Source organism: Peromyscus leucopus, chromosome 3 (assembly GCF_004664715.2).
Source record: "Peromyscus leucopus breed LL Stock chromosome 3, UCI_PerLeu_2.1, whole genome shotgun sequence".
Taxonomy (NCBI): Eukaryota; Metazoa; Chordata; class Mammalia; order Rodentia; family Cricetidae; genus Peromyscus; species Peromyscus leucopus.
The window spans coordinates 136,724,303-136,787,908 of NC_051065.1; the positions used below are offsets into that span (position 1 = coordinate 136,724,303).

Sequence of the window (63,606 nt, forward strand, 5' to 3'; positions counted from 1 at the left end):
GGGATAACTTGCGTTTCCTCTCTTATAGCTTCTCTATATACTCTGAGCTTCTGCTGAGGGAGAACTGCCAAGATCTTCAGAGACTTTGGATAGACCAGTCTTTAAAATTGTAAAAAGGGGCTGGGCGGTGGTGGCGCACACCTTTAATCCCAGCACTCGGGAGGCAGAGCCAGGCGGATCTTTTGAGTTCGAGGCCAGCCTGGGCTACCAAGTGAGCTCCAGGAAAGGCACAAAGCTACACAGAGAAACCCTGTCTCGAGAAAACCAAAAAATAAAATAAAATAAAATTGTAAAAAGGAAGCGAGATCAGGATTTCCAAGAACAGGATTTGGTTTCTCTCCAGAGTCAGATAAGAGTCAGAAAACATAAATAGACAATGTCTGTGAGATAGCAGAGTCTGAAAGGCCAGGAGTAGTGGGATGGAATTCAGAGTTGAGCAGGAAGTGCTGACTTAAATCCTGTGTTGGGGATTCATCACGGAATTACACGGATCGGGGACCTGAAGTTCTCAGAAGAAATAAATGTTCAAAGCTACAAACCAAAGAGCCACCATCCCCAGATGCGGATGTTTCAAACGCACTGGAAAAACAGCAAAACATACAACTTTTAAAGCGTGTGCGGCTTGTGGAGGATCATCCAGGGCAGGGCTATCTGCACCACCAGATGAGCCTGACACAGGCCACCTTCAGATTGCATCTCCCCAGCTGCACCGCACATGCCTCTGGTATTGCTCACAATGAAAGCCTGGGGCTCCAGATAATGGGACTTGGCCCCAAGCACCACCGAACATGCTTTTTCCTGCCATTCTGGGAAAGGCAAGGCTGAACTGCAAAACCTGACCCTGAACCGAACCTTGGCATTCCCCCTGGACGCCGACTAGATAAGGAGCGAGTTTTTTGCCTTTTTAAAATTTGAAACTGACTCAAGTTGGAAATCTTTGTGTGCCGCGCACATCTAGCTCATTCGGGGACTTCGACTTTTCAAAGGAGCTGAAGGAAGCTGTCGGTCGTTGATGTTCAGCAGAAGTCAGTCACAGCGGCTGCAGCAGGAGCAGAACCTCAGACGCAGCCCGAAGAGAAAATGCCAAAGAGAGACTCTAGAGAGTACTTCGGAAGGAGGCTTTCGGGGCAGCGAAGTTCTCCTGATGCGAACTGTGGCCCACTGACCGGTAGATCCAAGAGGCCGCTTCTATCAAGTGCTGCAGACCGGGGGGTAAAGCTCTGGCTTCCAGGAGGACAGCTCAAGCTGCTGCTGCCGCCGCTGCTGGTGCTCTGCGCTCTGCAGACACCCGCCGTGAGCACTGAGGTAGGGGCGATCGAAAAGTGGGTCTCTCGGTGACCTTCGTGATCTATGCACCAATAGGACCTTCACGTGGTGGCCACCTAAGTGATCAAAACTTAGGCACTGGCAATCTAGGAGCAAACGATGTTAGTGAAGTAATGGAAACAATTGGTATAAAAAAAATAGTTTAAACTTTTTATAATTCATAAATTTGGCACAATGGAAGTGAGTGCCATAGCGTTATTTTCCTGATTCTTTGTGAGTATTAAAATACTGTTTTCACAGGACAAATACTATGAAATAAGCCTATTTGACTGGAGACAGCTTTATGGAGACAGCACAAGTTTTGAGTATTCTAACTTTAAGGTTTATACTGAAAATGGGCTAATGATAACAAGTGATACAGGGAAATATTTGAGATCTGGTGACATGTTAAAAATGTGATGGAGTTGAGCCGGGCGGTGGTGGCGCACACCTTTAATCCCAGCACTCGGGAGGCAGAGGCAGGCGGATCTTTGTGAGTTCGAGGCCAGCCTGGGCTACCAAGTGAGTTCCAGGAAAGGTGCAAAGCTACACAGAGAAACCCTGTCTCGAAAACCCCCCCCCAAAAAAAAAAAATGTGATGGAGTTCATTGTAGTATTTGACAGAATGTGATGCTTGGCTTGACCTGGCTTGGATTACTGGAAGCTTATTTTAAAATCTGATGTACTGGTTAGCATCATTCAATCAGTCTTAAAAATTGGATCTAGATTATATGCAACTAAACAGCATGTCATCATAAACCACACAGTTAAAATACCAAATTGTGTGCTTTCTAGTCCCACTCCCAACCACACTGACCTTGCACAAAATCTTGCCTTTTGATGAGTACTGTTCATGAGAAAAGCATCATTGCTTTGCCTAGAAATAAGCATCTGTTTGAGTGTAGGTAATTCAAATAAGGTTCTCAATAATGAGCTGGTGGAACCCAGGGAGCCTCTTTCCAAGCCTCTGGCTTCACTCCAACCCTCTCCAGACAATACTCAAGTGTTCCCCCCACCACAACGGAGCGTACTTTCCAGCACCTCACTACCAAGAGGAGGGACTTTCCTAGGCACCGTCTCACTCTCCACTCACTCGGCTCCCCTGGAAACATTGCTTTCTGGGTAAGATTTAGAGGAATAACTGCCTGCATGGAGTTCAGCTCTGTTCTCCACTCTGGGACTTGGTTAACCTAATCTCTATGGCATGAGGGCTTTTCCCCCATGACAAGATGTTATCTGAGAGGCCTCAGTCCTGCCAGCAACTGCTGAGACAAGTCTGACTGGGTCTGGAATTTACTTTTAAGCCAGATTGCCACCAGACCCAAAGCTGCGTGCACCTACATGGTCTTACTGAGGAAGAGGGGTGATATTTCAGCTTCCATATTTGCTTTTTTTTTCTTCCTTTTTGTCCCCAGACTCTAAGTAAGCAAGAAGATTGTTTTTTAACAAGTCTCTCTTGGAGAATCTAACACTACGTATTACTCATAAAGTTAAAAGATTTAATATAGGGGGGCTGGAAGAAGGCTGGAGGTTACAGTGCTTGATGTACACGCCTGAGGACTTGAGTGTGGGTCCCAAGAATGCACGTAAAATCCAGGTGTGACGGAATGCATGTCTATAACCCCAGTGCTGGCAGTGGGAAAGAGGTGTGGAGACAGGCAGGTCCCCAGAGCTCCAGAGATCCCTGGCCAAGCACTCAGCTCAACTACTGAGCTTCTGGCTCACTGGGAGACCTTGTCTCAAAAAATAAAGTGGAGAGTAGTAGAGGAAGACCCATGACATTGACCCTGGTCTCCATGTACATGCACATGCACAGTAAGATGTAAATTTTATACACACACAAACACACACACACACACACACACATACACACACACACACACAGTTGTTTTGTTTGAACTAGGTTGGGTTGGCTTGAAACAGGGTCATACACTATAACCCAGGCTGGCCTTGAACTCACTATGTAGCTAGGCAGGCCTCCGACTCATAGTAATTCTCCCACCTCAGCCTTCCCAGTGCCAGGGTTATAAATATGAGCCACTATACTCAGCTCTTAACATTCTTTGTGACATCCATGAGAGAATATGAAGAGAAACCAAAGGAAGTGGAAAGTATAATTAAACTATAAGGTTAGTGCTTTATTTCTTCAACAAATTCAACATGTAGAAACACTGTGAGCTCTATGATACAGAACACTTCCACCCTGAGAAGATAAGCCTTTGAGTTTTCTGTGCCTGTTACGAATAATGACAATCCCAGCCCAGGTAGGAATAATATGGGGGTCACCATAATGGACATGCTTGACCATTCATTCCATGTAAAACACTGTAGGGCACAACAAATCTGCAACTTCATTTCCATCAGACTTGAGTAATTCAAATCAAGATTACTTTTTCTTACAGGCTGCTCTTAAGGTAGACCTTGACTTGACACCGGATTCCTTTGACGACCAATACCAAGGCTGTAGCAAGCAGGTCATGGAGGAGCTAAGCCAAGGAGACTACTTCATGAAGGAAATAAGCTCTCATAAGTATTACTCCAGAGCATGGCAAAAAGCCCATTTAATCTGGCTGAGCCAAGACAAGACTCTCCCGGAGAGTATGACCACCACACACGCTGTGGCCCTTGTGGTCTACACCTTGAATCAAAATGTGAGCTCTGACTTTGCTACGGCCATGGCCAGCACTGTGGGGTCTCCCAGCCAGTACAGACAGTCATTCCACTTCAAGTATTTGCACTACTACCTCACCTCAGCCATGCAGCTGCTGAGGAAAGAGAGCTCCACAAAGAACAGCAGCCTGTGCTACAAGGTGCACCATGGGATGAAGAACATGAAATTTGATGTCAATGTTGGTACCACCATTCGATTCGGCCAGTTTCTTTCTGCCTCCCTGCTAAGAGAGGAGACACGGGTGTCTGGAAACCAAACACTGTTTACTATTGTTACTTGCCTGGGTGCCTCTGTGCAAGATTTCTGTCTCAGGAAAGAAGTCTTGATCCCCCCCTATGAATTATTTGAAGTCACAAGTAAGAGCCACAACCCCAATGGAGATTTGATAAACTTGCAGTCTGCTGGAAACCTGAGCATATATAACTGCCAGCTGCTAAAAGGTGAGCCTGCTCTAAATTGAATCTATATTTATCAGACTCATAGATCCCTCTTTGTTTATAGAAGGTTTTTGTTATTGTTGTTGTTGATGATGATGATGATGATTGTTGGGTTGTTTCCTGAGTGGACTTGGAGTAGGGGAATGGGAACAAGGATACTGACCTCCAGTGATAATGGAACTGACAGACTAAATTGACTTTCTGCTTTATTTCTCACCTACCACCTCTAAAATAATAAAAATAAAAAAGAGATTCTGCACCGGTACCACCTTATCCATGGGGATATGTTCCAGCAACCCCAGAGGATGGTTACAAACCTCAGGTACTACCAAACCCTACATATACAATAGGTTTTTACTATACATACAGACCTATGATATTGAATTTATTATAAGCCAAAGGTTATTTAAATGTTCACTCTCCCTAACCCAAAATATCGTATTGCAGTTTAGTCCTCCTTCTTGTTGTAATGTGACATAACACAATGCATTTGTGATAAGATGAAATCAAAGGAGTGACATAGGCAGGTAGCATATACAGTGTGGAAACGCTGAACAAAGGTGTGATTCCCATCTCAATCAGGATGGAGCAAAACTACACAAGATTTCAACATGCTACTCAGGATGATTCCTAATCTAAAATTTATTAGTTGTGATGTTTCTGAGATTCTTCAAGTAAAATTTTCAGACCACAGTTGACCAGAAATTGATAAAATTTCTAGAAAGTAAAATTGATGATAAAGGAAGATTAACTGTATTACATGGAAAATATAAGCATTTAATAAACCTTGATTAGAGGAGATAGTGCTGTGGAATATTAGTTTAACTATGTAAAGGTGTGTTGCATTTGTTTATGTTGTTTGTTTAGCTAGGCAAAGATACGTTACATTTGTTTAATTATGTAAAGATGTGTTGCATTTGTTTCACCTTGCTTGCCTAAGGCATCTGATTTGTCTAATAAAAAGCTGAACAGCCAATAGCCAGGCAGTAGAGGGATAGGCAGGGCTGGTGGGCAGAGAGAATACATAGGAGAAGGAATCTAGGCTTGAGAAAGAAGAAAAAAAGAGAAGAGAAGGAGAGGCAGGCAGCCGCCAGCTAGCCAGACATGGAAGAAGCATTGAAAGCAGGACATATAGAAAGAAAGAAAGGTAAAAGACCCTGAGGCAAAATGTAGATGAAAAGAAACAGGTTAAATTAAATTATAAGAGCTAGTGGGACAAGCATAAGATGAGACCAAGCATTCATAACTAACAAATCTCCATGTCCTGATGTGGGAGCTGGTTGGTGGCCCAATGTGGGGTGCCAAACGTGTTATGCTTTCTCTTAAATTAACACAATAGTAAATAAGTAATAAGTAAAATTTTTACTTTCTAGTTTTCTATTTGTTAACCCTATTCTGTTATGATTGGATATCTTGGCAACACAGAATGAATCAAAACAAAATCATTATTCTGGGGGGATTTGAGTCTAATGAACAATGGGAGAAGAAATTAATGTATGAATTTGAAAGTCCAATGTGACTCAGCAGATGGGTTACAGCTGGTCTATGTAGGGAGATACTCTGCTTCTGGAGAAGGTGAGGTGGGCTTCCCAACAGAGGGCTATGTGGGACTTGAAATGGGCACGGAGATTTTCAGAAAGAGAGAAAACATACGGTGAAATCATGGGGAACCACCGAGCCCAGGGTGGCTGGAGAGCAGTGTGTGGGAAGGAGAGAGGCCTAGAGAGGGATCGGGGGCTTCTCCAGGCAGCAGGTTCTGGTGGACCTGATTGGCCTTGAATCTACCTTAAGTTGTGGGTGATGAGAAGTCGTCAGAAGTATGGAGGACATCAGCCAGGCATGGTAGCACACACAATCCTAATCCTAGCACTTGGGAGGCAGAGACTGATGGATGTCTGTGAGTTCAAGGCCAGCCTGGTCTACAGAGAGCCAGCGACAGCTATTAGCAAGACCCTATCACAACAACAACAGACACCAAACAAACAGCAGCAATAACAAAAAGTTGTAGGCAGTCCAGGGCTGGGGTTTGTAGTTCAGCTGGGAAGATGCTGACCACACAAGGTCCTTGAGGTAGAACCCCAACATGGCATAAAACCGGGCATTGTGGAATAGGTGGGAAGAGTAGAAGTCCAGTGTCACCCTCTCGTTAGATAGCAGATTCAGGGCAAGCCTAGGATGTGTGAGACCTTCTCCTTAAAATGGGTTGGAAAGATGGCTCAGGGCTTAAGAGTATTGACTGTTCTTCCAGAAGACTCAGATTCAGTTTCTAGGACCCACCCACATGGTGACTCACACTCCAGCTCCTGCTCTGATGTCTGTTCTGGCTTCTGTGGGCACCTGGCATGCAAGTCATACACAGACATACACTCAGGCAAAACACTCATCCACATAACATAAAACAACTAAACCTTTAAAAATGCATAGTGTCTTAGTTAGGTTTCTATTGCTGTGATAAATACCCTGACCAAAAGCAACTTAGAGAAGAAAGGATTTATTATATCTTACAGCTTGGAGTCAGTCCATCATCCAGGGAGATCAGAGCAGGAACCAGGAGCTGCTGCAGAGGCCATGGAGGAGTACTGCTTACTGGCTTGCTCTCCATGGCTTGCTCAGCCTGCTTTCTCATAGAACCCAGGACCACTAGCCCAGGGATGGCACCACCCACAGTAGGCTGGGCCCTTCCCCATCAATCACTAGTAAAGAAAATGCCCTACACACCTGCCTATATAGAACAATCCTATAGAGGCATTTTCTCACTTGAGAGTCCCTCTTCCCAAATTACACAGAGCTTATGCCAAGCTCATGAAACACTAACCAGCACACATAATTTTAAAGCAGAAAAGAAGTGGGTTATTTAATTGATCAGTGTTTTAAAAGCAGCTCTGGAGATACTGTGAGAAACAACCTTTAAAAAAGAGACATTCAAGATATCACAGTAGACAAAAGAAGAGCACGCTCTTTAGGAAAAGTTGGGGATCCCATTTCACCCTTTCATGTTGCCGCCCAGCTGCTCTGCTAAGGGGCAATTCTGTGCCATTCAATTCAGGACAATGGTCCTCACCAGCACACAAATGCAGCCGCAGTTAGTCCCAAGCCAGCTGCACCAGCTACCTGTGGATTATTCCCCAGTCTCTCTCCACTCCTTCATCAACACTACTGTTTGTACTTGGGACTCAGCACTTCTCAGCTCCATTCCCCAGTGTTGTGTGGGGCTTCTTCAAGCTGAGGTCTAGCCTGCTCACTGTGTCTGTACATACAGACTGGGCAGAGGTGACCTGTCAATATTGTCATCTCCTCCTTCTTCCTTTTGGGAACAATACAAATGACATGAATATTGGCTCCACAGACCCAAGACAGTTGTGTTGGTCAGAGGATGAAAAACTGCAGTAGAATATGAGGAAAAGAATGATGCTTTGACAATGAATAAGAACACGCCTAGCCAGCTTCCACGACTCTCAATGTACACTTGCCTAAGAGTAGAGGCAAGGGGATCAGAAGGTCAAGGCCATCCTTGACAATATATCAAGTTCAAGGCCAGACTGAGATACATGAGACCCAGTCTAAAAAAAAAAAAAAGAAAAAGAAAACAACAACTTGAACACAAATAGAAGACTGAGGGAATATATATTGCTCTTCTGTCAACTTCAAAGAAAAGTATTCCAGAACAAAGCTGAGGGTGTCACTCAGTGGGAAACCATTTGCTTAGCAAACACAAGGTCCTGTGTTTCATACCCAGTACTACAAAGAACAAATGAGACAGAGAAAGAGAAAAAAAAAGATGCTTAAATACAACTTTAACTCAGCCTTGAGTTAGGACTTAGCTGGGATAGCCATATATATTATCAGACATTGGATGTTTGGTTTGTCTTCAGTGAATACTTGAAACCATTACATACTTAGGAAAATCAGTGACCTTGTGTTGCCCTCTAAGCTCTTTGTGGACAGGGCCTGGAGAACCAAGTATTCAAGAGTAAGACAGGGAACTGGGCAGCTTGACCCAGATCCACCGTGTTTGGCTCCACAACCATCTGTTCCACTCATTGGCTTCACGTTCTTGGTCAAATAGCTTAAGCTCTTCGAGTTTCTCTTCTACAGGATGAGCAGTACCAAGACTGGAGTGGCTGTGTAGCATGCTGGAGGCCAAGTCCAATTCTCCAGACTCAAGTAAGGAGAGAAAAATACTCCACAATGAGCATTAGAACATAAGGCTTTTATGAAGATTAAGTAAACTAAGATGCGAAATTACTTCACATTCCTTAGCAGACTGTAAATGGTAAATCAGTGTTACCTGTAAGCTTTAGTCCCCGACCAGACAGGGCAGCCATCTCTTGTTGAGGGCATGAATAATGGTGGAGGAATGAAGCCTCTTACTATCTCCCAGTCACCCTGTAAGTCACTAGGCTAGAAGCAGTTCTGATACCTGATAGCCTGAAGAAGATTATGATCTGAAGTCCATCCAAGTCCTTGTCAGGAGAAAGGCGCTGGACTCAAACCCGAATGTCTACAGTGTGGTCACCAGCAGTATGTAACCATTTCTTTTGTGATGTAAACACATTAATTTTTCCAGAAATCTGTCAATTACAAGCTTGAGTAGCCTCCGGAAGTGAACTTGTAAATGGTGGCGGCTGGCGGGGTAGGCGTACACCATCATGCTAGGTGCCTTTTTTTTTCAGAAATGGAAAAGGGATGAGATGTGTATGTCAGCCAAGAGCTGGCCCTAGCATCTGGTGTCCTCCTGGCTGCCCCAACTGTGGAAGTGTCTGGAAGGGTAAAAGGGGAGACATAAGTGCTTGCTGCGGGGAGGGCTCTTTCTTCCTCTGAGCATGGACTCTGAAGGAAGGTGGAGAGGAGACTGGCCCACCCGGTGGTTCTGGGACACCCCCCTTTGCCTCATCTGCCACAGTCTAGCGGCTAACCTCCACTTTAGCCGAGGACAGAGTGACTGTCTGATCTTGATTGGACAGAGTTAGCACCTGCTTAGCTTGACTGATGACAAAACGTCACTGGCTTCAGGATGTTCTCAGTTGATCACTGCAGTGTTTTCTTCTGATTTGCTGCCACCGCCGCACTGGGGATGCTCTTCATGTCGTAAGAAACGTCCCTTGGGCCGTTTGTGCTCATTGATAACGTTCCACACGTAAACCCTGGGAGGGGAGGAGCGCTACCAACTACTTTCTTTTCTTCTTAGATGAGGTCTCAGGCTGTTCTAGAACTTACTCCCTACTCAAGCTTCCGACCCTCCTGCCTTTGCCTCCCAAGTGCTGGAATTACAGGCATGAGCCACCACACCTAGCTTAATGCCGTAGATTTTTTTCCTGGCAGTTCCTTTCCTAAGTAGGGTCAGTGAACTCTCCCCAGACCTGAGTTTTCTAGATAGCTTCTACGGCTCACTTCTCCCACTAAGGTCTGTCTAGAGAACTCACAGATGTTCTGGAACACTGACACCTAATTTCTAAATAAACTCAGATCCTCTAAGACTGTTTCTCATTCTTACATTCTCTTTCCATTAGCAGAAGCCATACTCTCTGCATATCCCCAAAGCCCCTGTGAGCCAGATGAGTATACGTCCCCTCCTCTTCCCTTGTAACTCAAGAGATGGATTCTTTAAAAGACTCCATGCAGCCAGACGTGGTGGCACATGCCTCTAACCCCAGTGTGTTGGGAAGAAGAGAGGGGATTGGGAGTTCAAGGTCATTCTTACCTTATGTAGGGAGTCTGAGGCCAGCCTGGGCTACATGACAAAAAGAAACAAACAAACAAGAAAACCAGACTGTTAAAATTAACCAGTTAGGATACTGTCTTTGTCTCAATGAGAAACAGTATATTAAAAACCGGAACTTGCCCAGTCCTTTGGGTTATGTTACAATAAACCGATTTGGTCTTCTAAACGTGCAGCCCAAGGTCAAAGTACCAAGTACTGAACCATTCAAAAATAAGCTAAGAATTCAAACTGGTAGCAAAACAGATTCAAGGGAGAAAATACGAAAAAGAAAAATTAAGTCATTCTAAACTACCCTGTCTCCCTTGTAATTACTTTGTTACCCCTCACATGATCTATACTGGTTACCATAGTAACATGTTTTCATGTTTATTAAAAGATCCAAACTATGCCAACAGAATGTTAATTTGTTTTTCTCTCTTAAGTAATTCCTTTCAGCAAAACAATGTGTGCCACACACATACGCATACGCTCACACATATACACACACTACACAATCTGCTCTTTATTGCTGGGTTTACAAAGAAGGGTTTATGTCAAAATATTTCAAATCATCAAAATCCTTGGCACGCTTCTAGAAAACCAAAGCCAGCTGTTTGTAGCAGCTGAGTTTTACCTGCGACCTCTGCGAGGGACAAGCAATAGTGTCGTGGTCTTGGGGGAGCGACTTGGTCTCTGCACCTGTTGCTCCGCATGGAAAAGGGAAGCTGTCATTTAAACTCACCCGATAAGATTCCGATGAGAAGAAACGACAATGTGTGCAAAGGCCCTTAGCAGGCCCTCTGACCCTGGGAGGGCTCAAACATCGAGCTCCAGTACAGCTCTTCCCCGGTTCGTTTCACTCTGTGTTGTTGTTTGTTTTTTCTCTTTTGGGGGGCACACTACCCAACTCCCAAATAATCAGTCTTTATTATGAACACCAGGACTTAGCTTGGCTTGTCTTAGCCAGCTTTTCTTAAATTATCCCGTCTATCTTTTGCCTCTGGGCTTTTCTCCTTTTCTTACTTCTCTATATCTTACTTTCACTCTTACTCCGTGGCTGGCTAGGTGGCTGGGTGGCTGGGTGGCTGGGTGGCTGGGTGGCTGGGTGACTGGGTGGCTAGGTGGCTGGCCCCTAGCATCCTCCTTCTCTTGCTCCTTCCTCTTCTTTTTTCCCCCCAGATTTCTCCTGCTATATATTCTCTCTGTATTCACCAGACCCTGTCCAATTGCTTAAGATAGAAAATGTGACCCAGATTACATTAGCAAAGAAGATTCTCTGCTGCTGGGGCTGGTGAGAAGGCTTATCAGTGAAAAGTTGCCACCACTCTGTCAGAAGAATGCAGTTCAGTTCCCAGCACACATAACTGGTGGCTCACAGCCGCCTGTATGGGCACCTACACTCATGTGTGCATGCTTCCACACAGGCACACAGGCATGCACTGGGATTTCAAAATAAAACTAAATCTTGCACAGGAGGCAGAAGCAGGTGGATCTCTGTGAGTTAGGGGCTACTTATCTACATAGCGAGTTCCAGACCAGCCAGAACTACATAGTGAGACCCCATCTCAGGTGTGTACATGTGTATATACAAATACTTATTTTTATTCATTGATTTAGAGGCAGTACCTCACTGCATAGCCCTGGCTGGCCTGGAACTTGCTATGCAGACCCTGAACTCAGAGAACCACCTGCTTCTGGCACCTAAGTGCTAGGATTAAAGCCATGTGTCACCACACCCTGCTTTAAAAGTGTTTTAAAAACCTCTCCCCCCGCCCCCCAGCTCATCTCTAACTTGTGTCTTCTTTGTTTTCCACAGCTTCCGGCAAGAAGTGCACCCCTGCTCCCATGGTTATTGTTTGCCTCTTCTTGGCCAGTGTTGTTATCTCTTCCAAAAACAGAGAGCAAAGGAATCCACTGGCTCCTTTTTAAAGAAACTATTTAAACATTTTGCTTATCTTTTTGCTACCAGAATCTGAGGTCCACACTTCCCACCACACCACAGAAGACACAGAGACAGAAGTTGGTGGAAGAAAATAAGTTTATTCAAAACCAGCCCTAAATAAGGCAGAAGACTGTCTCAAATCTCTACCTAAAAGGGATCTATGTATATTGGTTACTTTCCTTGTTGCTGTGACCAAAACCAAAAGCAGAAACTTGAAGTTGGGAAGGAAAGCTTTACTTAACTTAGAAATGCACGGAACATCACAGCCAGAACGACATGGCACCAGGAGCACCAGGCACCACAGAAGCGTAAGTGGGCAGGTACCAAACCACAAGCCCCTCCTCCCATGACTCACTTCCTCCAGCAAGGCTCCACCTCCTGAAGAGCACACAGCTATGGAAAATAATGCCTCCGGCAGGGGACAAAGTACTCAAACACGTAAGGAGCATTAACATTCAAACCACGGGGTCCTAACGTTCAGAGTCTTCTTACAGAGGAGAGACGGGAGTCCAGACAGACAGTGGACAGAGCGTTTGCCCTGAGGTGTCTTCTTGGCTCTGCCCTGGCAGGAACCTCCCAAAGGACCACTCTCCTGCTGCAGCTGCTTAACCAGACCTGGAAAAGGCCTTTATCACACTGAAAGCCGTACATGGTGTCCTCTTTGCCAGTCACATTCTTATCCAATCCGGACACCACTTGCCTATGAGTTGGCCAGAGATCCTCGGTGAGAGAGATGACTATCCAGTTATAGCCTATGAGATACAATCAGGGTACATTTTCAAAATGAGTTTTAGGAGCGCAGCAGGAGTCTCTTTGGGGAGTGATTAGCAGAAGCACAGTACATGTGCCCTGGAAGTTGCTACCAGCTACCTTGCCACAAAGAGAGATGAATTGGCCTCCCTGAGAAACTAACTCAGTGGAGGCAGAGCTAAGAAATGGAAAGAAATTAGGACAGGTGAGAGCATGTGATGAGCCTCTAGAGGCAAACTGCCTGAAGCATGCATTAGGCTTCATCATTACAGGAATCAATAAACAATGTCTTTGCTAACGTAATCTGGGTCACGTTTTCTATCTCAAGCTATTGGACAGGGTCTGGTGAGTACAGACTTTTTTTTTTTTTTAACTTAGTGATCCTAAGTAGTAACAAATCAAAGTGGGTAGGAAAATTGACGATTTTTCTTCAGAGATTTTTGTCAGCATCCAAGATCAAAGCAATGTACTCTCAAATGGAGAGACATGTGGAAACCTGAGAGAGAAAAATGGAATGTGTTGGTGTTAGATTTGTTAGGCAGCGTAGGGAGACCAATGGCAGGAAAAGAGACTAGAGCCTGGTTTCCATAGACTGTTTATTCCAAAACAGGGAAGGACAGACACTCTCCCACGGGAAAAGGAATGTCTGCGTGGGGAAAGACTGGCGGTGTCTCTTTATAGTGGTGGTTGAGGGGTGCAAGCACACCCATAAGAGGCTAGGGCAGTTCCTCAGTTGCTCTTTTCCTGGTTTAGGATGCAGCCACTGGGCGCAAGGGCGTTTCTGGGTGCAGGATGATGGTGACTGCGCGTCATGCAGCCACAGGCTGCTAGGGGCTCCAGCTCCACATTCTTTGCTCCCTCCCTGTTAGAGTCTGGCCCAACAAGATCATTAGCAGGAATCCTGTCTTATGACCAAGGCATTTATTCTATCAGTTAGTAAAATCTTAGCCATGCCTGTAACAAGCTCCTATGTGCATGTTTCTAAAACATTGCTAAAAAATGGAATTTAGGCATGTTACTTTATAGACTAGAGGGAAATTTTTATTTCAGATCTTTGTAGAAAAGTATATGTTGTGGCAGAAGGCTGTGTGTGGAAATCAAGGTGAGAATATGAAAAAAAAAAAAACTGGTTATCAAATAACTGCCAGAATATTTGAACTCAATTATGTGCTATGGAATGCAGAATATAAATTACCAAATTCATAACTGCAAACATTTCCCAGCCTTTCCCTCAGGAAGTGCACAGCTTCAATTCGGACCTGGTCTCCAAAGGCCCTGCCATTGAGGTTAATGGAGGGAGGAGTGTGGGGTGACTTTGAACTGTGACTACATTACGCAGTTCTTAGCCCCTTGAAGAACACTGAGATAAAAAGCACCGGAAGTGGAAATCAGCTCATCTGTCCCAGAGAGGAATGTGGGAGAGGCCATGCTATAATCCAGGAAACAGAATGGATAGCTAGCTATATGACCCACCTGTCGGGATCTCCAGCCGTCAACACACTGTCCTTCTGCAGCGGGGGAGGCCCAGACTAACAGGGCTGACTTAGGGTCACTATTGCTGCGACAAACACCATGACCAAAGCAACTTGGGGAGGAAAGGGTTTGTTCAGCTACACGTCTACAGCACTGTTTATCACTGAAGGAAGTCAGGACAGGAACTCAAGCAGAGAGGATCCTGGAGGCAGGAGCCGATGCAGAGGCCATGGAGGGGTGCTGCTTACTAGCTTACTCCTCATGGCTTACTCAGCCTGCTTTCTTACAGAATCCAGGACCACCAGCCCAGGGATGGCCCTCTCCAATCAATCACTTAATTAAGAAAATGCTCTGCAGGCTTGCCTACACTCCAGTCTTATGGAAGCATTCCTTTTTTAAATCAAGGATCCGCCTCTCAGATGAACATAGTTTGTGTCAAGTTGACATAAAACTATCTGTAAAAGAACAAGAATTTGCACAAATAATTTGGGAAAACCCTTGCATGGGGTCTTGGGTGGCTGTCTAGGGAACAGCTTTGCAGTGAGCCCTGGAAAGGCAGCAGTGAAATGACGTAGCAGGAAAAGCCACCCAACATACATCTCCTTTTGTGCCATAGGAATGCACTTATTGAGCTATGAGATATACAAAGGATCTTGGGGCTTAGAAGTTGAGGATAGGGTGAGTGAGATGGCTCAGCAGGTAAAGGGGCGAAGATGAGGATAGGCTGGGTGAGATGGTTCATCAGGTAAAGAGGCAACGATGAGGATAGGGTGAGTGAGATGGTTCAGCAGGTAAAGGGGCGAAGATGAGGATAGGGTGAGTGAGATGGTTCAGCAGGTAAAGGGGCGAAGATGAGGATAGGCTGGGTGAGATGGTTCAGCAGGTAAAGGGGCGAAGATGAGGATAGACTGGGTGAGATGGTTCAGCAGGTAAAGGGACGAAGATGAGGATAGGCTGAGTGAGATGGTTCAGCAGGTAAAGAGGCAACGATGAGGATAGGCTGGGTGAGATGGTTCAGCAGGTAAAGGGGCGAAGATGAGGATAGGCTGGGTGAGATGGTTCAGCAGGTAAAGGGGCGAAGATGAGGATAGACTGGGTGAGATGGTTCAGCAGGTAAAGGGACGAAGATGAGGATAGGGTGAGTGAGATGGTTCAGCAGGTAAAGGGGCGAAGATGAGGATAGGCTGGGTGAGATGGTTCAGCAGGTAAAGGGGCGAAGATGAGGATAGACTGGGTGAGATGGTTCAGCAGGTAAAGGGGCTTACTGCACAAAACTGACAACCTGAATTTGATCTCTGGAGCCCATGTAAAAAGCCAGATATGAGCCAGGCGGTGGTGGCACACACCCTCGATCCCAGCACTGGGGAGGCAGAGGCAGGCAGAGCTCTGTAAATTGGAGGCCAGCCTGGTCTACAGAGTGAGTTCCAGGACAGGCTCCAAAGCTACACAGAGAAACCCTGTCTCGAAAAACAAAAAACAAAACAAAAAGATATGGTCATGTACATCTGTAATCCCAGTACTTCTACAGTGAGATGGAAAACAGAGACAGGGGAATCACTTTAAAGCTCATAGGCAGCCAACCAAACAGAAATATGTTTTATAAATAAATAAATAAATAATAAAAAGGATCCTGCCTTAAAAACAAGGTTGGAGAGGAAAACCAACTCCAAAGGTTACCTTCCGACCTCTATATGTATGTCATAGCATGTGCACACCCACACTCATACACAGTAGCGGGGATAAACTTGAAACTTTTTCTTTTCTTCTAAAAGTTGAATATACTTGACCAGTTCTCTCACAAATGTATAATCTCTAAGAAGAAATTGAAAAACAAGTCACAAGAGGAAAATCAAGTCTTATGTATGTGAGAGTCCAAGCGTCTGGAAAGACGCCTTGAAGAAGAACCAGGAAGGCTTTGGATGGAGGCAGCATTTGAGCCAGGCGGTAGGATGTCTAATGGGAGGAAAGGGTGAGAGGAGGGAAGAGAGAGACAATAAGACATTGTATGTGGTAGTGTGTTGTGGCCAAAACAAGTACAAACCATAGACACGAAACAGAGAAGAAAATGAGACACCCCTGGACCCTGGATATAGACATTTTCTAGCAGAGAGGAGTGCTGTGGGATGTTCTGTATGGCAAATGTGTTGCTCTGATTGGTTAGTAAATAAAACACTGATTGGCCAGTAGTCAGGCAGGAGGAAGTATTGGCGAGACAAGGAGGAAAAGAATCCTGGGAAGTAGAAGGCTGAGTCAGAGACACTGCCAGCCGCCACCATGACAAGCAGCATGTGAAGATGCCAGTAAGCCACGAGCCACGTGGCAAGGTATAGATTTATGGAAATGGGTTAATTTAAGATATAAGAAGAGTTAGCAAGAAGCCTGCCACGGCCATATAGTTTGTAAGCAATATAAGTCTCTGTGTTTACTTGGTTGGGTCTGAGCGGCTGTGGGACTGGCGAGTGACAGAGATTTGTCCTGACCGTGGGCCAGGCAGGAAAACTCTAGCTACAGAGGAGGGTTTGCTTAGGTGAGCTGCGGCTTCATGTGGGAAAGAGCTGAGAAAGTAAAGGCCAAGCAGGGATGGTCCTTGAATTTATAGAGCCAAGAAACAGTTAAGTCCGGCAGAGAAAGGAGTGTGATGGCTGAAGGTGAGACTTAAAGCCACACAGTGTGGGGCCAGCAAGATGGCTCTGCAGAAAAGGCACCACCTGCTAAGCCTGATGAGCCGAATTGGATCCCCAAATATACATGGTAGAAGGAGACTCCTGAAAGTTATCTCCTGACCGCCACACATGCATCACACACTCACACACGCGCGCACACACACACACACACACATAAACAGATATTATTTCAAATATTTTTAAATCGATAAGGCCACGTAGCAAAGCCAAAATGTCAGTCGAAAGCATTTCATCTCCATGCACAATCAGGTTTCAGAGTAAAACAGATTTAAACAGGAAAGTCTTACAGAGTGCTCTCCACACAAGTGACATCATTTTTTTTTTTTTTTTTTTTTTTTTTTTTTTTTTTTTTGAGCATCCCACAGTGCACATAGTAGAAAGGTGGATTCTAAAGCAGGTCCTGTGTCGGCAGACTCATTAGTCTGTGCCCTCACACAGTTCTGCTCTACTCCAACAGAAAACATTGTGGCCTACGTGGTCATGATTCTCAGGAAGTAAGTTTTTAAAATGATGACATAGTTCTCCCTCCTGCTGCTGTTCACAGACCAAAGCTTGGAGACAGAAATCACTCTCTTGAAATCATGCAGATTTATGAGCTTGGTTAAGGATAAAAGTACGGTTCATATTCCCTTGAGCTCTCTCAGAAGTTCAAAATTTTTGAGTATGAAATCTGTAAAGTTGTTCATTTATTTAAATTAAGTCAAAACCCAAGTTAACATTTCAGAATTTAAGCTAGGTATTGTAACACACCTGAAACCCAGCACTGGGAGGTGGAGAAAGGAGGATGCCCAGAGTGTGCAGGAAGAGAGTTGTAGGCGACCTGCGGGCTCCAGGGTCAGCAAGAGAACCTGTGAAAGAGGGAAGGTGAGGACGAAAGAGGAAGACGCCTGATATGGACCTTTGGCCTCTCTCTCCTCTCTCTCTCTCTCTCTCTCTCTCTCTCTCTCTCTCTCTCTCTCTCTCTCTCTCTCTCTCTCACACACACACACACACACACACACACACACACACACACACACTCATGAAACTATAGGCTAGTTTAGATATTTCACTGTAATATCTCATTTCTCTTCCTGTTAGTCTGGGGTATCTTCTAGAGGTAAAACTAATGCTCAGAAATAAATTCATATGGACTGTTAAAAGAAACTACTAGACAAGGTACACAGAGACTATCTCTCATAGTGATTTCATTAAAATAATGAAGCATCTCTTGCTTTTGTGTATACAAATATCCTGAACCCATTTAATATTTTATTTTTATGTCACAGTGCAGTGTTTTCTTTAATATCTGAAGTTCTGTGTGTACTTAAAACAGCAGGAGAGGGGCTGGAGAGATGGCCCAGTAGTCAGGATGCTTGCTGCTCTTGAATAGAACACAGTTCAGTTCCCAGCATCCACATAGTCACTTACAAAGGTCTGAAACTCCAGTTCCAGAGAGTCCAATGCTCTCCTTTGGTGTCTGAGGGATCCTGCATACATGTGGACACATACACATATACAGGCAAAACACCCATAACATAAATAAGAATAAATAAATATTCTTTAAACAGTGAAATAAAATTTCTGGATAATTTGCATATTAAATCAGTATTTAAGGCTTAGTTGTCCTGTGATCTGATTCCAATTGACTTTTGTTGAATTAACTCATTTTCTTTTAAATGTGTTGTCGGGGTTTTTTTTGTTTTTGTTTTTGTTTTGTTTTGTTTTTTTGAAACAAGGTTTGTCCATCCCAGGCTAGGATGGACCTTCTGTCTTCACTCCATGAGCACTAGGATTACAGGTGTGTACTACCACACCCAGTATTACTCAGGGCTGGGGACTGAACCAAGGGCTTGGTGAATACAAGGGAAGCAATTTTCCAACTGAGATATCCCAAGCTCTATCTAACCTTGATTTGGTAAAATTAACAGTCATTTTGCTGAGCTTCTGGAACCCTGAGGAGTAGCAAACATTGGCACTGAGAAGTCGGAACACAAAAGGATTGAAGACCCGCAAGGCAGGGTCTTCCTTTCAGGGACTCTCAAGAGAGACTATTAACCTTGTCTACAGTAACCTTACGGCATCTTCCTGCCTCTCTGAGATTTGCAGCTACAGCTAGTCAGTCAGGTGCCCTCAGAGGCCACCTGTCATCTCATTTAGCTTCCTTGGAAGTGTTGGAGGAAAAGAGCTTCACATCCACCAAAGTCCTGCATGGAAGTATTGCAAAAAAAGGAAGTATGACTCTTTTTTATTTAAAATTTTTCAAAATATATTTTGATCATGTTTTTCCACTCCCCAAACTCTTCCCAGATGCTACCAACCTCCCTACCCACCCAAGTTCAGGCTCTCTCTCTCCTCGTTCTCTCTCTGTCTCTCTCTCTCTCTCTCTCTCAAAATTATCAAAAATAGGAAAATCAAAACAACGGAAACACCAATAAGACAAAATAAAAACAAAAAGCACACAAAAGAACCTGTGTTTTGTGAACCCCTGGGCTTGGAGCCTGCCTTTGGGCGTGGTTGGTACACCAGTGTCACTCCACTGGAGAAAGCTGGTTTCCCTCTCCTAGCTGATGTCCATTGCAAAGAGCTTCTTGGCTGGCGTGGGACTTTGTGTCCACTTCCCCTTCCCAATGCCCAGATTGAAGTGTGACTTTCAGTTGAGGAGACCATGCCCACACTTGGAGATCCCCCCGCATGTTTTAAGTTTGTATTTAAAATGCTCTTTTAATAAACTGCGACTCTTCTTGGAGAAGCCTGTATCCATGCTCTGGGGTGTGTCTTACTTTCCTTCCAGGAACCATTTGGTCTTAACTCTCAATCTTTATTAACCCCCAACTCTGTGTTAGACTCGCCAGTCCTAAAATTGTTTTCTGCATTGAAGCCACGAAAACTAGTTTGGCCCACAGTGGTGTCCCCTAAAACAGTACGGGAACTCTTTGGTCTGCTGTGAGTGAGTGAATGGAGCTGCGTGTCCATCTCTGTCCACCCTGACAAAACTACCTTTATTTTTTAACTACTAGTATCCCCTTATCTTAAGACTTTAGAGAAAATAGGTGAGAACAAACTATGTGCTCTGGTCTTATTCATGTAAGCAACAAAATTATATTACTGCTCATTTGCTGTTTTACTTAGTCCTAAGTAAATCATATCAGGACTATTTAGTGGTTGATGAAAATCAAAACAGTGAACATTACAGAAATTGTACTGAGGCAGGAGAATAAGCTGAGAGAGGCCCAGGAAAAACCTGACACAAAGCTGTGGGGTTAGCAAATGAACCAAACATTTGGCATAAGGGAAGACTCTGACATGGGGGCGTGTTACAGATAAGACAGCATAGGTAGAAAACCCCAGAACAAAAATGTGTGAGAAATGAGTTTCAATCCCCAGCAGCCACGTGACAGCTCACAACTGCCTATAACTCAAGTTCCAGTGGATTCGACTCCCTCACACAGACATGCAGGCCAAACATCAATGCACATTTAAAAAAAAAAAAAAAAAGCCATGTGAGAGAGTCAGTGCTATGTAACTGATACATCAAGGATCACAAGCCTCCCAGCATGCCACTGAGCAGCTAACCTCCCTCCCAGATATGGTCTCCTCCCTCCCCTGAAAGCATACCTTTCTTAATGAACTGTCTGTTTTTGCTATAGTACAGATTTCTCTGTCCAGTTTTTTCTTCTGGGATGCAGAAACCTAAAATCCCAGCAAGGTGACCACCAGACTCTAGTGTCATCCTTTACCAGTATGAATGACAAAGCATGGATTGTATGTTTCCCAGGAGTGAACAGTCACACCTCTTAATTACTATATGATAATGAACAGATTATAGTATGGCAATGAATAGATTACCATAAGATAATGCCAACACTTACCTGGACTTCACACTGTTGTAACTGGAGACAGAGTTGTGAAAAGGAGGGATCCGTTGCTTTAATTGTGCTTTCAAAGCAACAACCTATTTAGAACTCTCCCCGAGTGTAATACTGCCTTGATCCTTACAGTAGGTTGTTCTACTTAGTCACTCCCATTTCAAGCAGGCTTTCTTTGGTTAGGCCTTTTTATTGTAACAAATCAGAGCTACAGGTAAGTGGTTTGTCAAGGGATGACTCTCTACATTTAAGTTCTAACAAACTGCACATATAGCATTAATGGAATGTACAAAGCACCACAAAAAAAATTAGAGAACTCAAGCTGATTTCAGACAGAAAGGAACACATCTTCCACCGTACCTCTACTGGGCCTCGGCTTCCCTAGATGTGGAGATATCCCCTTCTATAGTCTTTATGGTTTTCTGGAGGACCTGTAAGGTTGGCTCCATAGTCTTGACAAACAGTTCCAGTTCATCTGCGGCTGCTTCTACTGACTTGTGGGCATTATCAGTTCTTAGGGCATCTTGCAGCTTCCTCAAGGCATCCTCTGAAGTGGCCTTGGGATGTTCTGGACTTTTCTCGGATGTGGTAGCACCTGGCTGCTCTTTGGTCTCTTCGCTATAGAAGTCACGTAATCGAAGACTCATGATGGGGAACTGTATCAGGAGCGAAAGAGCAGATTCTAGATTCCCAAGGATGTGACTACTGTTCAGCACAGAGGCAAAAGCTGGTGTCTGGATATTTTTGAGCATTTCTTTAGCTGTGTGGTGTGGACCCGCATTGGAACATTTCTCCACTGCAGAGGTCACAGCAGTCACCACCTTGGAACATAAAGGCTCCTTTTGCATTTGTTTGTGCTTTGCATCAAACATCAATTGCATCTCTTTAAAAATTTTAATCATTTGTTCAAAGAAATCTTTAATGTAGCTATCTTCTTTCAGATCCATCTGGAGGATCTGAGTCTTCATTGTGAGGTTAAACAATTCAACGAACTTATTTATGAAGGAAACCAGATCTCGTATGTGGAAGAAGAGTATTTTAGCAGCTTGAATCAGTCTCTCTTTACCCTTTTCTGACTCAGAAGACATTTCTCCAAAAAAGAAATTGAAGCCCTGTTAAGCAAAGCAGAATCCAAATGAAAACTAAAATTGGAGTTGGCCACCAAGAAGAGACTGAACGGATGCTTTAAATACAACGATAAGTTCTGACAGGGGTGGGAAAGCTCTCCAAAACTGAAGCAGACATGATCCTGGGCTTTAATGGAAATAGTAACCGGAATAATTAGGAATGTAGAACAGAACGCCTTGCTGAATTTAGACCACTTACATGTTAGATAGCTAGCATTAGTAGGCTTGGGAGTCACTGAAGATCAACCTCCCCTCTCATAACCAGCTTTGGGTCCTACTTGTAGTTTCCCTGGTAACATATTAATTTTATGAAAGAGAAAACATCACATTTGTCCTTCTTGGAATTGGAAATACTACAGAAGAGGGAAGAAGCATATAATTGCATCTTAAGATTCAAAATACTGGGACTGAAGAGATGGCTCAGAGGTTAAGAGCAGTAACTGTTCTTCCAGAGGTCCTGAGTTCAATTCCCAGCAACCACATGGTGGCTCACAACCATCTATAATGAGATCTGGTGCCCTTTTCTGGTGTGAAGGCATACATGCAGGCAGAACACTGTATACATAATAAAAAAAAATTCAAAATACTGTATGAAAGGAGAGTGGGGGGGCAGGGCTTTGTGAGTGCCCATTAGAAGGCTGTTTCAAACTGGGCATAGTGATGCATGCCTTTAATTCCAGCAGAGGCAGTGGATCTCTGTGAGTTTAAGGCCACCCTGATCTACAAAGTGAGTTTCAAGACAACCAACGCCAGGTAGAGAGACCATGTCTCACAAAAAGAAACATGGAGCCGGGTGGTGATGGCGCACGCCTTTAAACCCAGCACTTGAGAGGCAGAGGCAGGCGGATCTCTGTGAGTTCAAGGCCAGCCTGGGCTACAGAGTGAGTTCCAGGACAGGCACCAAAGCTACACAGAGAAACCCTGTCTCAAAAAAACAAAAACAAAACAAAACAAAACAAACAAAAACCAAACATGGGGAGGGAGTCATTTCTTCTTGGTATGGTAGTTTGTAGATCTGTTTTGTTGTTTTTTTTTTTAAACTTAATCTTGAATTATTTTGATCTCTTATATGACTTGGGGGCAAAGAATGAAATCTGAGCTCTACCTCTGGCCCTGAGCTACATGACATTCTAAACTGCCCATAAGAATGTAAGATTATAAAGATGTACTATTGTCCTTTCCTTAAGGAGTTAATCCAATTGAGTTTGTCAACCCCTTGGATAGGACCCCTCAAAGCTGTAACCTCAAGATATAAGATACATTGAAAGTTCTGCTACAAAGATGCCCGGGTACCAGGGAGATGGCCACCCACAAGCCTGGTGACCTCAGTCTGAGCCCAGAACCCCAGGTGGAAGGAGACAAGGGACTCCTGAGAGCTGTCTTTTGACCTCCTCATGTGCCCCTGTAGTAAGTGCATGCCTCCACACCAACAACAAGAATAACAGTAACTGTGAAATGAAAAACCACCTTTGTGAAAGAGAAAAATGCGAGAGGAATATTTGATATTTATTGATAAGATATGCTATTATAAAGACAAAACCAGCTGGGCGGTGGTGGCACACACCTTTAATCCCAGCACTCGGGAGGCAGAGCCAGGCGGATCTCTGTGAGTTCGAGGCCAGCCTGGACTACCTTTATTATCAAACCTGAGTTGTCCCTCAGAGTGTGTAACTTTTATCACCCCACTTTCTCTCCTTGTTTTGGATACTGACCCAAAGCCTAGTCCTGCTTGCCTTGACACTCTGGTCTCTCTCTCTCTCTCTCTCTCTCTCTCTCTCTCTCTCTCTCTCTCTGCTCCTTCCCTCCCTCCCTCTCTCCCTCTTCACTCCTCCCCACACAAATGCTCACAAACTTCTTTCTAACCAGAAAGCAGGATTCCCCCCCCCCTTATCCCAGCCCCTTCCTGTGGTGTGGTGCAGTTTAGCGGAGAAAGCCCTTGTCTCAGCTCTGTGGACAGTCGGTCAGTGTGGAGACGCCACAGAAGCAGGGGCTCCAGACAAGCAGAGAACAAGGAGTGCATGCCTGGACTCAGCTCACCCTCTCCACCCTCGAATAGTCCATAATCTCCTCCCGAGGGAATGGTGCTACTCGCAGTTGGTGGGTCTTCCCACCACAGTTAATATAATCAAGATACCGCACCCCCAGACATGCTCAGAGGCCCTTCTCTAAAGCGATTCTAGAACCTGCCAAGTTGACAACACTCAACATCACATCCCTCCTCCTGGAAGCTGTACAGATTTACAACTTGTTCTCCCTCCTCCTCTCTCCATCCCTCCCTCTCTATTTTGAACTCCAATAAAATTGTCCTCAAGTGTTCTTCTGAGTTCATTTTTAAATCATTTTATCTCTGAGGCTAAGAAGCCACAAAAGGATCCCACAATGCTCCTTGGTAACATACATAATCAAATATTGTATGCTGTCCCAAATACATATTCACTTGGAGATGGTGGGTAGGACCCCTCAGGAGTCCTAACAGTCCAGAGACTATCATTCTAACCTGCCCTTTCCTCTTCATTCCTATCTGGTTTATAGTGCCTGGTTGTTGGAGGTTGATAGTGTGCCTAGACCCTCTCCTCTGCCATACCAGAACAAAGGACAAAATAGCACATACACCAGACAAGTCCTATGATTAGACCGGGGGTAGCTCCCAAACAAGTCCTATGATTAGACCGGAGGTGGGTGCCTTTAAACTGGAAGGCCCAGGCTGAACTACAGTTGTTGGGCCAACCCCATGACAAGTCTGAGAGATGCATGAATTTGCAGTCCTGCTAGGGACTCATGCATCACTGGTAATTAGGCTCATGCACCTATGGAGCCACCTGCCACCACCAGCCAAGGGCAACCGTGTAGGTAACCAAGATGGTGGTACCCCCATGGGCATAGCCATGGCGGTGCTAATGAAGATAATGATGCCTATGTGGTTGCCTCGGATACACACTTCATCCAGCCACTGACTCCTCTAGGACCATCATACTCCGTATTTACCTGCACAGACATCTCTTTAGCCATGCCCACACTCTCTTTCCTTCCTCATTTCCTCCCTTCTCACTTCTTTTACCTTCCTGGAGTCCCACTAGGACAATGCAAACAGCAGACCAAGGCATCATATTCTTGGACCAGAGACCACCATAGCAGCAATGGCAGCCATTGCCTGTGTCTTCACACTTAGGGCAGTCTCTCCAGAGACCAACTCCTGTCCTGCAGCTGTGGGGATGGACACATTGAAAAGGGTCCCCACACCTGAATGCTTATCTCACGTGTCCTACAGGGCCAATCCCTTCTGTGAAGGGGGGTTTGAAATGTGGGACCGAGATGCCAAAAAGCAAGATGCAGTAGAAGGGACAGCCTGGGGACAGGGTTCAAGGTCAACACTGTCCAGGATCTAAATGCCAGACACCTTGCTAGGCAGCAAGGGAAATGAGCATGGGGGAGGGCACTCCCATTCAGGTCTCCTGGTTAAGTTTGTTCTATGTCGGCATTGATTCCCTTCTGTGTCATCGCACTGTGGTGTTCTCAAAGCCTTCCAGATATAGGCAATTCTCTACTGATCTAATCCCTCGAGTAATAAGACTTTTCCTTGGGCATGAGGTCCAAAGCAGTGATGGAAATTACTACCCACCTTCAATTTTAACCTACAAAAACAACATTGATAGACATTCTGGGTTGCAGAGATGGCTCAGTGGTTAAGAGCATTGGGTGCTCTTCCAGAGGACCAGGATTCAGTTATACTTACCTACCTGGCAGTTCTGGCAGTTCACAGCTACCTGGAACTCCACTTCCATGGGATCCAATGCCCTTTTCTAACCTCTGCAGGCTCCTGCACATGTTGTGCTCATGTACACTCAGGCAGGCACACACACACACACACACACACACACACACACACACACACACACACAATATAAAAGGAATGCTGAGAGCTGATATGGGGAGAAATAGTCTTCCCCAGGGATGAGCCATCTAATTGATTATCCAATACCAAATGTTAAGCACTGAAATCATATACATACAAGTAACACTAAATGGAGTGAGCAGGTTGTATTTATATATTTAGAGAGAGAGAGAGGGAGAGAGAGGGAGAGAGAGAGAGAGAGAGAGAGAGAGAGAGAGAGAGAGAGAGAGAGAGAGAGAGAGAGAGAGTGTACTTAACAATAGCAGCTAAAGAAACAGAAGTCATGACTTCAAGAGGGAGCAAGTGAGGAATGCCGGGAGGATGGAGACATTCAGCCACTGAGTCTTCCAGGACCAGTGCGCCTCTGTCAAGAAGATAACAAGTGATGAAGAACAGAACTCCTAGCCTGGAAAAAAAAAAAAAAAAAACTCCTGTATACAGTTTTGGCTGTATCTGGTTTTGTATCTCCTGAGAATCTGAACACAGCTACCAGGAACAGATAACAGTCCAAATGCAGCAGAAGCCAAAGAAAATGGATCTGGAAGAGTTGATAAGATGGATTCTCAGAGCTATAACCAAGGAGTCATCACCTCTACTGAACTGGTTTTGTTTGGCTTTATAGCACTTTTTGATAAAAGAAAAACTCATTAAAGAATAGAAAATACAGAAACAAGTCTGCCAATTTATTAATCTCTCAAGTTACATTGCTTACAACATCAGCAGATTGCATTGTAGGAAACTGAAGGATTCTTAGAACTAAACCAGGCAGAAGTGGCTATGAACCAGACAGGCAGAGGGACCCAGCAGAGACCAGCAAAGTCTGGAGGTCATCACATTCCACCAGAAGCTTCCACATGAACCCACATGAAAAAGCCCTTCAACAATACTCCTAAACAACAGAGGGACACAGACTTGGGAAGGAAGGTAAGTGATGTGGAAAGTCCTACGAACATTGTAATACTCTGAATTGCAAGAGCTAAGGGCTTTGGGATAATGCCAATTGTGAGTAGCCATATATAGTGCCAGCTTTGTTTCGAGAGGATCACAGGGCATGCTTTGAAGACACCAGGAAAGGAAGACTTTCACTGAAAGATGTAAGACTGAGTCACTGAGGGAGAGAAGCGACAAAGACATTCGTTTTAAGAAAGCTGGAGATGCCATGATGCATGTGTGAAAGTATGTTGCTCATATGGATGATGATATGTACTTTCTATGCTACGGATGTCATAAAGAGACCCAGAGCTCGGCTTTGAAAGAACGAAGGTGAGCTCTTACTTTAGCTAACTCACAGCACTTGCTTGTACTCCATGAAGTCAACCACACTTGGATAGACCATGTGCCTCTAAACAGCCTTTGATGGGGACGGGCACTGTTTTTCTCAGAAATGTCTCAAGTCCACAATGGACTCTTTTGATAAGTGGGAATGGATAACCTTGATGGTCTGCTTCCTACTAAACATTACCAGTGCATTCCGTTAAAAATATTTCTCAGAGGAATTTGTATCAGAAAATGTATCATCGCATCACAATTAACTTAAGTGAACACCGGGGCTTTGATTTGAAGTGAGGCTCAGGATTAGACTGCAGCTGCTCTTTCCCACTGCAAAGCTTCTGGCCTTATCTGTATGCTGTCTCCACTCACAGGTGGAGAGTGAGGAGCCAGGAGAGCAGTGCATAACATTAGAGCCTCCCCCCCCCCCCCCCCCGTCCGTCCGTGTGTGTGTGTGTGTGTGTGTGTGTGTGTGTGTGTGTGTGTGTGTAATGTAATATATAATTATTATGGACAAAGCCCAGATCTACACAGCAGTGGTCGCACTGGCATGACTTTGCATGTACTACCCTTCAACCTTCAACCCAGCTTTAGAAAGGACAGACCAAGGCCCACCTTACTGTTCTATGACCCCGCTTTACTATTTCTTCCAATTTAGTGAGAATAAACCCAGGGTCTCATCACTTCATCTTAAATGTGCTGAGTGTGTATTCCTAACAGGAGAACTCTTTCTGAAATGTATCCTATGTTCTTCAAGTCAACACTATTTCAACAAGACCACCTGGGAGAGAGACCAGTATCACGGCATAACAATTTACTCTGGGTGTCGGCAGACAAGCTTTTCAAATGCCATTTGAATATGTGTCAAAGGCATAAGAAAGCAGGACCAGCAGGGTAGCTCAGCGGGTAAAAGTGTGCGCCACCAAGCCTGAAAACCTGGATTCCATCCCCAGAAGTCACAAGGCGGAAGGAGGGAACTGACTTCTACTTCCACGTGAAAATGATCCCTACACTGTGTTGTTTTTCTACTTAGTTATTCCACAGAAAAAACACAGATGATGGAGGGAAAAATAGACTATCCATACAAACATCACAACAGTGACATACTTGGAGATTTAATGAATTATGGTAAAGATTTGGAATAGTTATGTAACTAATAAAGTGCTTATAAAATTAGAAATATAGGAAAGTAAATGAGCTAAAGTAAGAGGAATTTTATTATTACTACAATTTTACCATTATTATAACTTCGTAAAGATTCTTTATGCACACAGAAAAATGTTCAGAACAACAAAGATAGCAGGATTTCAGATGTCCTTCTCTGTTTAAAAGTCCATAGATTAGGGGGATGGTCTTATATGTAAAATACTCTATCAGTTACTATTTTTAATTTCTCAACATTATAATTTGAGCATCTATCAGAACACAAATCATATGAGGCTTTCTCTGTGAAGTTTCCTGCAGTTCCCTCAATCTTAATTTCTCTCTTTAAATTCCCATAGCTCTTGGCAGACAATGCACTGGTGTTGTTCATAAAGTACCCTAAAAAGTTTTATTTGAAAATGTGACCAGCAAGAAGTGACAGAGAAATGAGGGACGGGGTGGGTAAGAGCAAAGCATAATGAGTTATATGTATAAATCGCCATAATGAAGCCCATTACTTTGAATGCTAATTTTAAATTTTAATTTAAATAGGCATTTTTAAAGCATGATAAACCAGGTGTGGTGGCACATGCCTTTCTTTAATCCTAGCACTTGGAAGGCAGAGACTAGAGGCTCTCTGTGAGTTCAAGGTCAGCCTGGCTTACATCAAGACATTCATGCCAGCAAGAGCTACCAAAACAAATAGTACTAATCCTGACACTCAGCATCCTTTCTCTTGAAATGTGGTTCTTTTCCAGAAAAACTAAACCCCCTGCATAGTATCATGAAATTAACATTAATTCCCTTCTTTTATAATTCTCCTCCACCCCTATGAGACGGTCTCATGTAACCTAGGTTGCCTTGAAATTGTTGTGCCCAGATCGTTACCCCCAGAGAGACCACCAAAGACGAGCATGCCGGAATGCAAAAGCAAGGTTTAATTCTGGATATCCAAAAGCAATACGAGCCTAGGCAGGGACTTCGTCCAATACATCCAACGCAGTGGAGGCTGGAGGAAGCGCCCACCTGTCTGCAAGCTCAGTTTTTAAAGGGAAAAGTCACAAGGTTACATCATTTAGGGGTGCTAGTACAGGTACAATTCTGATTGGCTTGTGTCTAGGAATTCCAGAAATCACAATTCAGTTTTCCTTCTAAGGAAGTAGTTGCCCACCACCATTTTTCATTGGCTGCCCCCAGATGGGGGTATCTGGTGATTACACAGTCACTATGGAAACTAGGGTTGGGACATTCTATGGTCAAGCAGTTGCCTAGGGGGCCAGGGAGAGGACATTCCATAGTCCGGCAGCCATTACCTCCTGACTACCTTGTGACTCTGTACTTTACACTTCCTGGTTTCTGGAATCTGAACTGACTGGTCTCAGTAACTTCTGGCCTGTTCTCAAAAGGAGAAATCTTAGGCCTTAATTTTAGGGTGAAAGCATTTTGGTCTTATTTCTAAGATGGCTCATTTTGGTCTCACAAAATCACCATGTAGTTGAGGCTGACCTTGAACTCCTGATCCTCCTGCCTCTACCTCTTAAATTCCGGGATTGTAGTTAGTTATGCACGACTACTCTTGGACTCAAAATCCTGTTTTAACAACCGAACACTCAAACCAAACAAAATTGTACCCCTAGAGCTCAGACGCACACCAAGCAAAGCAGAACTGTATCGCAAAGGCTGGAGCGAGATGGGACTCCCAGGAGCCACGGGCTCCCCCTGCTGGCTGGCAAGTCCCCAGCAGGCTGCTGCAGGGTTTTTCAGAAGGTCGCTTACTTGAGTGGACCACAGGCTACAGAACTGGAGTTAAATGCCCAAACAGGACTTTTTCACTGACAGGAAGCACTGGCTATGTGATAACTCAGATTTTATGAAATCCCAAATCTGCAATATATGGGTGTATTACCTGTGTTAAACTCACCTCTGAGGCACCTGGTAATGCCACAATCTTTAACAGGCTTCAGGCAGGTAACTGTTAAAAATGTAAAATAGTGGTAGTGAGTTTATAGCCCAGAACCCCTCTGGGGCATAGCATTGTGTCAGTCGGTAGGCATCAGTGATCTTTAAGAAGTCTGACTAATTGCGGGCTTCTGTTCCACTAAGGAAAGCGCTCAGATTGCGATTCAGAAGCAAACAGTTGAAAGCCAGATGGAAGCACCACACATACCAACTCTCAGTCCTCCATGCAGCATCGGGCCTCCTCTTAAGCATCAAGGACACATTTAAAGAAATCAATTCAAAAGCCCACACGCTGTGACCCTTCCTGAGTGATCAGGTGTCTGTCTCCACGTGGGGCACTATTAATATAGAGTAATAAAATGTGAATTGTTTAAAAATTGACTTTACACAAGTCAAACACGAATCTTGTACAACCAATTTTTTTTTCCAATTTGACTTTGTAGTTTAAATGTCTTAACTTCCTAACCCGATTAGAAATGCCAGGAAAGTGGGGCATCACCAGCTGTTTCTCCTTTGTGTGTCACTGGGAAAAGCATTCCTGTAAACTGTGCCAAACACAAACTGCAAAAGCAGTTCAGAGGTGTCGACTGGCCTGAGTTTCAGTGTTAGGGTAGACGACACCGTATTCTTGTAAGCGTGGACTGGCCTTAGTTTCAGTGTTAGGGTAGACGACACCGTATTCTTGTAAACGTGCTCTGATGCACTGCGCACAAGATAACTGGTTCTTTAAACAGAAAAGGGCGGGAGCAAGGACACCATCATCAGAACACAGGCTGGTCAAGTCAGTCACTTGCCTCGTAAGACAAAAACAGGAAGACAGATTACAACACAGACAACAGAGAAACTATTGTTTGGTGAGCCTCATATACACATATATGATTATGTGTATATAATATATGACTTTTAAACAGGGCCAGAGAGATGGCTCTGAGGTCAAGAGCACTGAATGCTCTTTCCAAAGGACCTGAGTTCCGTTACCAGCACCCACATGGGGGTTCACAACTGTCTGTAACTCCAGTTCTAGGGGATCCAGTGTCTTCTTCTGGCCTTAGAGGGCACTAGGCACACACATGATACACAGACATACACACATGCAGGCAAAACACAAGCAGGTATGAGCAAATAAAAATAATTATAAAACTAACCATTGCAGTTTAACAGAAAAGTTCACGTGCTGGGCACACAGAAAGTCTATTATGCACATTAAGAAGCACATTGTTCTTTCTCTGCCCAGTTTTTCAGTAAAATAAATGCAGAAAAGCATGGGTGTTCCCTCTCTTAATAGAGGGTGCTGTGAGCCACAAACACAAGCACAAGAAGTCCCCTCCCATTTAGCTATATTGGTGTACAGTGTGCTTTTGCTACTTCCTAAAGCTTTTGTGAGAAGCCATTACCTTCTTCCTGACACTCACTCTAGCCTGTCTTGATAATGGTTGTGGAGAGTGTGGAGGCTGCTTTCAGCACTCAGGAGGCTGCAGGAGAATCACTAAGAATTTGAGACTGTACTGGCTACCTAGTGAGTTCATGTGAGCCTGGGCTACAGAGTGCCCTGTTTCAAACAAAACAAAGCAAATGGCCACATGCAATATAGACTAGACTAAATCGTTTAATGTGTATGCTTTACAAAGAGAGTTCCAGACATGATCATAACTGCCCTGTCCTTGTATGGGGTCCACCTTCTCAAATGATATTTCAACCTACCATCTGGAAAATATACTCTTATTCTGAGAAATGTTTGTCTTTTGAGACAGGACCTCACTGCGTTGCTCTGGCTAGCTTGGAACTTGCTTTGCAGCCCAGAGATCTACCTGCCTCTGTGTCCAGAGTGCCAGGGTCCAAGGCATACCACCATGCCTGGTTCATGAAGAATTTTTAAAGATTCTAATATTGCATAGGTGTCAGTTTTGGATCGTCCTTATGTTTTAAAAAGATTTGTTCATAGAGGTATAATGATGCTAATATTTGATTTCCTTTTTTAGATTTTAAAAATATTTATTGGAGAGAGGTGAGGTGGTTGTGGGTGGGTACACCATGGTGGGTGTGTGGAGCTCAGAGGATACCTTGCAAGAGCCAGCTGCGTCAAGTGGGTCCCAGGGACCAAACTCAGGTTTTTCAGGTTTGTAAAGCGAGCACCGGTACCAACTAAGTCATCTCACAAGCCCTGGGGGAACATTTTAAATTTTCAAATACATACACACTAAATTTATATCAGTGTTGCTGTAAACCCAGAGATCTTTAGACTATTGATTTAACTCCAGATACTTGAGAAATATACCTGGCAGACACATTTAGTGTGGTGGCTAGGGCTGGGGAAATAAGTAATGGTAGACAAGAGCTAACCTCTGAGGGGCTGAGGATTCAGCTCAGTTTGTAGAATGGTTGTGTCAAATTCATGAAGCTCTGGGTTTGATCCCCAGCATGGAATATACCAGGCAGGGGGCACAGGTCTGTAATCACAGCTCCTGGGAGGCTAAGGCTGGAGGATCTGAAATTATACCTGGTTTGGGCTACATGAGAGCCTGTCTCAAACAGAGAAGCAAATCAAACCAGAGTTCTCGGAGAAAGCCTTTGGCTATGGCTACTTGGAAGGCCTCCTGAGTAGAGTTCTACAGGCACTCTGTGACAATTTCATTTGATTTTTCAGAGACTGTAGCTGAAATATGGCTCAGAGTGACTTCCTCTACCCAGAAAACCCAAGGAGACGACAGGAAGTGAACCGCCTTCACCAGCAGCTTCTAGACTGCTTGTCTGACAGCTTCCAGGTCACCAACAAGCTGACTGGGGTTCTGAACACCCACTTGGGCTGTAGGCTGGCCTTCATTGAGATGAAAAGAGATGGAACTATTAAAGAAAACTGTGACATCATCATCCAAGCTGTGATACGGATCCAAAAGGAACTGCAGAAGGTTGATGAGGCACTGAAAGAGAAACTGGAGCCAACCCTTTACAGGAAACTTCAGGACATCAAGGAACGGGAGACAGAGAAGATCGCAATCGTGCAAAAGGTCATTTCTGTCATCCTGGGAGAAGCTACATCTGCAGCCAGTGCAGTGGCTGTTAAACTCGTGGGCTCCAATGTCACCACTGGCATAATTAACAAGCTGGTCACCGTGCTAGCTCACATCGGGACTTCCCTCCTTGGTAGCATCGGCGTTGCCGTGCTTGGTCTTGGCATAGATATGATCATTCGTGCCATCTTGGGAGCAGTGGAGAGGACGCAGCTTCAAGCAGCCATCAAAAGCTACGAGAAGCATCTGGTGGAGTTCAAGGCAGCTTCGGAAAGGTACCATCACGCCATCACTGAGGTCACCAGTGCCGTGAAACGCCAGATAAGATGAAGTCATGGATCCACCGCTGGGATACTTCTGTGCTTCCCTCTGCATCTCAAGGCTTATTTCTTTAACTAGTTTCATTTTCCATATGCCTCCGATGTGGACAGCGATAGAGTAAACAATTTGGAATGCTTGGGTTCTGTGACAACAGCAAGTGACCACATTGGTTGTACTAGACCCTGAAGGGCTGAGTCTCTATCTGGGAGTTTTCTTCCCTGCTGTCAGAACCTTGTGGTATAAATGCATCACAGAGGAGCAGGTATAGACTACTGTTTCCTTGTTCCCACTCAATGTCCTCAAATATCCCGTATAAATGCAGAGGAATTCCTATTGCCTGTTCCAAACATCCCTTAGGTCTAATGAGACATACTCATCTGGCTAGACACACACTTACAGCCTTCAAGTTAACTAGAAATACTTCCACATTTTTACCCCTAGATTAAATCCAATTGTCTGTAACCTGGAAACGACTGCAACCAACAACATTTTCCCCAAGAATGAAAGGAGGCAATGGACCTGTAAGCTTCTACTAATTACAAAGTGTGACTGGATAGATTTGGAAAAAGATAAAATAATAAAACTTGTTCCTATAATGCAATTAATATTGACCAACTGTTTCTATCACTTAGGCAGTGGGACACTCTAGAACATTTTCAAAAGCAAACAAGAAATAAACCCCAGCTATCCACGCATAAAATATATTAAGGTGAGGAAGAGGACAGTGCTCTTTCGGATTTGTCATTTACCCCCAGATTTCAGGAAAAGCCAGAGGCTATGGAGGCCTGCTGATACAACTTCATTTCTGTAGATACAGCATTTGTTTTCTAAATCCTTCAACTAACAAATCCCATTGGCCCATTTATAGGGTCCACTTTGAAAGTTATTATACTGTTGATGCCAAGAATGTCCTTGCTATAATTGTTTTGTTTTGTTTTTTTTCGAGACAGGATTTCTCTGTGTAGCTTTGCGCTTTTCCTGGAGCTCACTCTGTAGACCAGGCTGGCCTTGAACTCACAGAGATCCTCCTGGCTCTGCCTCCCGAGTGCTGGGATTAAAGGTGTGCTCCACCACCGCCCGGCAGTTGTTTTGTTTTTAAGTACAAAAAAAATTCATTGAAATAAAATACTCAGGATACCTCAAAAACCTCTTACAAATAGATGAAAATTTTTAACTAGCCATATGACTTTTTCAAATGTATTATTTTCTATTTTATCACTGGTCTTATAAATTAGTTTCAGTACAAAAATTTGGGTCACCTTCAGGTTTATATTATTATTATTATTATTATTATTATTATTATTATTATTATTATTAGCTGGTAAGTTTTGAACGACTAGATCTTGCTACCGCTGACACTCAAAGAGTAATCAAACCAAGAATTTAATAAGGTACCCAGGCGTCATGCCTCATGCCTGTAACTCCATCAGTCAAGACAATGAGACAGGAGGATGGGGAGGTGGAGGTCTACTTATTGAACAGGCAAGTCAGGGCTTCACAGGGATCCTATCTCAAAATGTAAGTGTTTTTTTCTACTACAACAAAGCTTAGCTTAAGTATGGGACTGATGTTACACTGTTAGGCCTGACACACTTAAACATCATAAACATTAATATACATGTCTATCAATACTTACGGAATACCTGATATCGAAATTCCCTTATAACCTTTTTCTGTAAAGGATGCTCAGACTGAAAAACAACCAAGCATGAGCTTTACGAAGATTTCATTTAAAATGCTTACCTTTAAGGGGAAAGGGTGGGGAGGAGTCTTAAGGAATGGGGGTGTAGGAGGGAAGGAAAAGAAGGAGACTAGAGAGAAAGACTTCCGAGTGTGTAATGACATCATAAAGGACTTTGGGGTGATCAAGAGATCAGTCGGAACCGGATCGTTATGTTTTCCTCTGGAAAACCTAAAACTTGTATCCTTGTTTCTCTTTTAAAATGTGTTTTGTGTGTGTGCAGATTATCAATTAGTGAGTCTCGCCAGGAAATGATTTTTTTGTTCGGATCTACACATGCTGGGTGTTTGCGAGCCACTCCTGAATCCCAGGAGCACCAGGCAGGCATCCAAAGGGCTGATGTTTGAGGAGCACTTTTTAAACTCGGAGCCTACTGTCCTCCGGGAACTCGTTTTCAAACGGAGGCACTCCCGGAGGACAGCATCCATTTACACTCTACACAACAAGGGACAAAAATCACCACACGACTCGCCCTGTAGAAGGACCGATACCTGACCTCTCCATAGAAGGAGCTTCCGGAAACTACGTCAGATTTCCGAGAGAGGTACAGCAACTGGCCAATCACATAGCAGTTTCCTTCTTTTTATTCTTATTGGACGATATCAGTGTCAATCTACAAGCTCCGGAATAAGGTGGGTTCTTGGCTGGCCGATATCCAATCGGATGTTGGATTTGAGCGGAAGCAACTCTGGCCCTGACGTTGCTGTGTCCGCTCTATGGTCCCGGGACTCGGCAACGCGGCGAGAGCGTCGGCCGCGGGCACAGGAAGTGACGTCAGGATGGCGGAGGGGCGCGAGGTTTCAAGATGGCGGTGGCTGGGTGGTTGACCGAGCGGCAGAGGTGAAGGCCCCGTCGCAGCGAAGACGCTGGGACCGCCCGCTTCCCGGCCTCGCCGATCGGGGAGCCCCGCAGTCGCGTGAGTGTGCGCGGTCGCGGTGCTCCGACTCCCCCGGAGGCCTGCGCGGCCGCCGCAGAAGCGCCAGGCCCAGGGGCCACGCTCTTCCTCCGCTGGCCCGGGGTCGCGGGAGCTGCGGGCTTGAGGGCTCCGGGGCCCGGCGTGGCGCAGCGTCCGGCGGGTCCTCGGCCGAGCCTGCCCGGTGGGTTGGGTCCGCCTCGGGAGCGCGGCGGCCGCTGGCCTGGCTTGACGTCGAGCCGCTCGAGTCGGGATCAACCGTCGCCATGGTTGCGGCGGTTGCGGTTGAGGCCGCCTTCGGTGGCCCTGGACGGGTCGGGTTGCCCTTGTGCTGTCTGGGTTCCTTTGACCCGTCCTCGCCCAGATGCGTCTGCCTCTCCGAGGGCCGCTTTTGTAGACGAAGGCATTGCGGTCTTGTAACAATTCCCAGTGACTCGTGGCTGCGGTGTTTTCAGTTGTGGGAGGGCGGGGAGGTCAAAGCGTGAACCCGAGGCTCCTTGAAAAGGGGACGCACTAAAGATGGGATCAAAAATATAAGAGCTTGTGTCCGTGCGTTTCTCTAGTTCTCTATAATCAGTGCTTCTCTTACCTTCCTCCCATCATCCTGGCCCCCTTGTTTTCTGATAACGGAACATTTTATAATGACATAATAGCCACCGAACAGTTCTGAAACACCTAGAAGTAGCAGGTAGCCGGGCTTGACTACTTGATGAAAGAAGCATTATCTAAAAAAAAAAAACCCTCCAAAGTCTTAACAAAGGAGCCGAGGCAGTTAGAGTTGTAAGGTCTATTAAATTCATCTCAGGAGCTCCCCATTCCCTACCTTTACAGTATCTTTTTAAGAAAGAAAGTAGATTTATTTAGTGTTCATAGGGAGCAACAAGAGGGTGCCTGGAGCCACATGTCATGTAGTTTCAATGGGAAACATTTGTTACTTTTTTATTGGACAGGTTAAATTTTGAATAGAAGAGGAAGAATTGATGCTAATAAAAGCCTTGAAAATCTATTCTTACAGTGACTACCACTTTTAATTACCTTAAGATATATAAATCAAGAGTCATAAGTACTAGTAAGAAAATATATATGTTAATTTAAGTTTGGAAAGTTCTAATATGTCTATTTGGGGAGAGTCATGAATCATATTGACTTGTATTAAATCTAAATTAAATATGTTTGTTAATTACTTTCTACCATCTGTGGGGTGTTGAATGAACAGTACACATGCCAAGGAGAAAAGTCAGAACATGTCTTTGAGCCTAGATCCGTTACCCGTGCTTGTATTTGATTTCACCTTATGTGTAACGGGTATGTAGGAAAAGGACTAATGGCTTCTTATACCCATGGTTTGTATCACATTGTTAGAACATTTTCTAGTTAGTTTTGTTTTGTTTTGAGGTAGTCTCTTACGGCTCAGTCCACATTCCAAGTGCAAACTCCTAGTTGATCTTTTTCACTTGACAGAGCTATGTAATCCATAGCCAAGTGTTCAGTTGGTGAGTTAATGATATCCCACTGCCTTGACTAATACATGTTAGTTAGGAAAGGTAAAGCCATATGATAACCTTAACAAGGAAAGAGCGAGTTCTTACAAAACTAATAAAGGAATATTTCTTTCCAAAAGTTGATGGAAATTCTAAAAAGGAAGACATGTTAAACATACTGGAAAACTGAGTTTGTTCTTTTTTTTTTTTTTTTTATTCCAGCTTTTTTTTTTCTTAATGAAGAAGTAAACCATATAAATTGTCAACATGGGACGGAGATCAACATCCTCCACCAAGAGTGGGAAGTTTATGAACCCCACGGACCAAGCTCGTAAGTGCTGTTAGTGTGGAAGAGGAAAACACTTCAGAGACTAGTTCACTGGGGCGTTGGCAGGAGTGAGTGAGTTGTGTAAAGTCATGTTGAATTCTTAGAATTAGTTCACATGACTAAAATGGTGAGAATGTAAATCAATTAAAACCATGTTTCTTTTTCGAAGTTGGTTGGCTTGAAGGATAAAATTGGTAGTCTTTTTGTTGGAATTTTTAAACAAGTGAGTTTTTAAGTGTTTTTTAGTGTTTGAGCATCTCGTTTTCTCCTTATGGTTCAGTTATTCCTATGAAAGCAAACGTGTTGGCGTTTGAGGTGTGAGGGTTTAATTGAAGTGCTGCAGTCGTCTGTAGGTCGAAGCCACTGGTGCTGTTACATCTCCATGTGTTGCATAGGGAGGTCTCAGAAGAGAACATTGTGGGTGTTGTCTTGTGATAATGGTGAAGATTTGAGTTGTGTGGTCTCTTCCCCTCTCTTTAGGAAAGGAAGCCCGGAAAAGAGAATTGAAAAAGGTAGGCGTTCAGACACATTCTGTGTATTGTTTGAGATTTGTGAATGAAAATAACATTTCAAATTATGTGCTGGAAAAGATGCTTTATACTTTAATGAAAACCAGAAAATCGACTGTTTAATAACTGATAAAACTTGGAGGTTCGATTCATGGTAGCTTTGTATGACATTGTTTATGTTTATTTGATTCTCCTGCCCAAAAGTTTAAAAACAAATGCTTTGGGGGCTGGAGTGAGGCTCTGGATTGCAGCACACACTGCTCTTGCCGAGGACCGGAGTTCCAGTCCTAGCATCCATGGGTGGCTCACAACCATCTCTTCCTCCATCTCCCAGGAATCCAACACCCTCTTCTGACCTCCACAAGAACCCATAAACACATGCCCATACATTCATACAAACACACACCCATAAATAAAATTATATTTTAAAATGCCTTTTGAAAATAATTCTTATCCTGAGTGTGGTAGCATATGCCTATAATCCCAGCACTTGGAATGTGGAGATCAGAGTCAAGAGTATCAGGAATTAAAGGCTAGCTTGAGCTACATCAGACCCTGTCATAAGAAAGGAATTATTTTTACTACTTACCAAAATGTAGCTGCTTTGTTAAAGGTATGGAATGAATGCCAGTAAATGTGTTGCTGGAGATCTTTGTATATCTCATCAGCTATTGCGTTTTGACAGAGGACTTAAAGGAGTAAACGTTAGGTATCCCTCTTTAATGTGTTCAGGGACTTTTTATAATCTCTATTATGCTCTTGTTTTATTCTTTAGTCCTGACTCTTTGAAAAATTTCCTTACCCAGCATAGTATTTTTTAATTTAACTGCAGCCCTTGCATTTTGTTTTTAAACAAGTTTTTATGTAGCTGCTAACAGTCTAACTGGGTTGAGACAAATACTTCCCAGGAAAGTACATCTTTTTAGTAAGGTCTAAATGTTGTTGAGAACAAGAGCTCTCATAGCTAAGTGTGGTTAGAAACCAAGGGAAAATTTAAAATTATTCTTAGATTCCTGAGGCAAATTGAAGTAAAAAATGTCCTGAGCAAGCAGCTTCTCAGTAGTCTTCTCTTTTGTTTTTCTAAGAACAAAAAACAGCGCATGATGGTCCGAGCTGCGGTTTTGAAGATGAAAGATCCCAAACAGATTATCCGGGACATGGAGAAATTGGATGAAATGGGTAAGAGTGTATGGAAAGGCCAGATTTAAAACAGTAATAGTGTGTTGTACACAGTGGCGGCAGCATAGACCTAAGAAAACAGAGCAACCAGGTGGCCTTGGACACCATGTTTTGTTTTAATGTTATGGAAATAAAGTAAAAGGATAAGATTTATTGCAAGCTAGAGATCACATATCCTAGAAGAGAGAAACCCTCAGTCATTTGGAATTAATTACTATTACTAGATAACAAAGGCCTAGTCTGACCAGCTCACTATAATTGCTCAGATTTAATTATATTTTCCCTTTGCCATTATAAATTAGTAGAATAAAAAAAGGCATGCATTCAATCTTAGTCACTAGGAATGATGCAATAATATATCTTCTAGTTTTGAGTAAAGTTAATAGAAAGATTTGAGGAAGAATTTAATTCAACTAGTACTTCAAGAAAAAAGAAAAAATATCTTAATCATAGGGGCCCTAGTTCCATTTATAAAAATCTAAACTAACTAAAATAGAAAGGTGTGCCTTAGCTTCCATAATGAGACATCCCTATAAAACTGCCTCTCGGAGGAAGCCCAGAATCCTCCTAAGGACTGTCTGTGTCTGCTCTGCTCTCCAGCACAGCGCCAGTGAACAGCTGCTTGGGGTAGAAAGTGGAAGGTGTGTGTGCAGTTAGTGGTAGCTGGGAGACAAGGCCATGACATCTCAGCAGGTGGCAGGAAAGCTGCTCTTTGATTTCCAGTCCCTGAGAGGGCTAGGCCTGCAACTCCAGTGCCAGTGCGCTCGCCTGTGCGTCAGTTCTGCAAAGGAGATAGGAGTGGGCAATAAGGGGGGAGGGGGGTGTCTGTCCCCCTTAGCACGAAGGACTCAACAATGAAATGGTGGTGTCTGGGTCTAGTTTGTTATAAGGGAGGTTTTTATTAATGAAGTAGCTCTTCGTTCACACTTCTAATCTGCTTTTCTCCCAGAGTTTAACCCAGTGCAACAGCCACAGTTAAATGAGAAAGTCCTGAAAGACAAGCGTAAAAAGCTGCGGGAAACATTTGAACGAATTCTACGGCTTTATGAAAAAGAAAATCCAGATATTTACAAAGAATTGAGAAAACTGGAAGTAGAATATGAACAGAAGAGGGCTCAACTGAGCCAGTACTTTGATGCTGTTAAGGTAGGCTGCTCTTGAGAGAGGACCAAGTGTGTTTAGTTTGCTCTTAAAGTTAATGGGGAATTGATCGTTCTCATCCTCTTCTTTTTTGCGGTTGTTTTTAAAATTAAGTGTGTACCTTATGCTCTAGCAAATTTAGATCTCACAGGTAAAAGTAAATGTGTTGCTAATAAGGAGAAATAGCAGGTGAGCCCAGGCATGGTGGTGCACACTAACCTTTGCCTGGGGTTGGAGACTGGAAGAACATGGGTGGGGCCCAGCCAGTGTTGCTTCTTTCCATTCCTGCTCCATGTGCAGACCTGTGTGAGCTTTTATAGTTTAGTGTAAATCTCCTTTACTGGGGCAGAAAATTGAAAACCCAAATGGAATGCTTTTGTAAAGTAGATGGTATGTTTCCAACAACAGAGGACAGAATCCCAAGAAAGGCGGATGAATTTAGAGACTAGATACTCTTTGTTAATAGATGTGTGTTATTGTCCAGAGTATTACAGTAGTCCTGCCAACTTTGAACAGTTGAATTCCTTTAAAACCAAAACTATTTCAAATCACATTGTAAAAGAATCAGCTGGTTATAGGGATTATAAAAGAAAGAATAAGCTGTATTTGGGTCCTTTAAGAAGAAGTGATTTTAAAAAAAAAAAGAAGAAGAAATGGTAGATTTCTTTGAATCCTTGAGAAGTTTTGGCTTGAGGTGTTCAGCTATTTTTCATGATCTTTGTGTTAGGTGGAAAGCAAATTCAGAGGCCTTAGAGTTGTTGGGGTTGAGTTTGGATCAGTGCCATACCACTGGGTTTCTGTGTTGCAGAATGCTCAGCATGTGGAAGTAGAGAGCATCCCTTTGCCAGACATGCCGCATGCTCCTTCCAACATCTTGATCCAGGACATCCCACTTCCTGGTGCCCAGCCACCCTCCATCCTTAAGAAAACCTCTGCATACGGGTAAGGAAACCCTCTCAGAAGGACAGCACTTGACTGAAGTGCCATAGCTAGTTCTCACTACCGCTCTAGAAGTAGATTACAGTCAGTCATGTTCTCTTTACAGGCCTCCGACTCGTGCAGTTTCTATCCTTCCGCTCCTCGGTCATGGTGTTCCACGTTTGCCCCCTGGCAGAAAACCACCGGGCCCTCCACCTGGCCCACCTCCTCCTCAGGTTCTGCAGATGTATGGCCGGAAAGTGGGTTTTGCTCTCGATCTTCCCCCTCGTAGACGAGATGAAGACATGCTGTATAGTCCGGAACTTGGTATGCAGGGGCGGGCTTGCTTTTGTGTCCTTCTCAGTATTGTTCTGTGTTGGCTGTACTTGACATGTCCACCACAAGAGAACTTAGGAAGGAAGTGAGGACATCACATGCTTACTGCTGTGTCTCCCCAGAGACCAGACCTGCCTGATGAGAGCACCTTGCTTCCAGAGAGATGTCACTGTGGATTCCCAACTTGAGTAGCTCTCCCCAGCTTTATTGTCAGATGACCAGAATTAGTGACTTTGTGTGACTGTACACATAATTGTTTCTAATACAGTGTGTTTGAACTTCTCACAGGAAAACAAAAAAGTATTTAAAACTAGTACCCGATGAAACTATCATCACAGCACACGAGAGCAGACATTGCTACAGAACTCTTTACACGTTCTGTGGAGTTCAAATAGATAATCTGCTAGGTCTGGGTACCGGGAAGGCCAACCACGCTGCTTGTTCCTCTCTCTTTCTGTCGCCAGCTCAGCGAGGTCATGACGATGATGTGTCCAGCACCAGTGAGGACGACGGCTACCCCGAGGACATGGATCAGGACAAGCATGACGACAGCACTGAGGACAGTGACACTGACAGGTCTGATGCTGAGAGTGAGGGTGACGAGTTCGGGCACCGGGACGACAGTGAGCGAGACAACCCCGAGGAGAAGAAGTCGGGTGCGTGCAGGGTGGTGTGCCTCGGGGGGATTAACACAGCTAAGCCCAGTGTCTGTGTGCTTTGCTGTGGCTATCACATTGATTTTGTGTATGCATGTGTTTGTGCACGCCCGTGAGTGTCCATGCATGCCACCACACATATGTGGTGGTCATGGTTGGTTCTCTCAATCTACTATGTTTGTCCTGAAAATTCAACTTGAGTAGTTTGGTTTGATGACAAGTGCCTTTATCTCCTGAGCCAGTTCACCAGCTTGGCTCAGGACCAGCTTTGAATCCTGGTTTGGTTTTAGGCTGGCCTCAAATTCATGGTGGTCTCTTGCTTCACCCTCCCAAGTTTTAGAATTACAAATATAAGCCACCATACCTGGCCATTTGTCCTGATAGTTTGAAAAGTTTGGATACATTATTCTTAGAGATGTTTGTGAGGAAATGTCCATTAGTTTTTTTGGGGGGGCAGGGGGAGTACATGTAAGAAATTCCGCTTTGAGGCAAAAGTACAAGTATTGAGAACCATGAAGTTGCTAGCACACTGTCGTGAATATGCTGTAGGAAACGAAGGAGAATAGCAGTGTTGTTAATAAGCTTATTTAAATATCTACACTGGAAGCCTCTTAGGTTTTCTGTTAATAGTGTCTAATATAAACCAGGGTCATAACTGCAGGTCAGGTGTACCTGTAAATGAGAATCATGGGCCTGTTTTTTTCTTTTTACTGCCATGTCTTAGTTGGGAAAAGTGCCTGTTTCTCAGACACTGCATGGAAAACAAACCATTCTCTGAATCAGCACTGAAGCATCTTTTAGAAAGTTTTGTGTGTGGCACTGGGGAGTAGATGTAAGACTTTGATGGATGCTAAATACATTCTGTTTTGCTCTGTCCCTTGTTTTATGCAAACAGTGTGTCAGGTTTTGTCAAAAAAAAAGCACACCAGCTCTCAAATCCCAGGAGCTGGGCAGCGTTGAGGACTGTTGGTGTGATTGTAGTGTGGTGTCTGTATACTGTATCTGTAGTTATAAATACAACAAATGCTTACCCTAGCTTTCTTCTTTGTGAAGATTTGTTTGTGTGCGTGCATGCGTGTGTGCATGCAGGGGCCTGCCTGCCCGTGGGTGTGCAGGTGAGCACATCAGGGTACCCCTGGAGGCCAGAAGATGACAGGAAATCCCTCGGAGCTGAATCCTTTTCCAGGCCCCTCAGGATTGCTCAAGTGCTCTTCACCACTGAGCCATCTCTAGCCTTTCCTAGTGTTTCTTCATCGTGATTACAAATGGAAGGGCCATCAAAAAATCTATCACAAGTAGTTATGGAAGACGCTAAGGAACTGGTCCTAGAAAGGAGAGGGGAGCTAGAGCCCCATGAGCTGCCTTTCCCTGCAGGGCTACATAGTCTCCTTTCTTCTGCTGCCAGCTGCTGTTGGGGGGTTTCGTGGGGGGGTGGGACAGGGTCTCACTATAGCTGGCTAACAGAACTCACTGTGTAGACCAGGCTGGCCTCAAACTTGCTGAGCTCCACCTGCTCAGCACTGCGATAAAGATGGATGCTACCCCCCTGTTTTTCTTGTTTGGTCAGCAGCATGCGTGGTCCTCACATGGCTGTGCCAGCTGTCTAGTTTCTCATCTAACACTTACTACTTTTTGCATATTTGAGTCTTTTTTCTGGGTACCAAAACTGCAAGACTAAAGCTCACCCTCAGAAAGAGTAATGTGTTGCAGTGTGCAGTTGGTAGTGTCTGTCAGGGTAGGAAGTCCTTCTGTTTCTAGTTGACTAAGAGATTTTTGTGGTGGAACTGGCGGTGGTAGGGAGTAATCAGTTGTTAAGCACCTGATAGGCTGTGACTAAGATTTTCCCACCTGTTAGGTAGGTGCCTGTTGTCCTAAGTGCCTGAAGCCCCTGCATGCTTGTGAAGTATCCTCCTTTCACAGCACTGTGGGGCCGCTTTCTGTGTTGGTTGATAGATAGGTTAGACTTGGTCTAGTGGGTGGTGGTTTCATGACTTGGACAGCTTTTATCCTTCCTATGACTTAATGCTTGACTGCATTGCTAAAGAAAATTGTTGCCTTAAGACACTTTACTGTTTCAGTTTTTATGTTTTGGGGCATAAAATTGGATTGGCTATTCAATTTATATATTCTTAAGTATATAAATTGTAAGTTTTAAATCACCATAGTATGCCACCAATTCGCTCAGCATTGATTATCTTGACTCTGTCTTTCTGCACTTCTCTTCTGTCATGGGTTATGGTCATACCTAGTATGTATAGTGTCTGCATTGTAGTGACCATTTTTACCCAATTTGGATGATTCTTGTCCATCTCATTTCCTTCCTTGACTGTTTAGGTCTGAGTGTCCGGTTTGCTGATATGCCTGGGAAATCAAGGAAGAAGAAGAAGAACATGAAGGAGCTGACTCCTCTTCAAGCCATGATGCTTCGGATGGCAGGTTAGAAGCAAGGATGCCACTTGCTTAGCATACATTCTTCCATTTATATTCAGCAGCTCTGAACTAAGTATTGCTCTGTATTGTATAAAACTTAAGGTGTGCAGCCATTTGGTAGGCTGCCCAGAGTTTCACTGCCAGTAAGCTGTGGAAATGAGTGGTTCTGGACGCCGCATGTGTTCTCAAGCTGGTGCATGGAAGTTGGAAGACAGCTTGTGGGAGTCTGGTTCTCTGCAGCTACCAGTGGATCCCATGAATTGAACTCTGATTGTCAGGGTCAATGGCAAGCCACCTTGCCAGCCCTGAGTGACACTTAATTCCAAGTCTGTCTTGGTCTACCAGTCTGGGCTTATTATACTGCTACACTAGTTAGAGAATACTGCTTGGTTGTTGTGTATTTAAATAGTAAGAAAAGGCTTTGGGGTTGATGGTTTTTAAGAATAAGTTTTCTTATTTTTATATATTTATTTGGTTTTGGGAGACAGGGTCTGTCTATGTAGCCCTGGCCATCTTGGAACTCACTCTGTAGACCACTCTGGCCATAAAGTCAGAGATCAGCCTGCTCCTGCCTCTCAAGTGCTAGTCTTTCTCTGTCCTGCCTGCCAGCCAGCTCCCAAATCATGACAGGGAGACTTACTAATTATGAAAGCTTGGCCGATAGCTTAGGCTTGTTTCTAATTAGCTCTTACAACTTAAATTAACCCATTTCTGTTAATCTGTGTACTGCCACATGGCTCTGGCTGGTACCTCTCCTCCTTCACGTCCTGCTTCCTCTTGTGTCTGACTGGCTACTCTGTTCTTCTTCTTCCCCGTGTCCTCTCTGCCTAGGTATTGGCCTCACCTTTTTATTAAACCAGTCCAAGTGACACATCTTCACAGTGTACAAAAAGATTCCATAACACAAGTCATCTCTGTTTACCGGTTTTACAATTTTCTTTCAGGTCAGGAAATCCCTGAGGAAGGACGGGAAGTGGAGGAATTTTCGGAGGATGATGATGACGATGACTCTGATGATTCTGAAGCAGAAAAGCAGTCGCAAAAGCAGCATAAAGAGGATTCCCACTCTGACGGCACATCTGCTGCCTCTTCCCAGCAGCAGGCTCCTCCTCAGTCTGTTCCTCCTTCCCAGATACAAGCACCTCCCATGCCAGGACCGCCACCTCTTGGACCACCGCCTGCCCCACCCTTACGGCCTCCTGGACCACCTACAGGCCTCCCTCCTGGACCACCTCCAGGTAAGCTCCCCGAAAATGGGGAGTAAGCATTTTCTTCCAGTGAATCCAGAGTGATCATTCCCCCAACATATGCATGTGTCATCGGTACTGATGTTTTCTGTTTCCTCCTGATTGCATTCTCTAAGCTATCAAAGATTCTCAAAGGTTTCCATTCTGGGAGCATTGCTGGTAGCTTGGAGTTCTGACAGTTGCCTCTTTTTGTCCAAAGCTCTTTTTTAGGGTCTTTTATTTCTGGTTATGTAAGCTGGATGCTTAAACATAATTGTACTTCCTTTAGTACTTCAACGTGGCAGACTAGCCCAGTTCTGCATTGATATCAGTGAATACCATCTCATATATTAGAGCTGGGACCTAAATCTAGATCTATAACAAATCTGATGCCCTTTTTCTGTGCTCAAATATTTGTTGAATGAATTTTATTTCACACTTTGTGTGTGTTTATAAAGTGATCTAACTTCTGAATAAAATGATCATGTGAGTTGCTTTTATACCACCATTATTTGTTTGATATTGGTTTTTTCTCCTTTCAGGGGCTCCTCCATTCCTGAGACCACCTGGAATGCCAGGAATCCGAGGGCCTCTACCACGACTTTTACCTCCAGGACCACCACCAGGCCGACCTCCTGGCCCTCCCCCAGGTCCACCTCCAGGCCTGCCCCCTGGCCCCCCTCCTCGAGGACCCCCACCAAGGCTACCTCCTCCTGCACCTCCAGGTAAAGGTTTCCGTTTCTGTAGCAGAAGCTACCCCTGGCCTTTGTGCTCTAGGCACATTATCACCTGAGGGAATCTGAGCATCTTCCAGTGGGTCACATGGAGGTGTGTTCTTCAGTGGGCATTCCCAAGCAAATGAACACTGCAGAGGTTCTCTGTCTGAGAAGTTTTCTGAGTACGGTATAGTTGTGCCCCGTGGGTCCTCAAAATCACCATCTTCAAGCTGAAATCACAGTTGCCTCCTCTCTGCCCACTGGGCTTATAGTATGGCCGCATTCTGCTTTATCACACTGGATGTTCTCCTTTAATCTGAAGATTTCTAAACACGCCAGCTGCGGCTTTTTCTTTGTCTTGGTGGCATGTAGAAGAAGTGAGCTCAGATGATCAGCAGTTTAGATTTGCTGCAGTCTGCTACTTTCTAGACACTCTTTAGTGGCTTTTTAAGAAAGGAAAAATCTGTGGGGGCTGGAGAGATGGCTCAGCAGTCACTGGCTGCTCATCCAGAGGACCCTCGTTCAATTCCCAGCAACCACATGGCACCTCACAATGGTCTGTAACTCCAAGATCTGATACCCTTATGCAGATACACATTTAGGCAAAATACCACTGTACATAAAATAAAAATAAATTATTTTTTTAAAAGGTGTGTGTCACAACACCTAGCTATTTAATTAAAAAGAAAGTAAAACTCTGATGTGGGGTATGTACGTGTCATAGCTATCAGAAGTGTGTGAACCTAGTAAGACAGAACATAGTTACAGACTCTCCTTCCATTTCCTGTTAGAGCCAGGACTAAGACTGTTGTTCACTGTGTGAGAGTGATAGAAACTAAGTGATTTAGTGCAGGGGGATCAACCCACCCTTGACCTTAATACCATCACACTAGACAGCCAGGGGAGCAGCCTGGAATGGCCAGACTGGAAATCATGTTCAAAACCAGTTGGGATTGTCAGCTTGGTGTCAGGTTTTTCAAGTAGGACAGTGTTTGGAGGAAGTGATACAGACTGAAGGTGAACATTATTTTATAGTGTCCTATTCCTTTCTATCAGAATATATTCCTGACTTTCACATAGCAGGTTCTGTAAGGTCACTTTGGTTCCTGTAAATTACTGCTTAAAAAACAGTGTCAGCCTGTTTAAACAGGTGCCATTCGCTCTTACACTCATTCTGCCTCTGCATTTAGGTATCCCTCCCCCTCGTCCCGGCATGATGCGCCCACCCTTGGTGCCTCCTCTTGGACCTGCCCCGCCTGGGCTTTTCCCACCAGCTCCCTTGCCCAACCCAGGGGTGTTGAGTGCCCCACCCAGCCTCATTCAGCGACCGAAGGCGGATGATGCCAGTGCAGCCACCATTGAGAAGAAAGCCACAGCGACCATCAGTGCCAAGCCCCAGATCACCAATCCCAAGGCAGAGGTCACACGGTTTGTGCCCACTGCACTGAGAGTACGCAGGGAGAATAAGGGGGCTGCTGCTGTTCCCCAAAGAAGGTCAGAGGATGACTCTGCTGCGCCTGTTACCAAAGCAGCCGCCAGATCCGGTCCTTCTCTTCCCGTCTCCGTGCAGACTAAGGACGATGTTTATGAAGCGTTTATGAAAGAGATGGAAGGGCTGCTGTGACAGCTTCCCGGGCCAGGACAGGCTTCTGTTGAGAGCACGGGTTTGTGGAACAAGAGGCTCTTGTTAAATTCGAGCAACGGCCACTGTCAGGGTGTTTCCAGGTTCAGTTCCGGGAGCCTCCTAACGCTTGCCTTGCTGGGATCCCTGCCCAGGGGGTTTCTTTACACTAGACCAGGATGGGAAGCACTGCTGCTAACACCGTTCCCTTGGACGCCTCCATTTCAGCCCCTTTCTTCCCTCCACCTTGGGAGTTATATCAGAGGTCTTAGTTCCTGTTTGACTCGTGTGCTCTAGGCACTGGAGAGAGATTTCTGGAGGGAAAGAGGTTTATTTCATCTTGACTTTTGTGTTTGAGTTATTTTTAATATTTTCCTGTAAATATTTTGTAATATTTTACTTGTAGTGAAATGGATTACAATGTCGTTTCCTATTTCAAAGCAGGATATTTGGGAAGAAAATGTACAATTCTTGGATTAAAGTTATTTCCCACGACCTAAACTCTTGAGTGTTTCGTGAAGAAATAAAATGTTCCATACCAAGATAGCTTCTGTGTTCATGGTAATGTGTAAACAGTTCCTGATTTGTAGGCAGAACCAGCACACATTACAGCATCGGTTCTCAGGAGTTGCCATAGCTCATGCAGAAATAGAATGGATTTCATTAGAAACATAAAAAGTAACTGCAATCTAAAGGGCTAAAGAGGAAAGGTTCCTTTAGGATTATATACTGCCTTCCCAGAAACTGAGAGGTGTGAACAACGTCTCCACTTGACTGCTTAGACGTGCTCCAGAGAACCTTAGGGCTGTGCTTGTGCTCTGAGGAAGAACGTCCCCCAGAGGGACACTTTTCCCCCAGTTGGTGGCACTATTTGGCGGGGGGAGGGGGTTGGCTTTGTTAGAGGAAGTATGTCATGGGAGCAGGCTAAGGTTCCCTTTCCTGTTGCTCTCTGCTTCGTGCTTGGTTTCAAGATGAAAGAAATCTCAGCTTGCTGCTGCCATGCTGTTCCCACAGTCATGGACCCTCTGCAACTGTAAGCCTAAATACACTACCGTAAGGTGCCCTGGTCCATGGTGTTTTACCACAGAAACAGAAAAGCAACTCATGGGAAAACTGGAAACTGGTACCAGTCTGGCAAAGACTCACAAGGCTTTCCACCATCTGACTCTGGTGTTGAAACAGTGCTCACGTGACTCGCAGGGGCACCGAATCCGTGCGTTTTGTTGCTAGGCTCACCTCTCTGCCCACTGTATCTCATGCACATCCTACAGCGTTAAAGAGAGATGACTTCTGTTGTGTTGTGCTAAGGTTTATGCTTTCTCAGAGTTCTCCACTGGATTTCAGGTTTAGTTTTTATTTAACAGATTAAGACAAATCCTGACAAAGCACTAAATAGTCCATTTGGTTTGGGGTTTTAGTGTAATTAAGAAAAGCCAACAATGGATTTGACCATTTCAATACCAGGATGAAACAATGACATGACCCAGTTAGCATGATAAGTACATTTCTCCATAAATAGAATTGCTCTCCAGAATTTGGTCTGAGTCTGGTTATTTTAACATTCTATTTGAATTTATGTTCTTTCTGAGAGAGATTTCTGTTAATGGTTGTGTAAGGAAGCTTTTGATTATCAAAACACATTTCCAAATGTGCTGCTAGTTTTATTGGAAAATTGTAGTCATAAAGTCTAACACTGAATGTATCGAGTCCATCTGTAGGAAAAGGGGGAGAAGGCCAACAGTTCTGATTCGGTCTCTTGTCATGGTGGTCAGGATTGGTACTGTGGTTTCACGAAAGTCCTCTGCTTACATCACCACTGTGGATACAGGCTCACAGCACCACAGGGGGTCATTGAACACCTTTCTACATGGGAAACTTAGTGCCCTCATTCACATAACCAGATCCTCCTCAAAGCCCACTGAGGTAACAATTACGTCATTTGACTTTACCTGGAGACAATTTCTCTTCAACCCAGAGAGAAACAGCTGACCCAAGAAAGGATTCCGTCCACTTCAGCTTGGCGAACCAATGAGTTTATTGAGGTTAAAAAGCGTGAGTGGTGTCCTCGTTGGCTTTCTGCTGCTGTGGTAAACACCATGGCCAAAAGCAGCTCAGGCAAGAAAGGGTTTATCTTGTCTTACAGCCCACAGTCCATCATGAGGGGAGATAGGACAGGAATTCAAGGCAGGAAACAAATTGAAGCAGAAGCCACGGAGGAGTGATGCTCACCAGCTTTCAGCTGCCTTTCATGTCCCTCCCAGGACCCGGTAGGGTTATCACTGCCTTAAGTATGTTGGGCTCTTCCTTCCACGTCAACCATGAATCAAGAAAATGCTCCATCCAGGTCAATCTATTGGAGGCATTTTCTCAAGTGAGGTTCCTCTTCCCAGATGGCACAAGCCAGTTCAAGTGCAGGCTACCTCACCAAGCCTCCCTGTCTCCCCCAATTGTATACAGCTTATTTAACAACCTTGAAGAGAGGCCTCCTGTGTCTTGTCGGTTCCTTCAGCTACCTCAGTCTCTTGAGCTTCCTTCAATCCACAGAAAATAGAAAGCCATTTAATACTTTTAAATGGGCTTGATAGAGTGTTTCCAAGCCAGGTGACTGAGGAACATTGTGAACCTTTGGTGGTTTGGATGACAATGGCCATCATAGGCTCAGATGTTTAAATGTTTGGTCTCTGGTTGGCAGGAAAGTTTCTGTGAAGGATTAGGTGTGGCCTTGTTGGAGGTGTGTCACTTGGGATTTGAAATTTCAAAAGCGCATGCCTGGCTCAGCCTCTCTGCCTCCTGCTTGTGGATCAGATGTAAGCTCTGAGCTATCACCATGCCTGCCAGGTGCTATGCTCCCTACCATGATGGTCATGGAGTCACCCTCTGAAGCTGTAAGCAAGCCCCCAATTAAATGCTTTCTTTTTTAAGTTGCCTTGGTCATGGTGTCTCAAGAGATGGAGAAGTAACTAGGCCAGAACCTAAGTCCCATTCTATCAAGTTCAAGCTCTTAATCACCATAGCATTTGCCCTTGCCACTACTGGCTTTGTGGAGTTCACATTTAGCATGCCAGTCACTGCCAACTATGGCATGGGCTAAACCTTTTCATTCCAGGAATGCAAAACTGAACAGACCAGTTAGTTCTCTGGGATCCAAAGTCAAAACTGGCTCTGTAGCAAACAAACCCTGGCCACACTGCACCGTGTCCCACAGAACAGCATTTATCTGCACGGAAAGCAGCAATGTGCAAGCAAACCAAGCACTGGATAGCCATCCAAACGACAGCAGGCCACACCAAAGGTGCTAGACTGCCTTAATCCAGACTCTTGCCTGAAGCATTGGCCTTTTAAATTAGCCTCAAGAACTTTACCAAGGACCACAGGCTGAATGACTTTTCAGAATTGTTTCTGTCAATAGATCAATTTAAAAAACAAAACAAAACAAAAACCTCATCAAAAGTGGTGAAGAGCAGTATTTAAAAGGATCCGAAGCATTTCTTGAGCAGTAGTGAAGGTTGAGTGGAAGTGGGGGCAGTCATTTTATAGCTTGTTTATCTTGCTCTTCCAGTTACATTTCTCTTGTTAGGAATCATGAGAAAAAGACAGATGGGTTAGGTTTTGTGACCTTTTTTCTTATTTCTTCATGATTTGGGTAATCCCAGATGCTCAACTCTATGTCAAACTCAACTCAAATGTCAAACCAGCACTTGAAAACTAGGTATGTTTGAGTCTGTAAATGTGAACTCATGGATACAGAAGGGTGACTGCATGTATATTGGCTCCAAGTGGTATCACTCACAAGTGAATTTTACTGTTTTGAGACAATGTCCCTGTGCAGCCCTATCTATCCAAGAACACGTAGCTCAGACAGGCCTTGAACTCCAGGCTCTTCCCTGTCTTCCTAGTGCTGGAACTAGAGTCGTGAACCACACTTGGCTACAATTCTTTAAAACTGCTACTGCTGGAGAAAACTGTCCTCCAGGCATGACAAGACCTGCCCTTGTCAACTCAACACCTGTGGTAACCTACAGTGACCTGCACAAGATAGGACCCACTTTGTCATTGGTGGACACAAGACCCCACCTTTCACCCCAAAATCTATGCAGTTCATGGTTGTTAGGGGAGGGGCTCCCAAGCCCCCCACCCCCTCCCCCAGGATTTACAAACAGCGGCTCTTTTCCTTCACGTTGCCTTATGCTTTTGTAAGGAGCTATACGTGGGTGGTCACATTTCTATTTCTGACCTTGGTGCTCCACCAGCTGAGTAGGTATTTGTTCACATCTTGGTTCACATAATACCTACATGTTTACCTAGAATTTAAGTCACAAACGCAAACCCTTGGTCCTTGTAGGAGATGGCATTTTTCAATGTAAGCATCTAATACTAATACATGGTACTAAAATCATCTTAGTCCTCCAAACAGGTATGAAGTTTACCTCCTGAAACTGCCCATAATGCCACTGAAGTCTGTTCTCTTCCGGTGTCAGAGGGAGCAATCTACCTCTTTATGAGGTGTGTGTGATGTGATCTTTGTACATCTTTCAAGATTACCACAGAGAGTAATTCCAATATCCACTCGACCAACTGCAGAGAACCAAATACAGACAGACACTGGTTTGTAATATATTATTTATTTGTCCTATTTCCTGTCTTCAGGAACCATGAAAAAAAAAATGTGGTTTCAGGACAGTGGCAACCTAGCTGGCCTCCTTCGCCGCTGTACTCCCGCACTGGGGATGAGGGGAAATGGGCCAGCCACTACAAATGAAGGGAAGACGGCAACGATTCCCAGGAAAAAATGAACCCAGAGTGAAACCTACCCTGGGGTGGTTTTTGTGGACCCTGTGGGCAGAGTGACAGTTACTGAGAATGAAATGGAATGGCCAAGAAGGGAAGAAGAGCGTTTCCAGGGACCTACGTGTTTCTCCTTGCTCTTACCTCACATGACCTTTCCTTTCCTTACCCGGGCATTACACAACTCTACAGCTAATGGGAAAAACGGGACTCCTGGGGAGTTATTAAGAGTTATCCCTAAAGTAGGCTTTAATTCTAAATAAAATCAAGCCAATTTCGAAAGGCAATGCTGTTATGAAGCTAAAGCTTGAGGGGGAAATGTGTGTATGTATTTTGAGACATATTCCTAACGTAGCTCAGGAATGGCCTCCGAACTCACCAGCCACGAACGACGTTTTACTTCCCGTGGCAAGCGTGCGCCACCATGAGCAGAAAGAGACAATTTTAAAAGCTGCTAAACACACGCTAGAGGCTGAGGCCCCGCCGTTATGCAACACCGCCCAGGGAGCAAGCTTCATGACTCACTTCCGTATTGCACAAGTTACTTCATTTTAAAGAAACGTGAACAAAAGGGTGTGAGGTGAAGGTGGCTGGTACTCAGATCATGGATACGTAGTATCTATTAGCTTAAAAGACTATCGATCCTAACTAAATTCCTAGCACCCATCAAGGTCCCTAAGTTGTCTTTCCCAAGTAGCTCAACCTTGCTAAGTATGGCCAGCGAGGCAACTTCTTGCCCATAGCTGGAAACACCTCTCCTGCGAAGGCCTGGGCAGTTAGGCAAAGTTAATTCCAGAATACCCTCCCCGTCTGTCCTGCCTACTGTGGTGCGAGGGGTAGGGGGAGGCTCCCAACCCACCCCCTGGGTCCCCTCTGGCTCCCACATGGCCTCAGGGGTGGCCCGCGTCCCGCTCAAGCTCGGGACGCGTCCCCACCCAGCACCCCGTCGGTCCCGCGACTACACAGCTCTCCGGATTACTCGCTTTTGACCGACTTTATTGGCTGCGGACTGCGGCGGGCTCGGCACCCGTCGGTTCACTTGCTCTTCACCTTCTGGCTCTCGGTCTTCTTGGGCAGCAGCACGGCCTGGATGTTGGGCAGGACGCCGCCCTGCGCGATGGTCACGCGGCCCAGCAGCTTGTTGAGCTCCTCGTCGTTGCGGATGGCCAGCTGCAGGTGGCGCGGGATGATGCGCGTCTTCTTGTTGTCGCGCGCCGCGTTGCCCGCCAGCTCCAGGATCTCGGCCGTCAGGTACTCCAGCACCGCCGCCAGGTAGACCGGCGCGCCCGCGCCCACGCGCTCCGCGTAGTTGCCCTTGCGCAGCAGCCGGTGCACGCGGCCCACGGGGAACTGCAGGCCCGCGCGCGACGAGCGCGACTTGGCCTTGGCTCGCACCTTGCCGCCCTGCTTGCCTCGCCCCGACATGCTCGACCCGGCGCCGACAGCTCCAACACCAGCTCGCTCAGTTCCGGGATGCCGTGCGCCACTCCGGAACTACCTCGCCAAACTCTGCAGCCGCGGCCGCCTGTGACAGGCAGGCGCCGCTCCCAATCAGCTCGCCCGAGCAGAGGGCCCGCCTTCCAAGATTTGTCCCAATCAAAACCGCAAATTCCTAGTCCTAATTTACATAGTTCGCAGGTTTTCTTGGTCTTGTTGGAACTGGCAGGTGTCTGTAATCCCGGCACTAGGGTAACCCAGGCCGGAGGATTGCCAAAATCTTGAGGTCAGACTTATCTATTTTGAGATTGAGACCAGCCTGATAGGAAGGAAGGAAGAGAGGGAAGGAAAAAAAGGGAATTAAGGAAAGCCATGCACATAGGTGCAAGTCTATAATCCCAGCTCTTGGAGGTGGAGTTGGAGGTTGTCGCTCAGTTCTCCAAGACTTTAGAATACTCTAAACTAGACCGAGACACTGGAGCAAGAATGCTTCGACTTGTTCTTATATATTCAAATTATAGGCCCGTGGCATTTGAAATAAAATAAGGGTTTTTTTTTTATTTAACGATTACTTTGCAGTGATTCACTGAGATACTTCAGTTTACCACATTTTCTGAATGTTATACAACCAATGTAATGTCAAACGTTGGTTTAAAATGCCATGTAGATTATTTAGTATCCATTTAATTAAAAGATCACAAATTTAACCTCTCCCTATTCTAACTACGATTTGATTTCATTGAATAAAGTTCCGAGAGCGAAGTGTGGTGGGGCCTGCCTGTGATCTTATTATTAAGGTGTATAAAGGAGGGTCCGTTCAAGGTCATCATTAGCCACAGGGTTCCCACCCAGCCTGAACTGCGTAGGATCCTGTTCCAAACACAGAATAAACACATAAACACACACACGTACACGCACACACGCGCGCGTGCGACAGAACCCGTTTACATGTATGTCTTTATTGTCCAGCACAATGATGAATATACAGTAGCTAGGGTCTCAAATACACCTCTTTGGATCTTTGGATCGGAACAATATATTGCCACCATAAAGGTGATCAGTCATTTTGGAGCCCGACAACTTCCTCAAAATCCTGGCTTTACCACCTAACACCTGACCTTAATACATTATTTAATGTCTGGAGGCATTCAACAGGTTCTATTACATACTGAGTCAATGCCTCTGGGAGCCTCTGGTGCAGTTTCAACAAGAAAATACTAGAATGACTTCTGTAAACCAGCTTAAATTTGTGCTTAGATCATAGAAAAGTCCTTTTCTTTACTTTCCTTTTTCTTTTTTTTTTTTTTGATACAGGCTTTTACAGACTTTGAAAAAGTATTCTAGAGGCAGCTTTGCCTTATTTTTGTAAGAATTCTAGAAAGCCAAGGATTTAAAATCATGAGATAAGATTTAATGACTCACTGGGTGGTGGTGGCACAAGCCTTTAATCACAGCACTTGGGAGGCACAGGCAGGCAGATCTCTATGAGTTCAAGGCCAGCCTGGTCTACACTGTGAATTCCAGGACAGCTGGGGCCACACAGAGAAACCTCATTTCTAAAAACAAAAACAAAAAAAGATTTAATGACTCAGGCTTTTTTCCCTCCAAATATCCTAGGACTCAGTTAATCTTTAACATACTGTTTGAGTTATGGGGATTGAAGATTGAAAAGTACTGTAGATTAAAAGCATTTAGAAATATAAAAATTTAGGAAACCATTTTCCTGCCAGGAAGCTTATCTTTAAAACTGCAGACCAACAACAATTTACTAAAATGCTCAGTCCTCAAAAAGCTCATTAAGCACCTGGTTAAGAGTTGTGAACTCTCCTTTAAATCCGGCTGTCTTCTAAATGCAGTAAATTTCAGGGTAGTCTTCTCTTTAAAAAAAAAAAAAAAAAAAACACCACCTCTGGGCATGGTGGCACATGCCTTTAATCCCAGCACTCAAGAGGCAGAGACAGGTGTATCTCTGACTCTGAGTTCCAGGCCAGCCTGGTCTACAAACTGAGTTCCAGGACCATTAGGGCTGTTACCCAAAGAAACCCTGTTTAAAAAGGAACAAAACACCAAAAGAGTCCTTTTCTGGCTTAGGAATTTCCAGTAAAAATCTATTCAAAGTCATGCTTCCGACAAACGTAACTTTACAAGACCTTTGAATGGGGAGGGGATGAAATGTTGAATCTGTCTAGCCCAGGCTGGCCTTCAGCTCGTGGCAATCTTCCTGCCTCAACCTCCAGAGAGCTGTGATTACAGGTGTGAGTCACTACACCTGGCTGGAACTTTTAAGTTTTAAATGCAAGCTCTGAGATGCAAGCTTATCTAAGTGACACGTTACAATAGCTCAGCTAAGAAACTATAAAAGCGGACAGCTGGTTGAAAAGAAAATACTTATGTGTTCCCGGGCAGGAGAAGCAGAAACTCCACAAACTGCAGAAAAACAACTGAAAACAAACAGGAAGTAGAGAGAGGAGTAAAATAATTTTCTTAGCGTGGTCACAAGAGAAAGTGACCGTTCTCTTCTCCATCCACTCAAAAGACTCAGACGTGAAAACGTATATTGCTTTACCATAGTATCTAGTAAGCTAGACTTCTAATCATTTTCACATTATTTCGCAGTAAAGAATATAAGCGTAGATAGCGAATCAGAGCATACTGAAGATAGCATGTTGCGACCTTTTTATTTGCGCTAAGGAAGAGAAAAAGAAATTGTTAGCTTATATTGTTTAAATTTTCAAATATGCTAGGGTTTTTCAGATTTGAGGGAGGAATAAAAAGTCTTCCGGTATTGGAGCTAACGCAGACCGGAGTAAAGAACCAGGGGGTGGAGCCTATAGCTCCGCCCACTCCTTGCTGTTTTCAAACAGGTCCGCAACCAGAGAATATAAGCTCTCGCTGGCGGGCTCTGTAAGGTAATTTCCTCTTGTTTCCTTGTTCACTGGGTAGAGAAGATGTCTGGACGTGGTAAAGGCGGCAAAGGGCTCGGGAAAGGCGGCGCTAAGCGACACCGCAAGGTCCTGCGAGACAATATCCAGGGCATCACCAAGCCCGCCATCCGGCGCTTGGCTCGGCGCGGCGGCGTCAAGCGCATTTCGGGGCTCATCTACGAGGAGACTCGCGGTGTTCTCAAAGTGTTTCTGGAGAATGTGATCCGCGACGCCGTCACCTACACCGAGCACGCCAAGCGCAAGACGGTCACGGCCATGGACGTGGTCTACGCGCTCAAGCGCCAGGGCCGCACTCTTTATGGCTTCGGCGGCTGAGCGCGTCCACCGGCTCTAGGCCCTCCTTGGTCGCTTGCATCACCACCCCTAACCCAAAGGCCCTTTTCAGGGCCCCCAAAGCATCAGAAAGGAGCTGGGGAGACTTGATCGGGATGGGAGGAAGATTACCTTAAAGAGGCTGGGTCGCTTAGGCATTACCGATGCGGCTTGCATTGTTGTACATGCAAATCAAGCTGCGTGGGAGCACGTTCTCATTGGACCGGTGGGCCTCGTGGCTCCGCCCCCCGGCTGGGGAACGTGATCAGTAAGCTTGCTGAGTGCTGTTGGTCTGCGTGAATGATTTTTCTTTGCTTGTTTCTGGGTGCCAGGCCGAAAGCTGGCTTGGTGGCAGCTTCCCGCTCTGCGACTCTAGACCTGGGAAGTGGTGGTCGCTCACCAGAGGGAAAAGTCTGAAGATCCACCTTCCGTAAGGGCAGCGGGAATGAGGACTGGGGCGGAAGCTTGGGACCCCAAATTCAAGTGACCCTGCAGCTTAAACTCGGCTTTGTCAGCTGTAGCCATTTCCCTGCCTTAACGATGTGCCTTTGACAAGGGAGGGCTCGGGGTCGTACTTTAGGTCAGGCTGGTCAGCTTCCCGAGTTCGGATTCCACGGACCTGGCTCTAAGTCTCATTTTAAGAATGTCCTTAAGTCTCCAGAGAGGAGGGATTAAAGAACCCCTGCTACTCTTAACAGAAGTCCTGGGTTGATTTCTCAGCACCCAAGTGGGTTAGCTCAGTCACCTGTAGCTGCCTGCAGCTTCAGAGCATCAAGATGCCTTTGGCTTCCTTGGGCACCTGGACTCAGGTCTGCATACCCACTCTCTCCATACCCATAACTGAAAAACTAACTTTTTTTAAGTGCCCTAGTTTTTTGACATTTGAAGTTCACCAGTCTTCTCTCTGGCTGAGGAATAGGAGACATTCTTGGGCTTCCCTCAACAGGAACCTGGCATTTCGTTCGGAATGATTATCTCCTATGAAAAGCTGTCTGGGGCGGGCACTTTGTGCCATCTTTCAGCAGATTTAAGTATTGTTAAACAAAAGACTACTTTTTAGCTGTGGACGGGACAACGAAGAATTAAAAACTTGGAACTTGGATTTGAACTCGGCTATGTGCGACTTTCCACAGCTTCATTTTATGTGCCCCTGGTTTTACCGGTCAGGCTCCCCTGCCTGTCTCTGTCGCTGACTTTTCACTTCCAGCCTTCTGAGCATATAACGGTGGTGTTAATTTCAGAGGACGTTAGTCTAACGAACTCATTTCCTGTAAGAAACTGAAAAACTGAGTTACTTATTTTTGTCTTTAGAAATATTTTCAGTTACAGCTATTTGGTTTTATATTTTTAAAATCTCTCATTTTTCTTTTTGTCCAGTGCGGTATTTTTCATGTTTATCACCCCCATTTTAACAAGTATATTTTGATTGAGAAAATGTATCAAATATCTAAATCTATTACGAGCAAAGAAAATGAAATTTAAGCGCCATTTAATGTTACACAAATAACAAAAAAATCATATTGATGCAATCACTGTGGAAATCAGGATGGAAGTTTCTCAAAAAGCTTAAACTAGCCGGGCGGTGGTGGCGCATGCCTTTAATCCCAGCACTCGGGAGGCAGAGTCAGGCAGATCTCTGTGAGTTCAAGGCCAGCCTGGGCTACCAAGTGAGTCCCAGGAAAGGCGCAAAGCTACACAGAGAAACCCTGTCTTGAAAAACCAAAAAAAAAAAAGCTTAAACTAGAACTGCCATATAATCCTTCTGTCCCATTCGTGTTTGTACATAAAAAATTCTTAGTCACCATACCCATCATACATGGATACATGGGTATCCATATTCATTGCTGCTTTAGTCCCAATAGCCAGGAAATGGAACCAACCAGTGTGTCCATCCCCAGATGAATGGATGAAGAAATTATGGTACGCACATCCAATGAGTTTTGCTTAGTGGTAAAGAAAAATGAAATCTTGATGTTACAGGAAGATGAGTAAACAAGAAATCAGTCTGTTAAGAAAAATCAGACTGAAAGAAAAACTCGTTTTCTTCAATGTGGAGTTGACGTGTGTGTGTGTGTGTGTGTGTGTGTGTGTGTGTGTGTGTGTGTGTGTGAATTGTGTGTGTGTGTAGGTCATAAAGCTAGAAAGATGATGTGTGTGTGTGTGTGGGGGGGGTATGAAGTACACATGACCTGAAAGCAAAAGCCAGTTGACTAAGTGTGGGAAAGAAGAAAATGAGCCAGGCGCAAGGCAGGGAGAGACGGAGGTCAATTCTACTGCAGAACAAAGTATAGTGACTTGTGTGAAAACACTGTAATGAGGTGCATTATTAACACTTATTACATCTCACCTTTCATTCATGATAGTAGTCTTTTCTGTGCTTGGTCAAAAACCATAGCCATGTAATGCTCGGTATTAAAAAATAGCCAGCACTCACTCTGGAGGCACAGGCAGGTGGATCTCTGTGAGTTTGAGGCCAGCTTGGTCTGTAGAGTGAGTCCCAGGACAGCCAAGGTTACACAGAGAATCCCTGTCTCAAAAAACCATTAAAAAAAAAGGGGGGGGGGAGAAAGAAGTTGAATATTAATTAAAGAGCCTGCATATTCATGAGGCACTCTATCTCAGAAGCAGTCAACCTTCAGACACACTTCATGTGAGGGAAAAGGTGGTAATGTGCTGTGGTAGTGTGGAGATTTGGTGGCAGTCTCTGATTTTACTATATCTGGTCATTTTAAGAATGAGTCATGAGCTCAAGAGATGGCGCAGTGGTTAGGAACACTGGCTGCTCTTCTGAAGGCCAGAGTTTGGTTCTCATCTCCCACATCAGACTCCTTACAGCTGCCTGTGACTCCAACTCCAGGGGATCTGACGCCTCTCATCTCCAAGAGCACCTGTATGCACATTCTCACACACACACACACACACACACACACAGAATGAATCCACATGACAGACTGTGGGCATTTCAGTTCAGTACCAGGCCTTAAAGTGATGCTTTCATGTAATAAGACTTAGGAGTGTCCTACACCTGCAGCTGTGATAATACCCTGACCACAAAGCAACTTAGGGGAGAAAGGGTTTATTGGGCTGACAATCCCAGGGTACAGTCCGTTATTGCAGGGAAAAATTAAGACAAGAGTGTCAAGCACTAGTATTCAGCCAGCTTTTTGTACTCCGGCCTATGAAATGGTGTCACCCACACTCACCCGCCTCAGTTAACAACCAAGACAATATCTTCCACAGATGTACAGTCAACCTGATGTAGACAATGTCTCAGTTGAAACCCTCTTTCCTGGCTATTTGAGGTTGTGTAAGTACTAATCGGCCTGCTCATCTGGCAGCAATCAGCATGGTCCTGGGCCTGGTGAGAAGCTAACTCCTTCCATTATGAGCTCAACTCCAACTACATTGCCCGGTGGAGACATGGATTTGTATGAAAGTACCCCTTCAGAGATGGAAGGGGAGCCCATCTAAGCCTCCCACTTCCAATTTCGAACTTCCTGCTGGATGAGCGCCAATGGGTAGATAGGCAACCCTCCCACTCACCCACCCGACTTCAGAGTCAGTTTCAGAATCTGCAGTCTTGTCTTACAGAAATAAGTACAGGACTTGTTCTCGTTCATTAGCCTGAGTTCAGGGCTGGTGGTGTAGCTCAGTGGTGAAACACTTGCCCAGTATGTGTGAAGTCCTAGATTCAATTCCCAGCACAAACCAAAAATAAAATAATGTCCATTCAGTTTAGTGGATTAATTTATCACCAATTCAAAGATGGCTTGTAGTTTATGTCTCCCACCTAAACCTCTTTGGTAACCCATATATTCAGTTAACAAATTAAAGACAAAGTATCCGTGTTTTCCGTGTTGATGACCAGGACCCCCATACTCACTGGGAGCATTCTGCCACCACCACCACCACCACCACCACCACCACCACCACCCGCCGTCCGCAGTCTTCAGGTTTCTGTTCACTTTTCGATTATTTCTCCTGAGACAATCTAGCTGCAGCCCAAGCTGGCCTCATCCTCATGATCCTCCTGCCTCCAAGAGCTGGGGTTATAAGCCGCCGCTACCACATCCATGTTTTTATTTATGTTAGCTGTTTGAGTTGACATTCATTTTTTACTTTATTGTTTATTCTTATTTGAAGCTTTGGAGGTCGTGAGTACTATATGAATTCATAAACACCCTTTTACCAGGAACTCTCTTGTTACAAATCTAGTGGATTTTTGTACTTGAATCTTAACTGCTTTTAACAAAACGTTTAATTTAGAACAAGTAGCCTGGTGGTGGTGGTGGCGCACTCAGGAGGCAGGGGCAGGTGGAGCTCTGTGAGTCCAAGGCCAGCCTGGGCTACAGAGTGTATTCCAGGACAGCCAGAGCTATGTAGAGACCCTGCCTCAAAACAACAAAACCCATACACAAGATGAATGTTGACTATTCACACAACCTGAGCAGCAGGGACAGCCTTACAGCTAGGCCCTGCCCCTGAGCGGCACCCACTGCCAGGTGCTCCCCCCCCCGCCCCCCCCCACTTCTCCAGTTGTCATAAAAGCCATTTCCAGCCCTCCCTCCGAGGTGAGAGAGTGGCCAGGCCCCGCCCTACAGAAAAAAATCCCACCAATCCCTGAGCTTGCCCCAAGATCAACCCACATAATCCCTCCAATTCTAGACCAGCCTGGAAAGCTCCACCCCTCCCCAAGAAAGGCTTCCTCTCAGTTCTCTGCTGCTTCTCACCTGAGGAGAGGCAGCCACTCTCCTGGGTTTTTCCCTCCCAATAAATTTCTTGTGTGAGGTTGGTTTGTCTATTCCCTGGCTCCCAGCTGCCAGGATACCTTTCCCCTCGGAGCTGTAACATTCATAATGACTCAGCAGGTAAAGGTACCTGCTGCTGAGCCTGAAGACCTGAGTTCAATTCCAGAGACCCACATATTGGGAGAACAGAATCTGCACATTGTCCTCTGACTTCTGTACATTCACATAATGACTCCCAACAAACAAACAAACAAATAAATGAAATAAGACATCTTTTAAAATAACATATTTAATGCTGGGGGTGTGGTTTGTGTGCGTGAGGGGGCTCAGTAGAGACACTGCCAGAATGGCCACTCCGTTATCAGTTGGAAGGTTTTACTGTGAATGAGGGAGGGAGACTATCCAGAGGAAGAGTCCAGAGCAGAGAGAAAAAGAAGTGGATTGGACAGGGCAGGGCTAAGGAAGCAGAGTGCCGGGAACAGTGAAGATAGCAAGAGATAATGCTTATAGGTGTGTGTGTGTATGTGTGAGTGTGTGTATGTGTGAGTGTGTGTGTGTGTGTGTGTGTGTGTGTGTGTGTACCCTGTGCATGCCGAGAACAGTGAAGATAGCAAGAGATAATGCTTATAGGTGTGTGTGTGTGAGAGAGAGAGAG

The 63,606-nt window shown here is 44.8% G+C and overlaps 6 protein-coding genes across 8 annotated transcripts; 4 read left to right on the top strand and 2 right to left on the bottom strand.

Annotated features, from left to right (window-relative positions):
- The first annotated feature begins 710 nt into the window (after positions 1-710).
- On the top strand, positions 711-13,109 carry Art4 (ADP-ribosyltransferase 4 (inactive) (Dombrock blood group)). Its single transcript, XM_028872174.2, has 3 exons — positions 711-1,305; positions 3,708-4,416; positions 11,931-13,109. The coding sequence occupies exons 1-3, from the start codon at positions 1,081-1,083 to the stop codon at positions 12,041-12,043; spliced, it is 1,047 nt and encodes a 348-aa protein (XP_028728007.1). The 5' UTR covers positions 711-1,080; the 3' UTR covers positions 12,044-13,109.
- Positions 13,110-20,981: 7,872 nt separating this feature from the next.
- Positions 20,982-35,921, bottom strand: C3H12orf60 (chromosome 3 C12orf60 homolog). 2 transcript variants are annotated; one of them, XM_028872170.2, is made up of 3 exons: positions 35,274-35,347; positions 30,164-30,214; positions 20,982-21,923 (listed from the first exon to the last, which is right to left on the bottom strand). In XM_028872170.2, the coding sequence occupies exon 3, from the start codon at positions 21,897-21,899 to the stop codon at positions 21,174-21,176; it is 726 nt and encodes a 241-aa protein (XP_028728003.1). In that variant the 5' UTR covers positions 21,900-21,923; positions 30,164-30,214; positions 35,274-35,347; the 3' UTR covers positions 20,982-21,173. The 2 variants fall into 2 exon arrangements, with proteins under 2 accessions (XP_028728003.1, XP_037059943.1); XM_037204048.1 differs by lacking the exon at positions 30,164-30,214 and having other exon boundaries at positions 35,274-35,921.
- Positions 26,452-34,149, top strand: Smco3 (single-pass membrane protein with coiled-coil domains 3). The gene is made up of 2 exons (XM_028872171.2): positions 26,452-26,754; positions 32,846-34,149. Exon 2 carries the CDS (start codon positions 32,862-32,864, stop codon positions 33,537-33,539), a length of 678 nt encoding a protein of 225 aa, XP_028728004.1. The 5' UTR covers positions 26,452-26,754; positions 32,846-32,861; the 3' UTR covers positions 33,540-34,149.
- Positions 35,922-35,994: 73 nt separating the features above from the next.
- On the top strand, positions 35,995-49,225 carry Wbp11 (WW domain binding protein 11). Of its 2 annotated transcripts, XM_028872168.2 has the most exons (13): positions 36,064-36,187; positions 36,640-36,641; positions 37,888-37,996; positions 38,474-38,505; positions 39,588-39,681; positions 40,631-40,827; positions 41,630-41,763; positions 41,867-42,066; positions 42,540-42,731; positions 45,066-45,167; positions 46,106-46,399; positions 46,930-47,112; positions 48,294-48,727. In XM_028872168.2, the coding sequence occupies exons 3-13, from the start codon at positions 37,933-37,935 to the stop codon at positions 48,725-48,727; spliced, it is 1,926 nt and encodes a 641-aa protein (XP_028728001.1). In that variant the 5' UTR covers positions 36,064-36,187; positions 36,640-36,641; positions 37,888-37,932. The 2 variants fall into 2 exon arrangements, with proteins under 2 accessions (XP_028728000.1, XP_028728001.1); XM_028872167.2 differs by lacking the exon at positions 36,640-36,641 and having other exon boundaries at positions 35,995-36,187; positions 48,294-49,225.
- Positions 49,226-54,484: 5,259 nt separating this feature from the next.
- Positions 54,485-55,045, bottom strand: LOC114695027 (histone H2A.J). The gene has a single exon (XM_028872172.2). It carries the CDS (start codon positions 54,932-54,934, stop codon positions 54,545-54,547), a length of 390 nt encoding a protein of 129 aa, XP_028728005.1. The 5' UTR covers positions 54,935-55,045; the 3' UTR covers positions 54,485-54,544.
- A 2,749-nt stretch (positions 55,046-57,794) lies between these two features.
- On the top strand, positions 57,795-59,311 carry LOC114695055 (histone H4). Its single transcript, XM_028872250.2, has one exon. It carries the CDS (start codon positions 57,895-57,897, stop codon positions 58,204-58,206), a length of 312 nt encoding a protein of 103 aa, XP_028728083.1. The 5' UTR covers positions 57,795-57,894; the 3' UTR covers positions 58,207-59,311.
- The last annotated feature ends 4,295 nt before the right edge of the window (positions 59,312-63,606 follow it).

Excerpts from the sequence above, each read along its gene's own strand:
- LOC114695027 (XM_028872172.2), bottom strand. The coding sequence starts at position 54,934 with ATGTCGGGGCGAGGCAAGCAGGGCGGCAAGGTGCGAGCCAAGGCCAAG.
- LOC114695055 (XM_028872250.2), top strand. The coding sequence starts at position 57,895 with ATGTCTGGACGTGGTAAAGGCGGCAAAGGGCTCGGGAAAGGCGGCGCT.
- Art4 (XM_028872174.2), top strand. The coding sequence starts at position 1,081 with ATGCCAAAGAGAGACTCTAGAGAGTACTTCGGAAGGAGGCTTTCGGGG. Across the intron at positions 1,306-3,707 it reads CACCCGCCGTGAGCACTGAG|GCTGCTCTTAAGGTAGACCT; the intron begins GTAGGGGCGATC and ends TTTTTCTTACAG. Across the intron at positions 4,417-11,930 it reads TAACTGCCAGCTGCTAAAAG|CTTCCGGCAAGAAGTGCACC; the intron begins GTGAGCCTGCTC and ends TGTTTTCCACAG.
- C3H12orf60 (XM_037204048.1), bottom strand. The coding sequence starts at position 35,378 with ATGATGTCATTACACACTCGGAAGTCTTTCTCTCTAGTCTCCTTCTTT. Across the intron at positions 21,924-35,273 it reads CCCACCCTTTCCCCTTAAAG|GGCTTCAATTTCTTTTTTGG; the intron begins GTAAGCATTTTA and ends TTTGCTTAACAG.
- Smco3 (XM_028872171.2), top strand. The coding sequence starts at position 32,862 with ATGGCTCAGAGTGACTTCCTCTACCCAGAAAACCCAAGGAGACGACAG.
- Wbp11 (XM_028872167.2), top strand. The coding sequence starts at position 37,933 with ATGGGACGGAGATCAACATCCTCCACCAAGAGTGGGAAGTTTATGAAC. Across the intron at positions 45,168-46,105 it reads CATGATGCTTCGGATGGCAG|GTCAGGAAATCCCTGAGGAA; the intron begins GTTAGAAGCAAG and ends ATTTTCTTTCAG. Across the intron at positions 46,400-46,929 it reads CCCTCCTGGACCACCTCCAG|GGGCTCCTCCATTCCTGAGA; the intron begins GTAAGCTCCCCG and ends TTCTCCTTTCAG.